Genomic DNA, 72,089 nt, shown 5'->3' on the forward strand with positions numbered 1-72,089 from the left:
CATACATTTGCATGGTACATACATATGACATGGTTACATATACCTGGTACATATATACTTATAATACTTATAATTTTGTATGTTCATGTACCCTATATGTATTTTATAGATAGAATATGAGTTGAGTAATTATTAATGATTAATTATACATATTATATACATGTAGATTTGTATGCTGAGTATTTCTTATGCTATTAAAGAAGTATGATTAAAATGTGTTGTCATTTACAACCACAGCTGTCATGTGTCATGAATAGCCTGTCAAAAATTTAAATATTTATTTTCTCATTATACCTTTCCCCCTTTCAGTGATGAAGATGTTTATAGATGCATTGTACAGATATGGAACCTCTTGTCTTCACACAGAACCATAAACTTACCTGTGAGAATGCCTTTTCTCTTGTGACAGTGACAGCAATTGTGCCACTGTTCTGTATTTGAATCCTCATCTTTTTGTGGAAAAGACAATGTTAATATGATGAGTTTCTTTGTGAGCACCAAGGTACTTTGGATATCCTTCTTTGTTTATAGTAGCCCAAATGTGAGGATTACCCATATTACAGAAGCCTTTTCACTGCTAGCTATTACGATAGAGTTGAGTATAGATTCCTGCAAAAGAGTAACTCAAACTTGAAGCGAAATTCATATTAAAGTAGATCAGTAGTTGAACGGCTGAGTGAGGGTGAAAAACTTGGACTGCCTTTTTCTGAATAGTTGCTCTTTTTTTTCTTTTATCGCTTGCAGGAAAATTATATGTTCTTTTCAGTAAATAATAGGGTGCCATTAGCTCCTAAATATGCCTCTCTTTTTTACTGGAGTGTAATTAAACAACATTTTATCAGAGGAGTGCTCATAGCCAAGATGTACTCTGGGGCCTTTCCATAATTTATTTTCTCTTTTTCTTTTTTATTTAAATGCTGCTCTGCCACTGAACTCTGCCTGGCAGGCGTGTCTCTGGTATGGGTAGGACAGCTTTCTATTTATTATTAGTATTATTGTTATAGCTCTTTGGGCACAAAATGATGATTCTGTGGGAAAAAAAGAGGCCAAAAAGCAAACTCATTGGTCATTATCACTCAGGATGTGTGAAACAAGTGTTCTTTTGTATTGATTAAATTTTCAATTTTGTCTACCTGGGCACAAAGTAAATTAATTCCACAGAAGGACTATTGATTTGGCATACAGTTGGAAAGAACAAAAGTTAAAGGGTTTTTTTCTTTTTTTTTTTCTTTTTTGATTGTCTTTTTCTCCCTAAGTTTTCGTTTTGCAGTGCTACATAAGCTAAGCTATCTTGCTGAGAAAGAAGTTTCATCTTGGAAAATGTGTTTCTTTCACTGCATTTAAACCTACTGAGCTGGTATCTTAGGCAGTTAAATTTACAAAGGCTATTTGGGCACATTCAGTTAAATCCTGTTGGCTTGAGTAAAGGATCTGAGATAAAGTCTTTGGATCTCAAAATACAGGGCTTGTTGAGAGAACGCATGCTAACACTTTGTGATGGGTGATAATGGAGATGATATAGTAAGCCTGACACAAGCCTCATTGTATTTCTGTTTCTGAAAGAGGTTCTTTCTCCTCCAACTAAGTGTTATTAGCTGGAGCAAAAATCACCGCAGAACACATTAATAGCCTGGTGTTTTGGGGTTAGGAGGAGTTGGTCTGAACCTCTCTACAAAGGGTGGTGACTTATGTAATACTGGTGGTTTTTTCTACTGGTCTCTCTCTTTTTTTCATCTGTTGTAATCTCTTATGCATATAAGAATTGTGTCTATCAACTGCACTCAGGTATACCACCCCAGTAAATTACTTGCAAGTTATGGAGTTTGCTTAATTAAGCTATTGTAAAGATTTTAATGTCAGTCATTTTCTAATTTGAAGTTGCAGTTGTAAGCAAGTGATTTCAACAGCTATAAATATTCTTGCTCATGAGTGTATAAATATGCAAAACCCCAAGACAGTTGAAAAATACTTTCCAATTTAACATTTATTCAGTGTTTTGTTTTACAGAGAGTTGCAGAAAGTTTACTTGGCCAAGCTAGATTCCTAAAACATATCGTGTATTAAAAAACCTATGAGATTGATGTTCTTAAAATGCTTTGTTTGGGGGAAAAAATACCAGATCCAAATGAGCAATAAAATTGAGTTCACAGAAACACAGAATACCTTGGGTTGGAAGGCACCATCTAATCCAACACCCCCAATATGCTGAGCAAAAAGAAGTTGTCTTTCAAGTATCAGAGTTTTATTGATCTGTAAATATACAGACACACCTTTGGTTTTCTGCAAATACATCTTTTTTTTTTTTTTTCACTTGAAAATACGTTGGTGGCATTTGTCAATATGGAGAATTTATTTACTTTTCCCTGAATATGGGATATGCAGAAATTTTGATCACTTCCCTTTGGCTGTATGTAGGTTGGCAGAGCGCACTGGCAATACAGAACTGCTTGGGATAGAGTAAATATTGATCTCACATGAATCAGCATTTCTTTTACAGTTTTCTTATTCCTCTAAAAAATGAAATCAAGAGAGTAAATGTGAGAATTTGTTCGTGAGCTGTGAGAACAGGGACTGTGTGTTCAGATGCACCATAGACATTCCTGTTTAGGAGAACTTTGTAGGCTTGTTCTCACTTTGTCTCTTATCTCTGTCTTTTAGGGGATAATGTCCTCCAGTGCCTTTCCAGGCAAATTCCTTCCTTTAGAAATAAGACAGAGTCTGGAAAGTGAGAAGATGCTTAAACTCTGATGTATTTGTGAGAATATTTCACTATTCACCCCCAGATATTCTGGTTGTGACTGATACAACTCAGTACAGAGTTTCATCTGGTCTCACTGAGCTGTCTTCTTACTCCTGGAGCATTGATAGCAGCTGACAAACTGCACTGGGTTTTTAATCAGGGAACCTCTATTTTCTGGCATTTTAAGCAGCTGCAGAATCAAATAACAAAAAAGGGTTTTTTTAAATTCATTCTTTGAGTAATATTGGACCCAGTCATTAGCCAGAGTAAATAAGCAGAATTTCTTTGACTATTCCCAGAGGAGCTAGCAGTGAAGATGTTGCTCAGCAAGGCAATGCTTCAACTAGGGCCTGTGCAGAAACAAGGTGCTATGTTATTACCTGGATCCTGTGGGTTCTTCAGGGCATGATGGTAAAAAGTGTTGATTTCATATCAACTCTGTTTTAATAACATGTATTTCCAATTGTCTTGTATGTCTTAGGATCTTCTGGATCTTTTCTACTACTCGAAAATAATTTCAAGCTGTAATGTACTCCAAGAGGCATTTTTTCTTGCTTTGAGTCCTAAAATAGTTTGTTCCTTTATGTCTCCAAATGCTGGAAGAACTGGTAACATACTGTTCTTCTGCTGGCTATTTTCTATCTTAAACATTGCTAGTGTTAAGAAAAGTGTCTTAGGGTACAAAAGTCCTGAGACACTGGCAAACATCACATCAGTCCCAGCAGTGCTACAAAGCTGAAGTCATATGTGGCTCTAAGCCACCAGGGAGTTGATGTATTTGCATTGTTCCCCTTCCGTACTATAGATTCCTCAGAACTACACTGGGGTAGAAAAACAACCATAAAACTTTAAGTATAGGCACACTCTAATTTCCACAATATCCTCTCTAAAGCATTTGGTGAAGGACTGTGTCAAAGATACTTTTTTTCTGGAATACAGAGGTGGCCAGTGTATTTCATGGAAGTGATTTTCCAGGCTTTGCTTCTAATTGTCTCTTATTGTTATTCTTTAAAAGTCCTGAGACATGAGAGACTTTTAATACAACAGTACAGTTTTTTCCAGCTCACAGAAATAAAATGAAATGCATTATCTGTGCAATCTTCAGAAAATTATCCATTTTGCAAACAAAATTAACATGTAGACTGCCACAAGAACTTATTCATGTGTTAAATTGCTTTGTACAGATTTTATCTGACATAGCTTTAGATTGAAATCTGCAATTTCTCCTTTCCAGCAATTGGATTATTTAAAACCTCTTAAGTAGCACTGTGCTGGCATTAAATTACTGATGGCATCAAACAAAAAGATGATTTAAATTACATATTGTTAGTTCATATTCAAATTGCTTGGAATTCTGCCAGAAGTGGTAATAAGTTACTGACCCAGAGAAGGGAAGCTGGGTGTAAGGTCTTCTAGGACTATCCTGAACAGAGTCCTAGAGGACAGATGGTACTGTGGTCAGCACAAGTGTAATTTCCCTTTTGCATTTGGATTCACAGTTGGACTCAAAATACTTTGGATTCCTGAAGCATGCAATGAATACTAGTTGAAGCACTTAGAGAAGGGCCCCAGAGCACACCTTTCTGTTTCTAGCCTCTCAAGAAATTTTGTACCTTCTGCTTTTTCTACCTATTGGTGCTTTTTAAGCTTGCTTATTTTTTAACACTTTTGGAGAATATCCTCCTTTCTTTTATTATGTGTTTATTGATTGTCCCTTGCTTCCAAAAGATGGTCAGGGGAAGAACTTGAAGGTGCTAGCTGGATGTAAGGCTGCTGCTTTCTGGAAAGTGGAGTTGGATGCCTGATTGCCAATTAAGAACCAAGATGGGAAGGAAAGCTGTGAGTATTCACTCAAAGAAAAAATATTACTTGTGCCATTATTTATTCTACTTTTCTATGAAAATAAACAATGAGCATGAATTATTGAAGGTTTTTGATCTGCTAACTCTGAAATATTTTGAACCATACATTAGTATTTTGTCAATCCTTTTTCTTTTCTCTGCCTAAATTCATGGAATTGGTAACTGTTTCTGATAGAACACCTCTACTGAATAAAAGAAAAACTTACATTCAACCAATAATGCCTAATATTTTCTTTTTCTAGTTTCCAATGCTGCTTATGGCAGTGGGATGACCTGTAGGGATACTTTCCAAAAACCCATAATTCAGCTCTGAACTGATCCCCAGCATGAGATCTAGGTGACACTGACTTTTTCCCAGCTGATTTCTTCCTCATTATTGAATATGTGATCATAAAGCTAGTATGCTTCATTTCAGCATTTAATCTAGTCATTAAATGAATTGATATATTTCTGTATTTTGTATTTTTCAGAGAACTCTTCAGTAACCTTAAACCCTCTTAGCATACAAATCAAGTTGGCACATGTTTGCTTCAGCTTTGCCATGCTGACATTGGTGGGTTTGTTTTCCGTGTTTGGTTGGTTCATTGGTGGGTGCATGGGATTTTTTGGTGGTTTGTTGATTTTTTGTTTTGTTTTGTGGTTTGGTTGGTTGGTTGGTTTTGGGTGTTCTAGATTTTTGTTTGTTTGTTTGTTGGGGGGATGCAATTGACTTCCCTGGTCACTGATAAAGCAACAAGATTAATTGCACTGAGCAATCTGTCAATTTTCCAGTTTTAACAGGAAGCTAATATTTATAGAGGATGTTGGACTCTTACCATTTCCCCTTTTGCTGTACTGTCATAATAGATGGCTGTTTACTTTACTCACCCTTAAATCTGAAAGAAGACCTGCTATGTACTCCTGGGCTTTTTTACATGCATCTTGATTTTCTCATGTCTAATGAACAAGGACACTTGAAACATGCATTTTGTAGGAGTACCAGTGCTCTGATGTGTAGCCAGCATGTTGTTTCCTTGGTGCTGCACAATAAAAGCCTCAATCAATGAAATACTAGTTATAAGAACAAATTTTTAATACCATTTTGGGGTGGGGTGGGGTGGGGTGAGGGGAAAGTCAGTTTCTCAAGTCACTTTCTGTTTGTGCTGTGCACTCCTAATCATCTTATAAAAAGGCAGTTCTTCAACGATTGCTTCCAAAGTGCTGCATGTGCCAGCAGTGCACACCAGTGTTTGTCTGAATGGATTGTAGAGCAAGGGCACAAGTCTCCTTTTTTTGCACTGCTGTAAACTGAAATAGAGACCAATCCTTCTTTCACAAACCAGCTTAACCCCTTCTGAATAGTGGTGCAAAGGCTGTGGAATCTACCACTGTCAGACAGATGAGTAGCATTTATATCTGTTTCTAAATTTTCTCCAAATGTTTCTAAGGCTGTGAGATTTTTCTCACTCATATCACACCAAATACAACGTTTTCCCTTAGTAGCAGTAACCATCCATTCCTTACTCCCCTCTGTCACAGTTTAAGCGCAGCAAAGCACCATACAGCTGCTTGCTCACTTCCCCATCAGAGGGACCTGGGAAAGAATTGGAAGAGTAGAAGTAAGAAAAGAACTCATGGGTTGAGATAAAGACAGTTTAATAGAGAGAGCAAAAGCCATGCACAGAAGCAAAGCAAAACAATGAATTATTTCACTGCTTCCCATGGCAGGCAGGTGTTGAGCCATCTCTGGGAGAGCAGGGCCCCATCATGCATAACAGTGACTGGGGAAGACAAATGCCATTGCTCTGAATATCACCCTGTGCCTTGCTTTTCCCCAGCTTTATGTGCTGAGCATGATTAGATGTGGTTTGTAATACCCCTTTGGTCGGTTGCAGTCACTGGTCCCAGATTTGTCTCCTCTCAACTTTTTCTGCACCCCCATCTTCCTCACTGGCCAGGCAATTCTACAACCAGAAAAAGCCTTGTCTCTGTGTCAGCACTGCTCAGCAATAGCAAAAGTATCTCAGTGTTATTGACAGCATTTTCAGCACAAATACAAACCACAGCCTCATACTAGGCATGGTGCATAAAAATAATTCTATCCTTGCCAAAACCAGCACAACTTTTTATATCATTAGAAATCATTGTGTTGCATTTTGTTTGTCTTACTTTCACTGAAAAAGTTGGAAAGAGTACCAAAATTCTAAAATGTTACGAAAATAATCTATAAAATCTCTCCTTAAATACTATCTTTCTGTTATGTCAGGTTGTTATTCCATGAAATATTGGCTGGCTTAAAATAGGCTAATTTCTTGGGGGTTTTTAAAACCTTTCATCACTTTTTTGCTTACCATCCTTGTTGAAGGATTAGCAGTTAGCTAATTAGATGTCTTTTTAAAAATCATTCATTACTCAGTTGCTCTGAAATAGGTCTCAAGTTCCTGCTCTTGCTTTTTGATGTGTACCTGAAATAACACCATCACATTCTTAACTGAAATATGTGCTGATGTAATTGTTGATTATGACACCTGTGGACAAGTATTGGAGTTTTGGAAATAGAATTAATTTCCTCTGTTGGTCTTGTAATTGTCAGTATTTAAAGGTGCCCCCATGACTAGATTTGGGTATAGATCCATTGATACTGTGGCTGCAGTATGTGTGTATGTATATACAAAGTACCCTACAGCATAACCAATACCCAAAACTGTGATTTTGCATGGGTACAGAAAGGTCATCTGAGAGTACTTCACAGTAAAACCCTTTCACCTTGTTTTGTGGTAAGGAACATAACAGTAGTTGGCAAGCATCTCAGTTTTTTCATGACCTTTCTCTTGGGGATGGCAGAACTATCGGCATTACTTCTTCATGGTTGCTGTCATATTTCCAGTGTTTTCAGAAAATAGCAAGAGGTATGTATTAAAATGAGTTTGAATGGTATGCATAGCAAGCAGATTAAAGTCTTTCACTGTCTGGATGTAAGAACTCCCAATTATTTTTTTTTCATGTGGAAAACTTTCCAGCATAGTCTTCTGCTAATTGATTGCAGCTCCATCAAAAGAGTTTTAGTTATCAAAAGGTCTCTGTGAGAGGAAAACTGAAACTGCTGCCATGACTACATTTTTTTTTCGGACTTAGAAACCACAATGTCAAGACTGCATTAACAGAGAATAGTGGCAACAAAGAAAGTGTCAGCAACTAGAGCACTCTATAAAGTGCAAATCATCTGATTGCACAACTTGTCTTTGTAAATGATTAGAGAAGATATTTCCTTTGAAAGTTTATTCTGTTCATAATCTTGCAGAGCAAATAAGAATAGTACTGAGTTGCAGTACCAACAAGATAATCACAGTTCCCAGTGTTGCTGAAGACAAAAGCTGCCAGTGACAGGATGTGTATTTTTGTTGACCATGAAATAGCTGAGTGGAACAAAAAGCTCCTCTATGTTCTATCAATCATCTCAGATTATTTATATTCTGCTTCAATTCATGTGCTTTTTGAAATTTACAGAAGTTATAATTTGCATGTTTGTCTTCTTGCCACTGTAGTGACATACTGAAATTTTGATCTTAGGTATCTGACAGGAAGAAGGGGAATCTAGTAATTATAGCAAAGGCTCTGGAGGATTGAAATGCCTTTCTGTTCTCTTCTGACCAAAAAAATTTGTTTCTATAAATATATTAGTATGGACACTTTCAATTGAAAAAATTGGGACTGAAATTACAGAAAAAAACCCACTTAATGCAAGCAGCCATGGTCAATAGTTATAGAGGACAACAGAAGGTTATTTGCTAAATACTACGTGCAGCTTCTCTGCTCAGGCAAGAAAGCATAGCATCCAGCAGAATGAGAGCAATGTCCTTGTGTGCTTGTTTTGCTCCGCCCAGAGCAGCCCTAGGAAAAGTTAAATTCTCTTCATTTTTTAAAGCAGCATCAAGTGTAACCTGTCCCAGTGCCTAACATCTCTCTTTCCATGTCACAGAGGACAGCATGCACAGCTCTGCTGCTTCAGGCAGGTAAGGATTTCTGTGCTGTTGTGTTCCTCTGCCTGCAGTTCACTTTCATGAAGACCCAGTATGCTTTAAGGGTACAATGAGGCTGTACAGATAGCTATAAAGCATTTGAAATTCTTGCCTGAAAAAAATCTATTTAAACTGGAGCTGTTCAGAAAACATGGGCACGACAAATATATTTAAGTGGCTGGGATTTGCTAAGGTAGCGACAGATGGCTGCCAGACTGTGATCACAAGGCAAAATGGTGATCCTGAAAAAGAAAGGTTAGGCCTAGAACACTCCAGTGTATGTAAGTACCTAGCACATACATGAGATTGTCTGATAGTCATGTGTGCTAGAGACTAGTGTATAGTTTGTGCAATTTAACACTGCTTTCCATGAGTAAATTTCCTTCAAGTTTAAGGTTTCATACCTTGCAATTTCCTCTGTGTATAGTTTTCCAAGTACCTCTCTCTGCAACACAGCTTTGCGATGCCCAGAGGCTTTGCTGTGTGAAAAATAACTGTTCTCAAGATATCGTTCAACACAAACAGTGGTGATCTCTAAGGAGGTGTTCTGCTGACTTTTTTCAAAAACCAGACTGAGGGAGGATGGAGCAAAACAACGTTTCTGGTCCTGCATGTCTTCAGAGTCAATGGTTTGAGACACTGGTGTCATTCATATGCTTGGAGCAACAGATTTTATTTTGAATCTGGCCTGTCTGACATTCATTATGTCATGGGGACAATGAAATAAAATATGGATCTGAAACTTACGTATTAATTTTCTTCAGCTGGAACTGAAACTCCATTGTGATTTTTGAAATGTGCAAAAATCCAAACTCTAACAATGTTCACCACTGCTGAATCAGTCTTTGAACAAACACATGTAAGTTTTTCAAACATAACTCCTATTTTGCTACACTGAAATTTAAAATTTTCTTCAATGGGATATTTGCAACAGGTGCCATTTTTGTTTAACAACATCATCTATTTGTCTCAGAAACCCAGGATTTTTTTTGTTGTTCAGCAGTGGTGATACCTTTCTGTATCAAGGCATAAGGTACAAGTTGTTCTACTTTGTACCATTTATACTGACCTTCTGGTAGAATTTTGATGTTTTCAGGTAGTGAAGGCCATGATGGAGTATTTTTAGCACTTACTATTGTTCTCAAAACTTTCATGGTATTCTTTAATGCAAATATTTCTATAATACTGCTGTAAAGATATTCTGGGAAAAAATAAGCCTATATTTACTTTGTCTGTAAAGGTACATTTACACACTTCAGAGGAGGCAGTTAGATGTGCAGACTGACTTTTGGTTTGCTGCTGTAAATGCAGAACCAAGCATGTCTTGGTGCAAGCACTGTGGTTGAGAATATAATGCTGGGATTGAATCTGCTCTGGCTTTTATAGCTAGCTGGAAATTAATTGGATGTGTGTCAATCAAATTGACCTTTCTCTTTTTCCCCTGTTCTTGTAGAGTTCAGCTTGATGTAAAATATCAGAATTCTTTTAGTGCAGTATTTGTTCAAAGCTTTTGTGTAAAGCAGTCCTCCATAGGGATTCAGGAAACTTACACAGTTCCCAGTATCAACCTTTTTATCTCTTTGCATTAGAGGGTGAGAATAGAGCAAATCTACATAGAACAAATGAGAACACTTTGAATGTCTGTGACATGTTTAGTGTCTGAAAACTTCTCACACTTAATCTTCTGTAAAGTTAGGTCACTACTTTTAGGAGCTTTGAGTCACTTTTATTCCTTCTATCTTTTCCTTTACTGTGGATGATCTTTTGCTACAGTTAATTCCCTGAAAACCTTTAACAAAGAGCTGCCTAAGAAGCAGCTTTTCTCAATGATTTGTTTGCTCCTTTTCCTTTGTCTCATGAAGAAAATCAAATAAGACTTGAAAGTCAAACACAAGTTGGATGTTTGGGAATAAAATTCTTCTTTGGATTCTTTTTAAAGTCCAGATTAAATCCTGACTCCTTGTAAGTCAGGAGAACTTTACTGTTGACCTCACATTGATTTTCTAACAAAGTTCATGCAGCATATTGTGCAAAATATGGAGGTTAACTACAATGCTTCAGCCAAGACATTTGCTGATCTTGCTTTTTTCATTCAGTTTCAAAAGTCTGAAATACTTGATTTTAATTTTGTCTTGAGTGGATTAATCGTATTAAATTGATGCCATATATCAAATGACAAAAACTTTTTTCTATAGCCTGCATGAACTGATTTCCATGAATATCCACATAAGGTGAACTGTACACTTTATTAATTAAAAGCTTTAATGTCATTAGAGATTCCTGCACAAGCACTAGATACAGGAACTGTAATTTCAGTCTGTCTTTTAAAATAACCAATATTTGTTTTTAGTACTGAATGGGTTGGCAAGGAACAGAATTTAATCCAGAAAATCCTCTCTTGATATGCAAAATTCAGACTGGAATTCTAGTTATAACCTCTATAATTAAAATCTAACATCATTTTTGCTATATAGCACTGAAATTTAAGAATAAGAAGAGATGAAACAAGCTCAAAGGAAAATGTACTCAGAAGCTGACTGATTCCCCTAGTCTTTTGATTTCAGTTGCTTTGGTAGGTACTCAAATTAGTGACAAAGTCTATTTGAGAAATTACTTTTTCAAGAAAATATTACTTTAGTTATCTCTTCTCCAGATATGTTTGTATTCACCAGAGAAGTTACCAGGTTAATATGCGTTTTTCTAAATTATTTGTCCTATGCAGATGAGAAGATTATTTAGGTTTGTTTGTTTTAAATTTTCTCTACAAAATGCAGATTGAAAAAGCGAACTAAATTATTGAATCCATAAGCCATAAAGCTGGACTTTATAAGACTGTTAGCTGTACTGCACTATGTATAAATCAGAATATACGTGTTTTCTGTAAAAAACTTAATTTTCTTTGCACTCTTGAACAGCCACTTACTGAATCATGTCTGAAGACACTCCTTTGCTACCCTTTGTCTCTTTATACTCTTTAAAACAAAACAAACTTCAGTAGGAAAGGGGATGTTTATAGAAATTTTTTTGCGACAACTTTTATTTACATCTGCTTTGAAGTGCTTCAAAAAAATGCCTTCAGTTCAAATTTAACATCACCTTTTTCTATGCAAAGTTAAAAGTACAGTCCTTAAGAAAATGAGGAAAGAATCTACCAAAGATCTCTACCTCTCCTTCTTGGCACCCACTTGTTTTTGTTCTAACTCTTAAATAAATTTTCAGAGTAAGTTGTACAATAAACCCACATCTGCGGATTTTTACTGCTAACATTCCAATTTTTGCAGTTTTGGACAACTGAAAATGGGCAGCCCAAGGAGTAATTAACACTTGTGTAACATTTGAGACAATGTATCTCATATTACTTTTTAAATAATATGTCTCCACAAAACCCCACCCCATGTGCCTTGTGAGCTTCTTTGTGCTTGAGAGTATTCCTCGCTTGTAGAAACATTCACCAGTTTCTTTAGCTATTGTGAACTACCATGATTGTACTGATAAAAGGACACCTAATTGTCAGTTATTAGCATGTTCTCAATCTAATTCTGTCCATCTGAACAACCCCAACTCACTGGATCTTTCTCAGGGGTCATAGTTTCTACATTTTTATACTAATAGTTTCCTGGGGCTTTTTTAATTATGCAAATCCTACCAAATGGGGTCTTACCAGTGCAAAAAGACTGCTTCATATGCCATGTGTTTGACTCTGTTTACACCTCCCAGAATGTTTTTTGACATATACTCAGCTCTGGGGATTTTGTTCTGCTGTGTTGAACCTTTGGTTCATGTAATTACATAGCCATTTACGTGCTTCTATATTCAAATTTTTTGCATTCATCCTTTTGTATTATGTCATATTCTTGAAATCAGTTTCTTCCAGGTGATGAATATAATTTTGATTTTTAGTCAAGTGTAAACCAGAAATCAGGCTTTATGAGTGTCAGTGGAACTGCACTGGTCTGTAAAGGAGGAAAGGGTGAATGAGGGGAGGGATAAATGTACTTGTGATGTTCTGTTTTGCTAACATTTTCATGCTAAGATAATGTAAAGTAGTGCAAAAGAAATGCTGTTAGTGCATTTTTCTCTATCATTGAGTATGTGCTGATAATAGCAAATAATTTACATGTCAGTGTATGTACTGCTCTGAGTTAATTAGCACAAGATCATTGATGTGTTTTTCAGCGCATATCCATCATCCTTTATTTTCCGGCATACATGGCTGAGAACACTGTATACCTCACTTGAACTAATTTCTTATTTCTACTTTCACAGTGGAGAAGAGATTTATTCTGAGAAAAAAAATAATCTGTTGCTTTGGCTTTCTGTATTGGTTCTGTTAATAAATTTAATTTAAATATTGTTAAAGTGCAATAATAGAAAAAAATAGGTTAGGTGTTATTTGTATAGTCTAACCCTCTTTTCAGAGAGAGCAAACCCTAATGTAACCTCAGCTTATGCAAGGCCTGGTCCAGCTAAATATTGAAAATCTCCAGGAGTGGCCATGCCAGGGCAAAGGAAAACTTTTTCAATGCTTACCCATGACTTAAATACTGGAGACAGTATGTCAGGTTTGTTGCCCCAAGCTGTGTTAGTTAATTATTTTTACAAATTAAGCGGTGCGCTTCCACTTCCTAACTTCTATTAGTGACATGGAATGCCTTCAGTCTGAACAGGTATCCTAATGTCGTAAGCTTCCAGAAGAAATATTCCATTTCTTCTCTAATACTGTGTGGACAGAACACCTCTGCCTCCTCTTTTAGTACTTTTCTGTGGGTGGACAAAGAAGAGAACATTGAAATCAAGTAACAGTAGTGAGAAAATGTATCCAATCACTTTTTTAAATGGATCTAGGAGCCAGAATATCTGCAGTGGTGAGATTAAGAGGGTAGGAAATTCAAAACCATTTTCCTCTAAAGCCATCTGCCCATTTTCTCACAGTATTATATTGAGCACTGTGGGGCTGTAAATTGTCTTTATTCCTGAGTCAGCACCTGACTGAATTCTGTCACTAACTATATATTACAGTTACTTGTCTGTAAGTGTGGAAATTGCTGGGGGAGAAGACAGGATATTTTCTTTGAACTTTTACTCTTTGTCCATCTTTTAGGTGCTACTCATTCCTTTCATCATGGAAATATAATGTTCCATCTTGTTTTCAATTTTGTCTGCTTGTGCTCCTTCTTGCACTCCTTCTCCTGAGTCCCTCTGGCAAGACAGAGCAATTTCTGTCTTTGGCACCCCTGCCAGTGGTGTTTGCTCAGAAACAGAGAAACCACCCTGAGCTTTTCAGGCTCAGGTTTCACTGTTCCCTTCATTTGCCTATGTGTTCAGTAAGGCCTGACAAAGTAAGCATTTTTGTCAGGAATGAACACTCACAGCAGCTGTGGATTTGGTGCTGCTCACATGGGGCTAAGGCTGACCCTTCTTTGAACAGAGATAGAAACTCACAGCACTGCCAGTGGGCTCCAGGTTACCCTCTGCACGCTTCATCTGAGCAGGACACCAGATTATCTGGCTGTGGCAGAATGTTCTGCACGGCAGGCAGAGGGAAACCTGTGCAGTTAGGTGCCATGGGAGTTTGTTTTCAAAGCTGTGATAAGAGGACAATATTGTCAGAGAAACTAAAAGCCCAGGGACATACCCGAAACAGGTATCAGGCCAAGACATGATCTCCCAAGTTTTTGTTATCACTCCAATTATTGTACTGTGCTTCCTTTCATTCTCCAGCAGGATATGATTTCTTGCCAAAATAAAATGCAAACTTTTTCATGGAGTGAAAAGGAGAAAGCTAAGGCTGGGGAACATGTAAAGACATATACTTGCTACGGCTTCAACTTCTAGTTAAAACCCATAAATGCTTGTGTCTTGGCTTTTTCTTTCAACTCAATTAGAAAAATTATCTCAATAAAAAATTTTATTAGATTTTGATGAAGCAGTTCCCATTTTAAACACTGGAAGCACAGATGAACTTTTTACCCAGTGGTCCAAGCTAAAACTAAAAAGCAGGAATCCACAGTGTAAATCAGGCCAGAATTGCAATTTAATTCCCTCTGGCAATTCAGGCATGGGTTCGCCATATAAAGGGGTGCACCTGTGTTCCTTACAGATAGAAGTGATCAGGACAGAAACCTAATTTTGAATGCTGTCCCTAATCATTTTAGTGAATCAAATTGGTCAGTTTCCGTTTCTTGCTTTTTGTTCCACGGATTAGGTAAGTAGAAAGACAGAAGGAAGGACTAAGTAATTATGGTGTAATTTTCACTTCAACTATGTCAGCAAACCTGATGCTTGTGGGCAAATACCCGGGATGCTTATCAGCATGCTGTAAAAAAGTATGTATTTTGCTTGCATGCAAACTAAAGCCTCTTTGTTACTATTTTCCTTGTAAGTGGAGACCTCTCATGCTTCAAGGCATGTGGATTTTCAACATAGGAAATGTCTGCCCTCGGCCTATCTTTCTTCAGGGATGCTGTGTGCACCAGCATGAAGAGCTGAGCATGGCATTCTCTAAAAGGTGGACGAGTTATGGGTGCGAAAGACTTCCCTCTAGCGCTTTCTCTGGTGCTCCATGGCAAGTTTATTTTCAACAGGAGAGCCGTGAGGTCAAGTTGCCTGGCTCCTCTGAGTACTGTCTGTTGCCACATGCCTTTCAGAGCTCTTGCTCTGATCCTGCAAACGCTGTTTGTGTCTTCAGTGAGAGCAGGCTGCAGGTCTGATGCCCACAGTCAGAGAAAAGAGAGAACAATATGTATTCTAAATGATGTGAAAGAGAAATCCACATTGAAACTACTCATCAGTAGTGATTTGTGATCACAAAATGAAGAGGAATGGAGGGCAAGAAGGGTCATCTGCAGAAGGGGTCAAACCTGGAGGCATCCCTGGAGGCAGGGATGCCAGAAGCAGAGACTCCCTCCAACAGAGTGAGGTCTTCCTTGGTGATGAGATAAAAACCAGACCCACCATGGTCATGTAGCCACCCTGGAATGGGTTTGCTCAGATGCCACCTCTGGGCAGCAGAGCTGGGCTGGGTCGTGGACCCAAAACCAGGCTGAGGATTGGTGCTGGTCTAAGTGTATATGAAATATGGGATTGCAGTTGTATCTATTCAGACTCCTTGTAGAACAAGTTATAGTGGTAGGACACTGCCCAACGCATGGTTCACTGATTATAGTGTACTTAAACACACAATCTTTTGAATCAGTTCAAGGGCTGCAGTAAAAATTCACCCGAAGATGCAAGATGATTTGTGGGGATCCTCTGTTTCCCCTTTGAAGGTATGATTTTGTATTTTGTTTGGCACATATAGAGGCATTGGGGTGTCACGGCAGCTAGCCCTTCAAGTGCTTCTTCCCAGCACTTTGTAGCTGGCATCAGTCACTGTCATCTTCTGTGACGCAGCATGTGGTAACCAGAAAGGGTTGTGGAGGAGCAGAAGGAGCAAAGAGAAAATCACAAGAGCTGAGAAAAGTTGAAATCAGCTCTACCTGGGGACATTTTCCACATGCTGGTTGGTGGGCTGTTCTGTGGCCCCAGATCCCTGTTATTGTAGGGAAAGTGTGGAAGTATTCTCCCCAGTTTTTTCAATACCTGGAATTTTCTCTGCTGGTGCTGGATTTTGTGCACCCTGTCTATGGCAGCCTGAACTCTGATGAAAGTCCCCTTTGGCCTCCACGCATGCAGTTCAGATCCCTCTGTGTTGCTGGAGTAGTATGTGGATAGGGAAGAGATGCAAACAACTGAACAACAGCATCAAACGAGCACCTGGAACCACTAAATGAGATTGCCATTTGTAACAGAGATGGATCTGTTCCTATATGGTGATCTTGTGCCAAGTGATGATAACACATCAAAAGAGTCACCTTTTTTCAGGAATAAATTTAGTATCATGTACTTTAACTTGTGCTTGCAATATTCTGGTGTAGCTTTTCTTCAAGATTATAATAGCTAATGTTTTCAGAAAAACTGTATAAAAATCTTTCCACAGAAGCAAGATCATTTGCCTCCATTGCATTTCTATTATGAAATTAACAAGGACAGTCTTTTACCTTAGAAATTGTCAGAAGTATAAGATTTTACTTTTGCTATAGAAAGATGATGGAATATTAGAGGTAGCCACAGTATCATTCATAGAATTTATTAAAATGGTCTTTCCCCCGAAGGGTAGCTGAGCATAAAATGCTGAACAGTAAATGGTGAATTCCCCACTGCAGCAGAAAGCAAATCTATAAATAGAATGGCAGTGGAATAACCCTCTAGCTAGTGAACAAGAGAAAAAGAAAATCCCTCCTTCAACTTGCTTTGCATACTAATAAGGACAAAAAGTGAGGGAAGAAAGAAAGAAGCAAGGAAAAAAGGCTGTAGATGGCTCATTTACCAGACTACAGAGAAACCATGTGTGTGGTAGCTCATTTAGGTGCTTTTTTCCCAGGACTGAATAGAGAAATAATAGAATCAATTTTTAGAAGATTATTTATTTGTACTTCTCAGTGAAAAAGAGGATAACTTGTGGCATTTTCCTTCCAAGGTATGCCTTCTGTTGTGACTAATGCAAGAGGCCTGTGGGATATATAAAGCAGAAAAGGATTTGTGAAATAGGAGTTTCCTTATGAAAGAGGATAGTTGGTCTTTTGCAGTGAAACTGGATGCTTTCTGTCATTCCAGCATTGGTAGCTATGAAGAGCTCATTGTTCCTACGGTTTGTCATAGTGCAGTGAACCTTTGCCATCTTTTGTTCTCATTCTGTCCTCTGCCAATTATTTACCTTGTTGTCAAAGTGAAAATCTTTTAATTTGGTATCTATAATGAATTATATCATAGCTGCCAATACTTGCAAAGAATTGATGATAGTTAGATAGGAGCACTCATAGTGTAATTTATTATGTTGGTAGCTTGGGGTAAGGAGAGGGAATCAACATGCAAAAGCAGATGTACGATCTTCATTAAGTGCAGTTTTCCACACCTGTGCATCTGTCTAGCCACATGAAACACTTCTTGTGTTACCTGTTAGATGTTCTTGTGTGGGCAGCAAAATTCATCTCTGTATCTAGAAGTCAGCAGAAGTGAGGCAATAGTGTGTGAGTGTGAACGTGTGTGTGTGCACTTTCCAATCTGTACTCATAAACATGTCCAACATTACTCACAATGTTCTGTGATCAAACTCCTGCTTTTCAATTTTTAATATTTATTTTTATTGTTTAGGGGTTTTTATATTGTGGATCACATTCCTATTTCTGTTTGAATGCTTGGCTTATCTGCCTCCTGGTAAACTCTGGTAACTTAGATTACGTTGACCAGCATTCCTGATTTACAAACTGTGTACCCAAAACTTCATATGGCTTACAGCCTTAAAATAGTAACTAGATATCTGTTAAAGCAATGGGAAATTCCAGGAATATTAGGATGAGCGATGACAGTACCTACTCAAAAGTCCCACAGCTTCATGCTGAGTTGGTTTCAAGTGAGGCCTACAATTAAGTTTCAGGATATCTTTAATATATTGACTTTATAGGTTTGGGAACTTAGCTAAGAGTTGAGATCTATGCTCAGGAATTTGATATAATCCCAGAATTTTTATTAGGTTTGTTACCACTAAGATAGATAAAAAAATTGGAGAGGAAGACCCTGTACCCTGTACCCTGTAGTAGAGAGGGATGGATTTTAGCTCCTCGTTGCAGCCCTGTATGGGCTACTCACTTAAGTGATGAACTCGATGATCCTTGTCGGTCCCTTCCAACTCAGAATATTCCGTGCAATAAATAATTATACTGGGTTTGCATGGCCAAGCTTTGGTAGCGGGGTGGCTGCAGGGGTGGTTTATGTGAGAAGCTGCTAGAAGCTTCCACTATGCCCAGCAGAGCCCATCCTTGGCAGCTCCAAAGATGGATGTGCCACTGGTCAAGGCTGGGCCAATTAGAAATGGTAGTAAAGCCTCTGTCATAACATATTTAAGAAGAAAAGAGTAAGTTACTGTGCACTTGTAATTGCAGCCAGAGAAGAGCAGGGTGAGAACACGTGAGAGGAACAACTCTGCAGACACCAAGGTCAGTGGAGAAGGAGGGGCAGGAGGTGCTCCAGGCACCAGAGTTAAGATTCCCCTGCAGCCCATGGTGCAGTGAAGCAGCTGTGCCCCTGCAGCCCACAGAGATTCACAGGGATGCAGAGATCCACCCACAGCCCATGGAAAAGTCCCATGCTAGAGTAGGTGAATGCCTGAGAGGAGGCTGTGAACCTATGGCAGGCCCATGGAGAGAGGGCGCACACTAGAGCAGCCTGTCTTTGCACAGCTGCACTCCGTGGAAGAGTGACCCACACTGCAGCAGTTTGAGAAGGACTGTTGCCTGTGGGATGGACTCATGTTGGAGAAGTTCACAGAGAATTGTCTCCCCTGGGAGGGACCCCACATTGGAGCAGGGGAAGGACTCCTCTCCCTGAGCAGTGGGAGAAACAAAAGGTGATGAACTGACCATAATCCCCATTCCCTGTCTCCCTGTGCTGGTAGGGGACAAGGTAGAGCTGGGAAGGAGGCAAGGGTAAGGAGAAGGTGTTTTTGAGGGTCTTATTTTACTTCTCATTATCTTGCTCTTAATTTATTAGCGTGATGAATTCAGTGCGCATCTCTAAGTTGAGCCTGTTCTGCCCATGATGGTATTTGACGAGTGATCTCTCCTGGTCCTTATCTCAACCCCTGAACCCTTCGTTGTACTTTCACTCCTCTGTCCAGGTGCAGAGCGGAGTGGGGTTAGTGGCTTTGGTGTGTGCCTGGCATCTGGCCAGCATCAAGCCACAACAATAACATGTTGCAAAATAAGAGACTAAGTATGGGGACTAATAAAAATCTAAAAGTTTGGAGTACCCTGTGTTTTCCAGATACCTTGCTAGCTAATTTGAAAAAGACAGAAGTATTCAGAAAGAAGAACTGAATTTTAATACTTTAGCAGTTACTTATACTAAGCTCAAACTGGCTCTCAAATGATAAGGTATTCATATTTTTAGAGTTTCACATGCATGAGAATAACTAATAAGGACAAGCTACTTCATGTGCCTTTAGCATCTTAATATATATGAACAGAAAAGTCCTAGGAAATAGAGTTTTGCCTTACCAAAGATTCTTCCACAGCTTAGAACATAATAAAAATTAATATAAACTAAGCAATTTTGACACTTCAAAACAGGGACCTGCAGAGGACTACCCGTTAAGAAGCACCTGCAATATTAAAAAATGGTCTTTGGTCATTTAGAGACTGTATTATTTCCTTTGTGCTCCTGAAGATGCAGCACTGGTTTTTATTCATAGCTGAGATGCCTTCTGAGGGAGTCTTTACTCACTCACTGCACATTGCTGTGCTCAGCAAGCAGAGGTATCTGTCCCCAGTGCAGCTCTTCTTGTTGATATTCCCCCAGGTTTTGAATACAGTTCCAGTGTACACATTCAGCAGAACCTCTGGGCAAAATGTTTATTTGAAGTGGCTGTTTATACATGATCAAAATACTCTTTGTTTGTTAAATTTGAGTGAATTCTTACATTATAAATTATTTCATCATCAAAATTAAATAGTATTGTAGTGACAGAGTGCCACAACAGGGAGTTTGCTACTGGCTTAGTAAGTGAAAGTAATATTAAGTGCATTAACAAATAAAAGATGTATTAATTGGGCTTTCCCGGTATTTATGTACACCTTATTTGAAGGGCTGTCTCAAAATCAAGATAGCACTAATCTGCAGAATAGTGATGGTTTTGATTTTCAGACACCTACTCCTATCACTGCACACGTGCATGCACAAATCAACACTCATAAATAGGTGTTTCTGCCCTAAAAAGCAGACATGGCTGCAGATAGTTATAAAGTTTGCAAGTGGTCAGTCATGACTTTTCATTGATTTCAGTTGCCCACATTAAAAAATGCCCGAGTGAGAGCATGGTTTAGATCCATGTATTTTTCAGAAGTCTTTGAATGAATGAAATAGTTTTGTCTGATTATCTGTCTTTTGTTAAATTGTGGTTAACATCTTATTTTCAAGTCATATAGTAAGCCGCAATTTGATTACCCTGAGGTCCTAATAAACAGCTATCATTTATATAACAAGATTTATAAAATAAGGTTTGTGTTTGTAATGCCAGTTAGTCATAATATGGGACTTTCATTATTTTGCTATGTGAATTTCATTACTTTAATGTCCTGATAAATTTTTGTATACTGGTGATTTTACACTTTGCTGACTGAAGGTTAAGAGAAATATCAAATATAACCAAGGTTCATATTTTTCTATAGAAATGAATAGATTGCCTTCATTAGCAGGGAGAATAGCCAAGTCTGATAATGACTAGAATAGAAGGACAGTGTTGTTCTTCTTTACCATTATATACTATAACATATAAAGTAAATGCGTGCTGACTGCAAATTTCTCATCTAGATAGACATTACATTAACACATATTTTTAAATGAATGTTACAAAATCCAGTTTAGTATCCTGTTAGTTTGTTATCTTTGTCCTTAAGTTGTTTAAGAATGAAAGTTTTTACAAAGTCAAGTTCATAGCCACAGTAGCATTCCTCCAGTCTTTCCCAAACATTGACAGTGAACTACTTATCATTCTCTGCATACACATATGGAGTCTGTGTGGGAGCATAGTCTAAATAGAGAATGAAAAGAAAGTGAGCATAATGGAGAACTTGAAAGGCAGAAATAAGAAAATAGCTCAACTTTCTTTTTCTGTTCTTAGTTTTTTGTTTTAGTAATTGACATTTGCTTCCCTTTTCTTCTCACTCTGTGCTGAATACACAAGACCAGTGATACTTCTTGGGAAATGAAGAGAACATAACAATGGTTAAAGTATTATGTGGTAAGGTAAACTGATAATTTCTACAGAAAACTTCTAGTATGACTTTGAGATTTTCTTGGGCTTTTCCTCATCACTCTTCTTAAGATTTTTTTAAAACCTCAGCATGACTTCACTCTGCTTAGTGTTCACATCAGCAGAACACTTAACTGGTGTGTGTGTGTGTGTTTAGAGACTGACAGGAATAACATTGGAGATCTTGGTGTCAGAGTTGTTAAGTAACTGGAAACTTACAAATTTTTTTTATGATATGGTGAGTGACGAGGAAGAAAGGGAGTTTAAACTACTATTCTAGTTGATGTCCTGCTCTGAACTTGCAAGAATTTTTTATTCTTATAGCAGTCCCCAGCTATGCCCAGAAATAAGGTTTGCTGCACTGGCAGATAGAATTGAGGCCCACCACCCCGTTAAGGGTCGGAGCTGGTACTTGAAGTATCGTCTTGGGAGAAGGAAGAGAGAAGGTGCTAAGTTTTCATATTTCCCAATAATTTTAGAAAGGTTTAGTAATGTAGAACAAGAAAATAAGCTCCTCCAGTACTTGCCTGTCTGGTGTGTGGTTTTGGCCTGTTCCTCTCTGGGTAATACTTGGAAAGCAACAAAATAAGCATAAACTGTCTCTGAGGCAGAGCCCTGTGCTGATCTCTTTGCTCTCCACCAGATAGAAGAGACACAGGTGTCTGTGTTCCTTTTCACTAAAATACAAGGTCAAGATACAGAAAAATATATACATGGACAGTGTAGAAAAGAGTGTATATGAGAGATTTTGGGGTTATTGTCTCCAGAGGTGCCACCAAATTACAAGGCATTGTGCTGTCAGAAGACTAACTCATGTTTTGGTAAAGGAACCTTGGTTTTGGTTGATTTGTCAGCTAGGTGCCCTTCAGTTTTGAAGACAGCAGAGAAGACCTAGTCCTTCTCAGTCCTTGCACCCAAAGGACATCATAAAGAGGATGCTAACAGAGATTTTAGCTTAATCTGAGCAGTAGGAAGCAGTGCTTCTAAGCAATGATCCCTGAATTTTTTCCCAGTAATGACTGAGCCAGGGCAGAGCAGATAATGGGTGCGAAGTCCTGCACAGTCACAGTACAGTTAACTTTCTTCTACATATGCAACGGGGAGATGTTGCACCTGTGAGAAATGAGACAACTCTTAGTAAAAAAACTAAAATAATTTATTGAAAACAGAAAAATTGAAAAATTACAGAAATTAGAAAAATATAAAAATCTGGGATCCTATGGCTCGATAGATGGTATGCCCCAGGAGCGCAGGGATTTGAGATCTTCTGGCTGAGACAGCACTAGACCTCAGGTAGAGAAAAAGAAAGACTTGCAGTGCTGGGCTGGCTTTTGGCTGGTCCAAAAGTAAAAAATTACTAAAGGCTCCTTAAAAGGAGTAAGGCTTTTAATGCCCAGCACCGACATCTACCACAGCTAGCCCGCAGAGAGAGAGACACCGCCCCTCTGCCTCATTGTTTTATAGTGTCTTTGCTCCACTCCAGTCTGCCCACAGCCCACCCACAGCCTGCCCACAGCCCGCCCCTTGGGTTTAAAGTGATTGGTGCTTTCCCTTTGACAGATCATCTCCATCCACCAATGGCTCATTGTTGTCAGAGGGGTGGTATTAGTTGAGACAAGGGAGCTAAAATGCCTTCATTAAAATTCAGGTTGCCTTGGAGCTTGCCTGCATCGTTAACGGCTATGGGGCTAAAAATAGCTGCTGGCTGTTAGAACTGGGGTTTTTGGCCTTGGAACCAAAGTGCAAGTAAAAACACCTAAAAAAAAAGTATTAAAATACATCCAACACATCTTAAAACACTTGTAAAAGTATACAGTAAACACAGGAAAGATAACTCTTATGGTGTACAGGTGGTTTGAAGTTTGAAAAGGGAGCGTAAATTGGTGATTTGTAACTGGGGAATTTTTAACTGGGAAGGGTGCAACTCTCTTAATAAACTACTTTGAACAATTGAAAACACTGATAATGGAACTGGATTTTTGTACCTGGGCTGATGGATTAATTTTAAGATTCAATTTAAAAATATTTAACTCAAAATTAATTAATTAAAGCACTTAATATGCAAAGACCAAGCACAAATAGGGATTTCATGTATGACACACCCTTGAATATCGTTGAAGTTTTTTTCCATTTTGTGCACAACTGAATGCTATGTATTCATGTCCTAGGTCTGACTCTTAATCTCTATCCTAGAGAACAGAATATTCAGATGGATGAGGTGGTAAAAGGCATGCTGGCACTCACTGAAATGTGGCTTTCCAAGCCCTATGATACTCATTTGTTACTTCTATGAGCCTCATAAATCTGACGGAGAAGAAAAGCTCTTATCTTTTCCCCACCTTCAGTAGCGAGCCGTGTTTTGTGCCTTTTTTCCCAGGACAGGCAATGGAGAAAATTAACAGAGGAAGGTTTGAGATTTGAGCAGGAGCAGTCTGATCATCTCAAACTTGATTAACTGCTGAATTAATATGTCTTTGGGGCAATTCAGACATACAGATCCAATTATGAACTCATACATTTTCAGACTACATGGTTGAACCTGCTATAGACAAATACTTCTTTTAGTTTCTTCCTTTTCTTCTTCATATTGTTAATCCACAGTATATCTTCTTCACAAAACTATTTCCATTAGCAATCCTCTCAGAAGTTAGTACACATTTTCAAATACAGAATAAAAGGCAAGGAAAATATGAATGACACAAAGAGGGTGTACAGGTCATCTGTGGCCTTTGGTCAGAGATGTCTGCAGTCCAGACGGCCTGTGGAAGTCCCATAGATCCACTGCCATTATCTTTGTGAGTTGGTTGTTCTATCCTGGGGACACAAGACTTAAAAGGCACCAATTTAGCAAGGCAGGTCTTTTCAGGAATAGTGACAGGGGGTTTTTGCGTGGAGACCATAGCGCAAATCTGACCTTTAAAGTCAGCATCAATAACTCCTGAGTGCACTAAGATTCCTTGATGGGCAATGTCAGGTTTTCCCACCAGCATCGCACTGGATCCCTGGGCTAAGGGTCCATATGCGTCCAAGGGAACTTTATAAAATACTGCTAGAGTCTAAGACGACTGCGGCTGCGGTGCGGACATCAAACCCGTCTGATCCCTGGGTGCCGTCTGATCCCTGGGTGCTGTCTCTAGGGTGGCTGGGTGGGCCTGTGCCTGTACCTGTGCCACTCTCTGGGGGAGTGACTGCATCGGAGAGCAATTCCCCCTCCTTGCACCCCGGCAGAAGTTTCCCGGCAACAGCCGAGCATCAGCATGAGTAGTCTGACCAATGCCCTGGCCTGCCACACCTCTTGCACTGGGGGATCGGTGTGTTCTCTTTTTGGCTCGGCTTAGGCCGCTTCCGTTTTTTCGCCTGTTTTGGTTGCTTTGGTTCACGACCAGAAGATGCGTGAACAGGCTGCAGGAACGCAGCCAAAGCAGACCTTTTCTGGTTCCCAGATCCCACCTTAGCGCAGGCTTCGACCATGTCTGTTACCTCAGGATCCCCTGGTAAGGCATCTATGATTTTTCTGCACTCTTCATTTGCGTTATCTCTCACTAACTGCCTTAACAACATCTGTCTTAACCCGTCATCCTCAACCTGCTTCTCGAGAGAAGCAACAACTTCCTCTACAAAAGAGAGGAATGACTTTGATTTCCTTTGAACTATTTCAGTATATTGCTTTCAGGGCGCAGATATCTCTATGGTTTTCAACGGGGCAGCCGTGCCGACCTGTTGAGCTTGCTGCAGGACACTAGAGGACAAGGTACCCTGTAGGCTGGGATCAGAGACGGGACCAGTCCCCATCAAAGCATCCACTCCTGCTGTCTGTCTAGGATTGGCAGCAGGGAGCTGCAAAACTGTAAATTGTACAGGTTGAAATAGAATTTGACCTAAGCGTCTGATATCAAATGGAGCTACCAAATTTGTATTTATCACCCTTATTATCTGCATAACCTCAGCAGAACCTAGCCCATATTGTGCCACCTTGGATTGCAGGTCCTGGGCAACTTTCCAAGCAATCACCTCATGCTTATCACGCTCGCCTGAATTTGGGAGAGCCTTATACACTGGGAAAGCTTGGATCTCCCCTTTTGGGGAGTCACTACCATTCTGAACTTCTGGCACAGTCAGTGGATGAAGTGTAACAGCTTCTTGATTAGCCCTAGAATCCTCAAATCTATTTGGCATTCCAAGTGTTTCCAATAACCTCCAGTCACCCTCCTCCAGTGCTCGCATTTTAACTGACTCTAAGAAGAGGCTGTAGTGGGTCGGACGCACTGTTACCGTGCAGTCCTGAAAGGTCCAGCGGCGAGACCAGTGCAGCCTTTTTCTTCGCCGCGCGGCTACAGCCGCCTGACGACCTGGGGCCAGAACCTCATCTGCCTCACTGCCTGACAATGAGTCATCAGGCAAAGGCAACTCTGAGGTGCTGGGAAAGAACAGAGATGGACAGAGAGGGGCACTTTGGTTAAGTTCGCTAGAGCCAGAACAGACAGCACAGACTACAGCTGGCTGCACTGCAGTTTGAACAGCAGCTTCTTTACGGGATGCCGTCTCGGCCAGTCCCGACTGAACTGGTACTGGAGCTGCTGCCACCATCTCTGGGGCTACAGCCGCGCCCGGCGCTGCGCTTGTCTCTTGCACCACGGCATCGTTCGGCGCCATCGCTGGCACTTGTGTTGCAGCCGCGCCCGGCGCCACGCTCATCACTTGCTCCGTGCCGGCGCTCGGCGCCGCTGCCGAAACCGCTGCTGTTTCTCGCTCCCCGGCCACGTTCAGTGCCGCTGCCCCTGGCCGCCGCTCCGCAGCCGCTTCTGGGTTTTCCCGTGGCAGCGCTACTTCCAGGTTTGCTGCTGGCCACGCCGCTTCCTGGTTTGGAGCCGTGGCTCCCGCAGGCGGCGCGGGCGGCGTGGGCCCGGCTCACCCTGCGCTGCAGGGTACCTCTGGCATCTGCAGCAGCTGCTCTAGCAAGCTGATCAGGTCTTCCAGCTTTCAGGATATGTTCGGTAACTCTGTCAGCAAAGGCAGATGCTCTATTAAAAGGTCGATGGCTCGGTTCTGCAGCAGTGCAGAACAGTCCAGCGCCAGGCAGGGCAGTGGACCACACCCAGGCAGTCTCGTAGCAGGCACTCCTGGCGCTACACCGGCTAAGAAGGGACATCCGGGCGATTTTGGCTCTGTTGGTGCATAGGCAACCGGGCTAGGAGCCGCTCTGGGGGTCCAAGTTGCTAAGCTGCTAATTTGCGGCCCTGGATAAACTGTGGCCGCCACCGAGCTGAGCGGTAAGGCAGGCTGTACGCCCTCCCGCTGCCCTGACACCCCCGCCTCTGCTGGCGCGGGGTCCCTGGGGGCTGAGGAGTCCTGCGACTGTGCAGGGTGAGGTGGCGCAGGCTCTGCCTGTGGAGCCGGGGGGGTTTTTCCGAATCCACCATTGTTTGCCCCGGAAGCCCAGTCAGCAGGGTCCTCCTCGGACATTCCTCCGTCACTCATCACCGAAATAGGCGAGCCAGCTCTACTGCTACAGTCAAGGTCTGTCAGCAGAATAAATAATGAACCCCAGGTCTGGTATAATTCTGACACTGCTGGGTCCCCAGACGGGAACTTGTGTCAGACAGCACGGCCAAGTTCCTACCATAAGGCAAAGTCCAGGGCAGTATCTCTGTCCATGGAAATCCCTTTTAAGGTAGCCCAATCTAATAATTCCCAAACTGAGTTCTCAGGAATGGAGGTGTGCAATGTGCTAAACACACCTTTCCAGACCATTACGACAGCGTTGGTTTGTGAGCCGCTGTTCGCCATTTCTCAGTCCTGTCGGACCTCCCGGTCTCGGGGGGGAAGGGGAACAGCGTACCTCTAGAGAAATTCGGCTTGGCTCATAGCAGTAGGACACGCCAGAGAGTGCAGATCACGTCGGGCAGCACCAAAATATTACCGCAGGCCTAGGCCCTAGGGTATATCACCGTGTCCTACAGCCATAGGGAGGAGGAGGAGGAGAGAAAATCCAACAGGCAGGAATTGTGCAGCAAGATTGATTTATTTAATTATTTTACAAACTCTTTTATAGACTTTTTTCTTCATAGTCTAATTGGACAAAGGATCGGCCACCCCTTGGGGTGATTGGCTAAAATCCTAAAACATCCATTATCAAAATATTTTTCTGCTATACCATAAACAAGGCTTTTCAATGTTGCAGGTGGCTTGGTTGTTTACATACTCTGCTACCTCTTCTGTGAGAGAGAAAAGTCTCTCACGGACTTAGAAAATAGCAAGAAAATCCTTGCTAGCAGCATTTTTGTATCTTCAATTTTTGGGAAAAAAACTCATGAGGATTTGTTTGCTGTAAAATTTCAAGACTTGAAAAGGAGCTTCTAATCAATACATAAATTTTGTGTGACCATGTGTTTGGGCTTTGAATGAGTAAGAAAATGCATTTTTGCTTAGACATAGTCTCATGTTAAAGGGAAGACTTGGGGAAGGGAAGAGTGATCGTCCTTGTTTGGAGGTATTTTGCTTTAGGTTAGTTACACTGTGCCAAACATACAGAGTACAGGGAGGATCTTGACTATTGTTCTGAGCCTCCTATAGGCGATGCTGGAAACTACCAGATTTTCAGAGGTGTTTTTCAGCAGCAGCGATACTCATGTAACTTCTTCAGTGCCAAAACTGGTGTGAACTGGCATTAGGAGCCCTGTCCAGAAGGAAGGGACAAGAAAAATCCGTACAACAAAATTTCCCTAACAGTTAGAAATGAGAAGATCATTCTGCTTTGTTTTTCAATCTACACAGAAAATGTAAAGGAGAACAAGGAAAGCCCAAATATTATGGTGCCTATGAAGGCTAATAGATACAGCCTTGCCATTCAATGAGAACTTAAATTGCCTGGGAAAGAATGACTTTCAAAACCAGTGTTATCCCAAAATAGGTCAGTGTAGTGATACTTTGATATATTTTGAAATCTCATTACATTTCATTGAAAGCTCATTTTTTATCATAGTAAATGAGGTTGAAGTTTCACATTGATAAATAGGCTCCTTCCATTTGGAAGAAACAGAAATATTAATTTAAGAGCAGAGGTAACTTGCACAGTGTCCTATGTTTTATTTTTAGGGTTTTTTTTTGCTGATCTAATATAATTAATCAAGCCATCTTATGACTTATAGTCAGACCTACAACAACTTGGGATGCTATAATTTCTTTCTCCTTTACCATCCTTATCAATGAAGTCCTATTCAGTTACGTAGCAGCCACAAGTCTAATACCAGCAAAGACAGGAGACAAATAACGTCTCATTTATTTCTCTGTTATGTATGGAACAGCACCTTTTGCTCTGTATGAGGGAAGCCACCAATATGGCCCAGCTGAGATCAGAGGCGATCACCTCCTACCATAAGCTGTACTTTGGCATCCCCTGTGAATAATCCTGTCCTGCTCAGAGGAAAAGACTGTATTTAACCTTTTGTTTGCTGTGGAAGATGACTTCAGAAAGCATAAGAAAGTAAGGTTTAAAAGTTATATTGCACATTAACCTTTCTTTCTCATTAATTGCCAAAGTGTTTTTTCATTTAAAATTAAATTGAAGCATGGCTTTTTTAAAAATTCTGATGAGCTTTGTGTATAATTTCTGTGGATATATTTCAGGTTTCCCTGATTCAGGGTGAAAGTTTGCAGTCCACTTCCATCCTGTATATTGATGTATGTACCAGATGCAGGGAGATGATACATATGTGGAAAACCTTCATGCTTTCTGCTGTATTTCCCCCCTTCTAGTCTGGATTTTCTGAGTTAATTCCATTGTCAACATCTTTAAAGTTTTTGCTATTTTGGCAAAAATCCATCTGTCCTAGAAATATTTCTTTTTATTCCCTTGTGTCCCTCAGAGTGGATTTTCAAAATCACCTGGGATGGGCGGGAGACAAGAAATGGCAAAAGATGTTAGATTTTCCAGGTCACTTTCTTGCACTAAAAAAGTGTAACTTTAATTGCTGTTTTTAGAAGCTGTCAGCTAAAAGTAATGTAAAATTTGTCAATTATTTCAGTTGATCTTTGCCTTGTAGAAAGGAAAGTTAAAATTTTAAAATGTTATTTTTTCATTTAAGATGTCCTTTGATTTTACTAGAAATAAACCTAAACAAAATAATTAATTGGAAGAAAAGATGGTTTTAAAAATTATTAAAAATATTCTTTTTTTTTTCTTCTTGAAATAGATTTAAAACATTTAAAAAACATTTTAAAAAATGCTTTTAAAAACATTGGTACTTAATTTGAATATAATACTAATTATTTATACAGCTTAGGTCTTAAACCAGCATCGCTTTTCTATACTTCAAACTAATTTCTTACAGAGAATCTCATGTTGCTAGTCACTCTTCTCAGGTCAGTTGATGATGTTATTAAAAAAAAAGAAAAAAATTTCTTTAAAAATGATAAAAAATCTGCTTTTGGGCACTTTCTCAAAAATGAGAGCCTTAATCAAAAAAAAGTAGTTTAACTTCCAGTTCCCAGTTAGGGCTCTTATTTCTTTATTTTTAGTGAAGCTGGGCTTTAAGCCATGATGTAACTTAGGATTCTTTCACAAAGCTGGGGAGGAAGAGAAAGTGGTGCCAGCATCATTATATGCTGACAACTAGGACATTTGCCTGAATAATGGAATTTTGAAGAATATGACTTAGAACAAAACAGAGGTGAGACTTGGTCTCAGACTTTCTGTAAGCTGGGGATGTGATCCATGTACTGGAATAGAAGGATAGCAATTGTTTCTTGTCTTCCTCTTCCTTTAAATTAATGGTGTCTAAATTTCTTCCAAATTTTGAATGAAGGAATTTACATTTTAAAAAGCTAAATCGTGGTGGCTTATATATTTTTATTTTCCTTTTCATATCTCTTCTAATTCATGTTCTGATTTTGACTTAAAGTCAAAACAAAAAATTCCAAACATTTTCCTTCAAGTAAAGGTGGCTTTGTGTGTTCTGAGAACACTTTTTAACAACAATATTACAAAAATATTTCATAATTCCCCTTTTTGATATGTATCCCATGCAGTGGATCTGAGACTAGGGGACCAACCCCCATACTGTACTACTTACCTATGAAAGGATGTGGCTGAGGAAACAATTCATGGGTAGACAAAAAACAGACTACAATGACCTGAAGAAGTTGTCTTGCTCGAGGTCCTTCAGCAAGAAGCCTGTGGTCAGAACTGAAGCTTGTTCACCATTGTCTTGGCTCATCACAATGCCTTTAGTCAATAAAGTAATAAAAACTAATTGTCTATTTGCACGATTTCCTACAATACCTTCTGAAGGTTTCTTCATTTCTTTACTCCCATCTTCTTCATTCAAATCTCTTTGCTTGTGCTTTTTCTTATCAAGACATTGGGAGATTTTATGTGATCCTTTGTCAAGCCTTTTAATAATGGCATATAATTGTTAACAGATGAACTTGAGATTGACAGCAGCAGCTGTGGAGCAGTGTTGCCCCTTAGAAGCATTAGCTCCCTGATATTGGGACAGGCAATTCTTCAGCTGTTTCACAAAACACATGTGCCTATGGATTACAGAATCCTTGAAGCAAGCAGGACTAGACAAATTAACGAAATCACATATGAAGCAAAGAAACTAACTTCGAATGCCTTCCTGTGGTAGAGAAAATTGAAATACTTGCGCATGTTAAAAATTCTTTATATTGCTTTTTCAGCACTCAGATAACAATTTAGTTCATTTTAATGAGATTGACACTTTAAATGTAACAGGTGAGAAGTAATTTCAATAACAGTCTGTTGCCAGTGGGATGTTATATTCTAAAATGACATGATAATAGAATACAGTTACTTTAAGTAACTTTAGATTAAGAAACAGATTTATGTGTTTCTTTACTGGTTATAATAATAATTGTCCTAAATTACATTCTTTGTCATGTATATGGGTTGCTGGATGGTCCTCTTTCATAAAGGCTCTTTCACATTTAGTCACCTTTAAAACAACAAAGTGCTGGAAAAACCCCCTATTTTCACAAGACTGGTGTTCAGTGTTGTGTTAAGGTTTCACTTATCTGGCTATGATGAGAAAGATGGTGTCTCCTTTAACACTCAGCTGGTGAAATAGGAAAGGATTCTGCATCACATTAAAAAGTCCCGTCAGAATTTTTGAAGGCTGAGATTAGAAGTAGTTACGTTTTCTGTCCTGCTGCTCTCCTGGGAAAGCTGGTACAGCATCCCCACACCTTGCCATGAGAGTTCTGGCAGCCCCATTCTGCTGAGCTATGAAGTGGTTCGGCAGTGAGTTTCCTTTGCTGTTGTATCTTAATTTTTAGAGGTTTACATCATGAAAGACATTCAATAGGGATGTAGGCCAGCACTCAAACAATATGTTCTGTTATTTCTTCCCCACCAGGTTAAAAATAAAATGTCCATAGTTTTACACAAAGTTCTTCCCTTAAAAAGGAAGTTCGATTTGATCATGGGTAATTGGTGGTGATCTTATATAATGAAGTGATTTCGTAAAAACCCTCATATATTTTTATTATCTTTAGACAGCTTTAACAATTCTTGTTTTTTAAGAAGGCTTTAGTTCCACATTAGGAAGTAATTTTTGATGTCTCACTTGCTGGGAGTTATTTTGACATAGTTGACATAGTCGTGTCAAGTATGTAGATGCTGATGACCTCTTTTCTGATAATCTGATTTTTTGAGGAATCTGTAACTTGGTGACTGTAATTTTGAGTATCATCATATTAAGTACTACAGAAAAAAACAGCAACAAATATGTAAACTCATTTGTTTTAATATATTTTTTATCTCTGCAATGACTTGTGGCAGCGAGTTCCAAACATTAATTATGTGCCATATACAGAAAAAGACAGCTCCAGTATTTCACCATACAGTTTTGATCTCATAACTCACATCTATTCATATTTTTGTAAGAAAAGCAGGTGTTCTGTAGCTGCCTATGGCAAAGAAAAATGAAAATATGACTCGACCTTTTTCTAGTAAAAAAATAATGCCACTTTGTTACAGTGGGAATACTGCAACACGTGTATCACACAATGAGGCCCATGGAAAAGAATTATATGGACGGATTCTTGGTACATATTTTCAGAGAGATGTTTATTTCCCCAGCCACATGGCCGGGCTCTGCCGAGGAACTGCGGCAATCCCGGGACCTGAGGGTCCTTGCCTGCGCAGGGGAACACAAACCAACCAATGGGGAACGAGGCTGACCAGGGACCAGGGAAACCCCGTGCCTCCCCTGAGGGCCCCTCTCCCAGGACCACATGGCAGGGGGAGGGCCCCAACAGCACTTAGTGTTTATGTGACTCTGTGCTTAAAACCTTTTAAAGGCCTTAAGGAATTAATCCTCGTAACAGTACTCTGCTGGGTTCAGCCTAAAATTAGAGATTGTACTGAAAACTGCCTACTGTCCTCAATAATTACTTTGAAAGAGGATCTATCAACCATCATGTCTGTGCTTGATCATTTTCAGCAAAACACTTCAGCATTCTTCAGTCCCCAGTCCTCTCCTAGGAATTTTTCAGAAATGCTGCTGCTGCATGACCTGATAATTAGAATCATTTCATCTTCCCACTCACTTCGACATGTGAGAGATCCCTAAGCAAATTAATAAGTCATTCTGGTATTCTGTGCTGTTCTTGTGCTCCCTAAGCTGGTTAAAGGCATTTGTCATAAGGTCATAAGCAGATTGAAGGCAAGTTTTTGATTGAACATGTAATTTCTGATTAAGTGATCATAAAGTCTTTAGATTACCTAAAGTTCTGAAATTGTAAATTATTTTTGAAAACAAGAAGTTCAGTAATTAAGCGAATCTTCATTAAATATGTGAACAATATTACTGGCTAAACTGAGACATGAAAATTAGATAGTCACAAAACAAAATAGTGACGAAAATTATTTATAATTTGGAGCTCTTGGTTCTGTGCTTTTACCTTGCTCCTATTTGACATTCTGCTCTTAAGCCTTCCTAAACTTCCTCTCATGTCAAACGGCCAGAACAGCCATAACACGACGTCTTTAGAATTATAAATATCCCAGCCTTGAACTGTGAGCTTCTAGAAAGCGATTCCAATTACTTTGGCTTCTGCATAATTTATTTCAGTTCACATCTCTGTAGTTGGAAAAAGTCACCTGAAACTCACACATTACCCTTTTGGGATTCATTTCAGTATTCATTAGAATGTGAATAATATCAAGGCTGAAATGAAGCCTGCAGTAAACAGTGTGAAAATGTTTTTTATTGTTTTGAGGGGTTTATTTATGTATCTTAAGTGACAGCTTTCAAAATAGGTGAAGGTTTTCGAAGTTACGAAGCATCATGCTTAATGATAAGCGTTCTTGATTTGAAAATAACAACATTGATATAACTTTACTTATCTTAAGTAAGTGTACAAGCCAGGAATCAGGTTTGGGTTAAGTTCTACCTGTTGGAGGGTGCTTTGAGGTTTATCACACATCAAGAACTTTTTCAAACCCAAAGTTGAAACTTCATCATGCTAAAGAAACAGTTAATTTAATTTAGTGTAAAAATCTATCATGGTGACATACCATGAGCTACTCTTATACTGGTTGCTGGAAATTGTTGGAATTACTTTATGTAAAATTAACTTATAATCACCTGCACTTTGTTCTGTTACAAAAGTCAGACCTGCAGACTACTCCAAATGTCTTATACTTTCAAATAGGACAGTCTGCTTTTAATTTTCTGCACTGATTTGGCACTACAAGAACAGGAAGCATGATCATATAGAAAACAGAATGTAGAAACTGTATTTTGAGCAATAAATCTGTTAGTTTACGTATTTGCAGAGAGCTTAATGAGAGGGAGCACAGAATCACCGTTGTAGCAGATTGGGCAGGAGATTTCACAGAATCACAGAATAAAATATGTTGGAAAAGTTCTCTAAAATAATTGAGTCTAACCTTTGACCCAACATCACCCTGTCAGCTGGATCATGGCACTGAGTGAATAATATCAAGGCTGAAATGAAGCCTGCAATAAACAGTGTGAAAATGTTTTTTGTTGTTTTGAGGGGTTTATTTATGTATCTCCACACCCAGTCTTATCTTAAACACCTCCAGGGGTGGTGACTCCACCACGTCCCTGGGCAGCCCATTCCAATGTTTAATCAGCATTTCTTTGAATAAATTCCTCCTAGTGTTCAACATTCTGTGGCACAGTTTGAGACTGTGTTCCCTCTCTTCTCATCAGTTGCCTGGGAGAAGAGACCGACCCCCACCTGGCTACAACCTCCATTCAGGCAGAGAATGATAAGATGTTGGAGGTGTTTTATGGAGCATGGTCTGCCCTGGGCATCCTGCACAACCATTGACACCAGTAATATTTTTTTCTCAGTCGTTGTGGTGAATAGAAATGCTTTTCCTCTTGTACTTGCTGTAGGATATTCTACCAGAAATTCTGCTGGTATTTTAGCCTTGTGCAATCTTGGATATAACAGAGCAGCTGCAAACCTAGTGTTTTGAAGGGTGAACAGAATTAATGAAAATCCCCTATTGTATTTCTGTATATTTTCTGAATAATTTTCATTCTGAGTATGTTTTGAATAAGTGGATATCTCCAGTACACTTTATGGAGCAGTAAATTCAGCCAGTTTATAAGAGGGCAATGCCTTTTGAGAGATAGGTTTGAGGAAAATAACTTTAAATGAAGCAACAATCTAGATAATTCTAGTTTTCTGCTTGAGTGGAAGAAGTATTGTGTCTTTGAATGAAGGGTTGTTAGATAAAGCAAATCAAGACATCAATATGAGAGGTATCTTACACCATGAGAGCAGATCTTTTTAAAAAGCAGGGCATGGTTGCTACTACCAAAGAGTAGAAAAAATTTGTCTCTACACATGTGGTAACAAAATGATAGAATGCTCAGGTAAATAGGGGCATAAAGTGAAGAGTGTGTAAAGGTAGCCAGTGTCCTTTCTTTCAGATGCATTTGGCACTGTATACCATGAGCTTCTCTGGCAGGATGTTGGTCTCTCTACAGCACACATAATGTGTCCTTCTTGGTATTGAACTCTCAGAAGGAATCATGAAAATTGCTGTTGCATCAATTGGCTACTTGAACTGATTATATAAATATTCTCAAAGTTTATGTCAGGGCTGGTGCAGTCCTCAGAATCTCCTGCACTTCAGAATTTATTAATTTTTTATTCTGCTTTATAATCAGATAGAGTAAATAAAAATAATAATTGACTGCAAAATCAAGTCTATCACTTTAAGGTTCCCATTCCAGGAAAATTTATCTAATGCAGTTGCAAAACCCAACAATAAATTTCCCATGTGTACTGCAGTTCCTTATTTATGGGCCTGGGATATTCTATTTGCATATTCTATTCTGTGATATTGTATTTGCATTCCAGGTTCACATTCTGAGGAAAGGTCTAGAAAAGAACAATTCTGAAGCAGATTCTTACTTTTCACATGAGAATGCAAAATTTAAATCAATTTAGGACTCAGTGCAACTGTCTTTTATAAAGAACATGTGTGAAAGAATGCTAGAGATGAAAGCCGTTTCTCAATGATGCAGAAACAAGCTACTGGTAAGATTTTAAGGCATCTTGCAAATCATCTTATGGAAATCTAAGCAGTTTAATGAAGTTCTACTCACTTTGTGATACTGACCCTTTTAATCCAAGGTCTTACCTGATTACCCTTCTATGGCATAAAGGTTTAGTGTTGAGATAGGTTTTCCTCCAATAAGAAGAGGTTTAGCCCATTGGTCCTCTAAGATGACAACAGAATCACAGAATCACAGAATTTTTAGGGTGGGAAGGAACCTCTGGAGGTCATCCTGTCCAATACCTTCCCAAGGCAGGGTCACCTGGAGCAGGTGACACAGGAATGCATCCAAGTGGGTTTTAAATACCTCCAGACAGGGAGACTCCATGAACTCTGGACAGCCTGTTCCAGTGCTTAGCCACCCTCAATGTAAAGAAGCTCTTCCTCATGTTGAGGTGGAACTTCTTGTGTTTTATTTTGTGGCTTTTGCTCCTCATACTATCGCTGGGCACCACTGAAGAGAGTCTGGCACCATCCTCTTGGCACCCGCCTTTGAGATATTTGTATGTGTTGATGAGATCTTCTCTCAGTCTTCTCTTTTCTAGACTAAAAATGCTAAGCTCCCACAGTTTATCCTCACAAGAGATGTCCCAGACCCCAAATTATCTTTGTGGCCGCTACTGGAGCCTCTCCAGTAGCAGATTGTCTTGAACTGTGGAGACCAGAACTGAATTTCCATGATACAGTAAGGTAACCACAGCTGAGGTTCAGTGGCTTGAATCAGCACCAGGCTAAAAACAATGGCAGGAACAAGCACAGAGAGTGCAGAAAACAAAATATAAGAGATATTTTCAATAGTTGCTTGAACTATTACCAGGAAACCAGGGGATTGTGGAGGAAAGGTATCGTATTGACTTTCGATCCACATAACCGTGTAGAGATTCAAGGTTACGGGGAGCCTTTGCTGAAGATTAGTTGTGTTGTAGGACAGAAAAAGACTCTGGTTAAACTGTTAGAAGATGTAATTGGTTCATCTCCCTGTACCCTTTTCTTGGTTCTTTTTAACTAAAATATTTTTCAATACAGATACTTTTTCAAGTACAGTGGGATGTGGTCCTGTCAAGCCATAATCCAAGCAGAAGGGCATTGGATATAGACAGGACCAGCTAGTATGGCCATGTCTGGGAGGGAGTAGGAAGACCTCAGACCACTTGAAGACCTGAAATCTTGTGTGGAATGATATTTCAGAAACAAGTAATGAACTATATTTGTAAATGGAAAATTGTAGGAGCCTAACTGAGCAGTGGCAAATATATGGTGACATTTAAAAGAATGTGCAGTGAATTCTGGGATCTGACACTTTTAGTTTTATCTGCTGACTGAGGGAAAATTATAAAAACATACAAGAGGTGCCAGGAATTTAATTACAGAGGCCTGCCAGCTGCCTCTCTGCTCGAGATCAACACTTTCTGTTGCCGCTTTTAAATTTCTGTATATGCTACTCCAGTAAACCAGCTCTTGGGACTGGAGATGTTTTGGCCCTGACAGATATACAAGGGCTCCAGTAAAGCAGAAAAATAAGTATCATTTGGCTAGCTGACTGACCCAGAAAAAAGAAGTTTGTTCTGTAGCAGAATACAAAGAGTATTTTCTGCCTCACATGGAATTTATACCAGCAAAGCAAAGCAAAGAAGAAACTCTAGTTCAAATACCTCCACTGGACATGGGAAGAAGACTAGGTTGTTCTTTAAATGCAATAATGCTAGCTTAAAAGCCCCAGAGTAAATAAGAAGCAAATTCTACTCTTGAGTATCTTGGTATTATTTGGGAAACCTGCAATAGTATCCTGGCTTTAATTGCAGTCACGGCTTGCTCATGCCTGGTGTAAACTTGAGCAGCTGAACTATATAAGCAAATTCTTGTTCTGCACACAAAAAATGTATGTACGATATGTAATATATCTTAAGAATCATTCTGAGAGTTTTTTAAGGGCAATGTAAACACAGATATTTTGGATTTACTTCTCTCATCACTGCCACGGAGTGGCAGCATGAACACATCTGTGTAGTGAAATAATTCCTGAGAAAGGAAGCTCTTAAAAAAATCTGATGAATGTAGTAATCTATATTAGAATAAATAAATCCTCTCAGTTTCTGTGCTCAGACCCTAAAAGAAACAAAGTCAACAGCATTAAGAATGAATGAGGAATTAGCTATTATTTTCAGAAAAAGAAAGGAAGCATTCAACAGTAAAGACAAAATTACTCCTTAATTGTATAGCACAGACAAACATGCAGAGGAAAAATTAATGCTCTCAAGATAATGCCTGGGTATTGCTAAAATGAGTAAGATAAAACTTTCATATATTGAAGTAAACACTGTGGATGCAAAGGTGGGACATCTGGAAGAACAGTATATGATCTTTTAACCAGTCAATTGATCTACTCAGTTCTTTAAAATAACACTCTCCTTTGCCTGCCCCCTCATCACCTTCCAAAACTAGTGTTTTATATTTGTTACATTCATGTATTTAGGAGAAGTGATTTTGTCTCAGTTTTCTTTGAATGAGGAATGGGGAAATCTGTGAAGACACTTTTTGCACACATTCCACATCTCCTTCTGATCCAAGACACTTGCACAACAACAAAGGGCAAGGTGAAAAAAAATTGCTGTTTTACCAGTCTGGCTCAAGACATGTAGGCTAAACCTGGCCTCAAGAGAATAAGCAGAATTGTATTTTTTGTTTTAAAGACCACTGAATAACATAGAAAGTATATCTACATGTTTTCCTGCTCCACAGCCAAATTAAACCCAGGAACCATGTAGTAATTTTGGAGATATTAGAAAAACAATATTAATTGGAAAAGCCATGGAGAAATTGCAGATAGGACCGGATTGTAGGAGGGGTGGGGAACAGCTCCTACTGAGTTCTGAAAAATACAGAGGGTTCTTCATGCCCCAAAAGGAAATATGACCTTGGGAATATTCTCTCTGGACCTTTTCTGTGACTGAAGAATGTGCAGGAGAGTAGCTGGCATGACCTAAATTCATGTGACCCTTTGGGGATTGTTTTGGCATCATGACTAGGAAATCATCCCACACACTCTGAGAACTTCTTGAGAACATTGTTCTTCTGCTGATACCTTGAGTTGTATATACTGCATTTCTTTGTGGTAGGTTGAAACACTTTGTAACTATGGTAGCACTGATACCTTCTGAAGGAGCACTAAAAACATGGCATCCTGGGATCCAGTGATTTATTACTTCTATACTGCATCCTAAATTTAGGACATGGGGGGGGGGGGTTTATGCCTTAATGTCTGGCTTCTCAACTGCAGCTTGAACACTGAGGTCCTGCTGGGATCCATCTGCTTTCTGAATCTTTATCACCAGTGTGGGTATTGCATGGGATAATGCTGCTCATCCCTGGGTCTGAGCAGCCTTATATATGAATACACAGGACAGAAAAGGAAGGATGAAGTTCACTTGCCTCAAGCTGTAGTAGTGGTGTGGGAATATGCAAGGTAGAATGCAGCAGCACCACTGTGAACAATCCTGCTTGTATGTGTGTTCCTTCCCTGCAAATAAATGCAAGATAATTTGAAATATTTTGTCTGCATTTAAAAGGACATGAAACAAGACAGGAATAAATCAGAAAAGGTATATGATGTGAATGCAGGGCATTGACTCAGCAGATCAGGTGGTCTCTCTTAGAACTATGTTCAAGTCAAACCTTTTAAAATGTTCTAAATGTAAACATCATTGTAGAAAGATGGTGGTCTGTTGTCCTACAAGAAACACATGAATACACATACTGAAAAGCTCGTGCGTAATATTAAGTGGTATAATGACTCTCTTCTGTATTACCTTAAAGATGTGCCATTATATATCCTACTGAATAACTTGGTAAAAATCTCTGCAGATGTCACATTTCTTTTTTAATGACATGTAATTTTAAGTATTTTTCTATGAATCATTTTTTCAGCTCAAGCCTGTCAGAAGAACTATGATTTAGTATTCTCATTTTCTGTATTGTATAAACCCTCAAAGGGAATTCCTTTCTGAGTAAGACAGTAATTTCTGTAATCTCAATGTTTTACTGCATAATAAATATGATCAGGATGAGTGTTATCTGATCCACTCAGAGCAATGCATATACATCCATGAACAGATATCTAAATAATATAGTGGTCATTTCCAACTTAAGTTATTCAGTCTGAATTGCAACAACACAAGCTGGATGATTTCAAAGAAACTTTTCAAGCAACTGAAGATGTCTATTGGTGTCTATTTAGCATTCTTCTGTATGCCAAGAAATAGTGAGTTGAAGTAATAGCAGCTGAATTATTCACCACCTAATCTGAGAGGAAGGCTTCACTGGAGCCTTCTTTATTCTGATTCCCCCTGCTGTGGCTGCTCACATGGAGAGAATCCTGGCTGCCAAAAACCAGTCAGAGCCCTTCTGCTGGCATAAACAGGAAAGGTGGTCTGACATTTCCTGGAAGTTCCCTTCATGAATAACTGTGGTAGTAGGAGTTTGTTGTTCAGCCAGTTTCAGTTGTGCAGTGCTGATGGTATTATTATGACAGTTAAAACTGATGGTTTTAAGCTAAATATGTATTCTTATAACATTATCTGTGTGTGTGAGGAGATGATATACAGGTTAGTGAAAGGGATAGAATAGAATTTGAACTAGAGTCAGATCAGTCCAATTTACTTATTACTTGTTATATCATCCTGTAGAAGGTGGATATTTGTTCTCAGAACTGCTATTTGCTGATGACAGCTAGAAGACCTGCTAACACTTAGGCCTCAAACCAAGCATCTTCCTACAAGAACAGCTTCCTAACCTGGCGGCTATTGCCATTAAAGCATCATATGTTATCTGAAATAAGCATGAAAGACACCCTGAAATCCTCGTGTCACTTGAAAGTTAAGCAAGAGAACACCTTCAGAATGTATATTCCAGCAGTTAGTTTACAGATTCACAGCTGAGTAGAAATTTATTTTTTCAAAATTTGAGCAGAATGACTTCTTATGGGACAGGAATATAAGAGGATTTTTTAATTGTTCTTGCCAAGTATCATATCATGTTATCAAGTGCAGCACTTCACCTACTCCTTTTAAAAGTGGCTTACTTTAAAAGACCGAATGCAGGATTCTGTCTGGTTTCAAGTTTGGTCCTGTGAGGGTTAGGGGTTGAACACACAGTTGAGAGCATTTAGTGTTTAACTAACATCACTGAATGTTTTTACCAAAACCTGCTAATTTCTACTGAGTCCCGTTGAAGCAGCCAAGATCAGCCACTCAGGGGCTGAAAAGGGCAGACATGTGCAGCATCTGATCTTCAGAAACTAGGAGAATTATAATTACAGTGGGAAGTAAGGATGCTAGAGGTGTCACATTCAGAAATGTCTGTGCCAATCCAACCATGATCAGCATCTAGACTAGTCTCTACTACTTAAGTATATCACATCTAGGTATTGTAAATCTAAACAGCGTTAAAACAGTTTTAACACTTGAATTTCTACTAACAAAGCATTACAACACAAAATATGTATGCAGCTATAAAGAGCTGGGCAACACTTTCCTATGGTGGAACCCATGATAATAGATGTTGCAATAAACCATTAAGTTTCCTGTAAAAATAATTTTGAATAATTCCAGAAGGTGGTAGGCTTGACAGCTGTAAAGCAGCAAAGTTAATGTGAGAGCTCGCATGGAAGAGAAAATCAGCTACACAGAGTGACAACTTGTTCTTCAGGGACTGCAGCTTCTGCATTTTGTTGTGTCCCTTTCTCACAGATTTGAGGCACTTAATTCTTGGTAGAAAACACACTGTGTGGGTCCAAATTCTTCTCCAGGTCTTCTTGTCCATCTTTATATCAAAAATATAAGAATTTTACTCCTGTAGCTTTTGTTCTTTCTCACCATTATCTTTTTCCACAGTTAGGTGCTCTATTAGTGCTCATTTGTCAGACTAACAAGGTACTGCTTAATAGCAGCAGCATTATTTCTTTTCAGAAACTAAACTGTTATCTTCTGAATCAGACTCTAATGCTAGGCAGCTAAGATATCCTTCGTTATCCTAGGAAGCACCAGATTCCCTCTTCCAGCCTCTATCTCATGACTGCAAACTTGAGAGATTCACATCATATCTCCTTTTTTTCTCAAAAGGAATTTTGCCTCGTCTCCAGATAACTAACTGAGTGTAACCATGTTAAATGTGGGAACTGTCCCAGCAGAAACTTATAGAAACCTTCCGAACCTCAGTGAAATAAAACAGAGTTTTAAAATATTCACACATTCTCCCTTCACAGCAAATTGTGTGATGAATATAACCTCCATTCTCTGTTTATACATTGTCAATTCAGCTTACTTTGACTTCAAGGGTATTCACCCCTTGAAATGTTACGATGAAAACGCCTTTCTACTCCTGGGATGGTTTTGCTCTTTGCTGTTTGAGGCTTTCTCCTTTACAAAGTGCCATGATAAAGTCTAAGTGATGCTTAACTCACTCTGGCAATGGCAATAATATGTTTATTTATTTATGTTCATATATCATCAAAAACGTCTACGCTGAGTACTTTAGACCCACAAAAAATTATTTCCCAGGCTGATGCTGCTCATGTAAAGAATTGATGTAAAGAATTGTAAACAATTTTTTGTACTTTTGCCACTAGGACAGTGTCGCAGTGACCACTGCTGTCCACCACCCAAGCTAGCTCCAGCGGTGTGTGGCAGGAGTGGGGAGCAGCTGGAGGCACGGAGCTTTAAAGCTGCTCCTCTGAAGCCTCTGCTCTACGCAGGGGAGCACAGGCTCCAGGCACTGTGGCGGTCAGCAGCCCTCGAGGAAGGGAAAATTAAAAAGTAGCGGGGAGGCTTGCCACGGGAGGTAATCCAAGTTTATTGAAGGGTATTCACGGAGGACAAGCAACAGTTCCAGAGCGACCATGCCTTATAAAGGGGGGTTGAACAAGGGGAGTAACCTAACTAGGGACCAATAAGCGGATTAGGAGGGAGGGACGCTGGAGGGATGGACTCACATCTGGTCCAATAGTCTTAGGGGGTGGAGGGAGAGGGGTCACATGCCCCAATGGGGTGTTGAGGTTTAGGGGTGTTCTGGTTTGGCCAAATTTAGAAATATATCCTCTGAGAGAAGGCAGGTCACCGCCCCTCTCCCACCAGGTTCGGGAAAAATAAATCTTCCTCAAAGGAAAGTGAAGCAGATAAAAACTATTTATTTAACAAACACATGGGAAAAGGAAAATAATGCTAAATAATAAAATCTTTCGCTGTGGAGGAAAAACCTGGGAAAGTGTTAGAGTCCTCCCTTTGGTCTCCTCAGAGCTGGGGCTTGGCCCAGGGCCAGGCCCTCTGTGCCTGGTGGAAAGTCCTCCTGATATGCTCTGATGTTGAAGCAGTCCACTAGAAAAGGGAGAAAATCCGAAATTCCAGGGAAGGAAAACCAAAGTTCAACTCTCAGTCTCTCTCCGGAGAAAAAGAAACTGAACAACTGGCCAAAAGCTGACTGGAAAGCAGCAAGCCGGGTGCTTCCTCGCTTCCTTGCCGCAGCTGAAAAAAAAGTCGCTATCTCTATATGACCTTGAACAAGCTGCAAACTGCTTTGAAAAAGTTTTGCTCAGTTTTTCCTTTCCCCTCTCAGGCATAGAGGCATAGAAAGGCACAAGAATTAATTTCTGGGCATAGGGCAGCGATATGGGATACACATCATAAAGTCACCCCAAGACATTCCACCCCTTATTCCATATTGTTGGCTCAATGCCCAAACTAATACATTCTAATTCTACACACACACATTAATACATATATATATATATATATATATACACATAGCTATGTACAAACAGTGACAGTGACACTCAGCAAGCCGTGGTATACAGGCATTTCACACTACAACAATCAGATCTCCCTGCGGTACACAACGTGTTGTTCCATCTTGCTGCATTACCCACCATGTGCAACCAGGTCCCTGAGCAAAGACAACCCCACAGATGAGTTTGTCTGTACTTGAGGCAGAATTTATCCACACAGTCTTTCCTAACAGACCTCTGACATGCACTACTGGGATCTTATCTCCATCTACTGTATGCAGGGATTCAGACTGGGCTGGACTAGCTCTATTGGTGGAACCTCGGGTGTTAACTAACCAGGTGGCCTTTGCTAGATGCTGTTCCCAATTTTTGAAAGTTTCCCCCCCTAGTGCCTTCAGGATAGTTTGCAACAATCCATTGCACCATTCCACCTTGCCTGCAGCTGGTGCATGGTAAGGGATGTGGTACACCCACTCAATGCCATGTTCTCTAGCCCAGGTGTTTATAAGGCTATTTTTAAAATGAGTCCCGTTGTCAAATTCAATTCTCTCAGGGGTACCATGCCTCCAAAGGACTTGCTTTTCAAGGCCCAGGATGGTGTTCCGGGCAGTAGCGTGAGGCACAGGGTAGGTCTTCAACTATCCTGTGGTGGCTTCTACCATTGTGAGCACATAGCGCTTGCCTTGGCGTGTTTGAGGCAGTGTGATGTAATCAATCTGCCAGGCCTCCCCATATTTGTATTTGGACCATCACCCACCATACCACAGGGGCTTCACCTGCTTGGCCTGCTTGATCACAGCGCATGTCTCACAATCATGGATCACCTGGGAGATACTGTCCATGGTTAAATCCACGCCTCGATCTCATGCCCACCTATAGGTGGCATCTCTGCCTTGATGGCCTGAGGCATTACAGGCCCATCAAGCTAGGAACAACTCTCCCTTGTGTTTCCAGTCCAAGTCTGCCTGTGACACTTCTATCTTTGCAGCCTGATCTACCTGCTTGTTGTTTTGGTGTTCTTCATTAGCCCTACTCTTGGGGACATGGGCATCTACGTGGCGGACTTTCACAACTGGCTTTCTTACTCGGGCAGCGATGTCTTTCCACTCTTCAACAGCCCAGACTGGTTTTCCCCTATGCTGCCAATTAGCTTTTTCCCACTTTTCCAGCCATCCCCATAGAGCATTGGCTACCATCCATGAATCAGTGTAGAGGTAGAGCTTTGGCCACTTCTCTCTTTCAGCAATGTCCAGGGCTAGTTGAACAGCTTTGAGTTCAGCGAGTGGGCTTGATCCACCTTCTCTTTCAGTAGCTTCTGCAACTCGTCGTGTGGGACTCCATACGGCTGCTTTCCACTTTCGTTTCATCCCTACGATGTGACAAGAACCGTCGATGAAAAGAGCATAGCGTGTGTCTCCCGATGGCAGTTGGTTGTATGGTGGAGCTCCTTCAGCACGTCACTTGTTCTTGTTCCTCTTCATCAGTGACACCAAAGTTTTCACCTTCAGGCCAATTTGTGATTATTCCCAACATCCCAGGGCGATTCAGTTTCCCGATACGGGCGCGCTGTGTGATGAGAGCAATCCATTTGCTCCATGTGGCATTGGTGGCGTGATAGGTGGAGGGAACCTTTGCTCCCAGAGAAGGAGGAAGGCCTCTGTTCTTAGAGATGAAATGCTCCCAGAGATGGATGAAGAGAACTTTTATTTCTGAACAGCTCAACCTTAGAATTGTACCCCAGTAATTCAAGATTGGACCCTCGAAAGCAGTTGTGGGAAAAGCTGCAAGTCGGGGGGGGGGGGGAGAAGGGACTCACATGCGAGCAGAGAACCAACCCGGGCGGCTGGCTCGTTGTGATAATGTTTTCATAGCATGGGCAAGAGAGACTCCTCTTCCTAAATGGACTGAACAAGGTTATTATGGAAGTGGTAAACAGACTGAATATCTCAAGGGTTGTCTTTTTACATTGTCAGTGGGAGAAGGGAGAAAGGTGGGGGGGAGGAGAAGTGTTCTGAAGGTGTGGTATGATTTTTTTTTTCTTCTTTTAGCTCTGTTAATAAATTTCTTTATATTCTTTTAAGTTTGGTGCCTGCTTTGCATTTCTCCTAATTCTTATCTCACAGAAGATAAATAGTAGTGAGTATTTTAGACCAAACCACTATACTAAATTGGTGTTTCTGCCCGGTTACAAACCGAACCCGCTACAAGGGGATTTCCAAGAGGGGAGGCATCTGAGGGGGCAGGGTCTCAGGGGATTGACAGGGACCATATAAGGGTAATTGGGGAGGGCTTGAGTGACAGACACTGAACAATCCAGAACTCCAGGAGGGGTTTGGGTGATTGATAGGGAAGGAGCCAGAACAAGGGGAGGGGATAACCATATTGGGAGCACCGGGGGAGTGGCTTGGGTCTGGGGCAAACCAACTGGGAGTAGAAGTGGGGAGGGTAGGGACGAACCATTAGGGTACAAAGAACATACAAAAATACAATAAAAACATCACATCACCACATCTCTCCGTTTTTTGTTTTAAAAATTTTAAAATTGTTTTCTTGTTCGCACAACCAGTCTGGTGGAGCTGCTGCTGCTTCTTCTGTTACTTCTGTATAATTGACTTGAGGGAGTGCAGTGGCGGTAACAGAAACGCAAAATTTCTTTAATAAACTGAATAGAAACAAAACTAATAGAGTAAACAAGATCAAAAATCACTGGTGAGAAAATCAAGACCCAAACATGAAAACTCAGGGACAAACAGGGATGTGGGGAAATCTTGGGGTTGGTGACGCCACTTCCTCCTCCCGGTGCACACATCCACCTGGGGGTCTGAGGGTCTCACCTGATGTTTTGGGGTATACGGTTTCACCCACTTTTGTGGGATCCACCTCACTCCTAGGGGTGTGGATATGCAAGCGTACCCACAACCCCAAGTGACCAGCTTGTACGGCCCCACAACCTTACCGCTTTCTGGATCTCTTATAAGGACTGGCGGATGCTCACTTAGAGGGTATCTGCTGTATGGACAGAAGTGTCTTGCCACTGGCAGGTTCATGTTGTTAAATGAGCAGTTCAAAAAATTGATCACAAAGAGAGCTTTGCTTAGCCGATCCTGTGGGGAAAGCTCTCTACTGCTTGCCCATTGGTGCTTCAGGGTGGTTTTGAGCGTTTGGTGGGCCCGCTCAATCACCACTTGGCCAGTCAGGGAGTAAGGGATGCCCTTTTTATGTCTTACTCCCCACTCGTCCAGGAACTCCTTGAAAGCCTCTGATCTATATGCAGGGCCACTGTCTGTTTTGACTTCCTTGGGGACCCCCAAGACTGCAAACGCCTGCAGAGGGTGTTTCCTGGCATGTTCAACCTTTTCTCCTGCGTGGGCAGAGGCGTAGACTGCTCCGGAAAAAGTATCTATATTCACATGGACATACTTTAGTCGGCCAAATTCGGGAAAGTGCGTGACATCTGTGTGCCACACTTCACAGCTAGCCAACCCTCTGGGGTTCACCCCAGTGCCTAATGAGGGGAGGGCTGACCGCTGACAATGTGGGCACAATACCCACGATGGCCTTCGCCTGACTCCGCGTCAGGTGGAGCTGACGGACCAATCTGGGTCCGTTCTGGTGGAACATTTGATGGCTCAGTTTCGCTTGCTCGAAAACTTTTGACGTCCTGGCCATCTCTGCAGGGGCGGCAAGGGCATCCGCTCTCTCATTGCCCTTGGCTATCGGGCCTGGCAGGTCCGTGTGCAGCCTCACATGCATCACAAAGAATGGGTGCTCTCGGTGGGAGACAAGATACACTAACTTTGAGAGCAACTGGAAGAGATGTTCGTTTGAAACCTCTTTCAGAATAGCATTTTCTGCTCTCGCTACCACTCCTATGACATAGGCCGAATCTGTGACCAGACTGCATGGCTCAGGGAACCTCTCAAAGGCTCTGACGACAGCGGCCAACTCAGCAATTTGAGGGGAACCCTCTGCGTACTCAACGTCTGCCTCCCACTGCTGAGTTTGATGATCCTTCCAGATCATCACGGCTCTACGGGATGCTCCGGACACATTGTAAAAATTGTCACAGCTTCTAGAGGTTGCCTGCTTCTAATCTTTTGGGAAAAGAACAAAATGTTCCTGGAATAATTTGTGAGCAGGAGCGTGGACAGAAATCTGTCCTGTGTAGGTATCTAAAGCTATCTGAAGAGTTCCGTTCTCAGCCAGTAGTTGCTCGAACATCTCTTTGGTCAGTTTGGTGGAGGACAATTTGTCCTGCTCCAAACGGACCAGCAAGTGAATGCATGAAAAGTCACACCCAGCCAATTCCCAAAGCCTCGCCCGAGCTTTCTGAATTAACTGGGCCATCAGTTCCTTGGCCTTAGTGATGGTTTTGGACGTTGTGTTGCTCAGAAACACCCACTCGATGATTCAGAGAGGGTCTTTCTGGCTCCGGTCCCACTGGAATATGAGCCCGTTGAGGTGGGGCAACTCTCCCATTACAATGAATTTGAAGGGCAGTTCCAATTTGCAACTATGCGCCTGCCTCTCACGGATCTTAACCTCTACCTTTTCCAAGGCAGGCCTTGTCTCTGGGGTCAAGGTCCTAGGAGAACTCAGCTCCTCCTTCCCTTTCAACAAATTGAGAAGGGGGGCTAGGTCTTTGGCGGTAATCCCCAGCCAGGGCCTGATCCATCCTAAAGTGCCACACAGTGAGTGGAGGTCCGCCAATGTTTGGGGATCACTTTTAATGGCCAATTTTTGAGGAACAATGGTCCTCTAAGTGATCTCCAACCTCAAATATTTCCAAGGGGGCATCTTTTGGACTTTGTCTTCCTGGAGAGTGAATCCAGCAGATGTCAAAACATTGATGACTTGGTCAAGGGTGTCTTGAAGTATCTGGTCATCGGGCGCGTACACTAGCACATCATCTATATAGTGCAGGATGATGGCTTCCCTCACAGTGGCACAAACTGGGGACAGCAATGAGGTGATGTACCACTGGCAGATGGTAGGGGAGTTCTTCATACCTTGGGGAAGAACTCGCCAGTGGTATCGCTTCATTGGGGCTCCTCGGTTGGTGGTGGGAACCGACAAGGCAAACCGTGGAGCATCGGCGGGATCGAGGGGAATTTTAAAGAAACAATCTTTGATGCCTATAATTGCCAAATTCCAATTCTGGGGGAGCATTGCTGGGGAAGGCATCCCTGGTTGAATGGACCCCATGTCTACAATGACCTTGTTGATTTCCCCAAGGTCGTGGAGTAGTCGCCACTTGTCCTTCCCCGGCTTCTTGATGACAAAAACCGGAGAATTCCAAGGGCTGAAAGTTGGCGCGATGTTTCCTAGAGCCAACTGCTCCTCAATGAGTTCAGTGAGTGCCTTCAATTTCTTTCCTTCTAGTGGCCACTGATCCACCCAAATGGGAGAATCAGTTGTCCAATTTAACTTTTGAGTGGGGCACTCCACAGTGGCCGCAATTAAAAATCCTGAGGGGTTTTCAGGATCTCTAATCTCATCCCCCATTGTGACATGGCGTCCCGTCCCCACAGGGGTGCCTGATAATCCATCACGAATGGGCGTAAAGTAGCCAATTTCCCATCTGGTCCCTCAATTTGTACAATGCTCTTGGATATTTTTGCCGATTTTGTCCCTCCAATTCCCTGGATACGTCCTGCCATGGGTTGCAATTCCCAATGTGACGGCCACTGCCCCCAGGGAATGATCATGACATCTGCCCCCGTGTCCAGCAGGCCTTCCAAACAGATTGTGTCATTGCCTTGCTGGACATTACAATATATAATTGGTTTATTTTCCCCCACCACTTCTGCCCAGTAGACATCTGGGGACTTGCTGTCTACTGGGATTCCTGATGGTATGGAGATAGCCTGGCCAAGGACTTGCCCCTTGGCCAGATAGAAGGGTGGGTTGATACACCGTGCCACCAGCAGACGTTGTGCCGGGTCATTCGTGAAAATGGCCGGGCATGCTTCTAGCTCTTGAGGTGCGTGCTTTGTGTCTCCAACGGCCAGGCACTTACAGCTTCCCCCTGAAGGCACCAATCCTCCTTCCAGTGGTTCCACTGCAACTACTGTCCACTGATCCGATCTCAACAAGTGGTCCGTTGCCGTCCTCAGAGACAGTGGTGGTTGAGGGCGCCAGGTTTTGCCAGGATCCCTTGCTGTGGACGGAAAACCTGCACAAGAGTCACATCCGATTTTAATGTCACATCCGGTGAGTGGTGTTGTTCTTGATTCCCCCCCACTCCCCACAGGTCCTGCCTCATTTTTGTCCCCATGCGAGGCAGGACCGTGCTGTGCACCTAGTTTTTTTTTCGGCGCAGCACCAGGCGCCGATGGTGTTGGCGCTCTTCCCCGCCTTTCCCTTGCTGCATCTGCCGCCCTTTTGGGGCAGAACTTGGTGAAGTGTCCCACCTCCTGACAGTAAAAACATATAATTTCCCCCCTTAATCTTTGTGGTGTTTGCGATTGTGCTGGAGTTTGTGGGTGGACTGCCATGGCCGTTGTTGGAATGGGCCGTCGAGGTGGTTGTCTGGCATCCATTGTGGAAGCCGTCTTTATGCAGGCCTTCACGAGTGCAGGGAGCGTTGGCTCGGGGTATACTGGCAGACCCGGCGATCACCTTCTTGCATGCTTCGTTGGCATTCTCTTTGGCCACTTTGAGGATGATCGTTGGGTGCATGGCCTGATTCTCTACTTGCCGCTCTACCTGTGCCCTTATCTGGTCCGCAAACTCAATAAAGGATTGATTAGGGGCTTGTCTTATATTTAAATAACTTTTGGTGACTTCTGGGGTAGGTGCGGGAAAGGAAAGGAAGGCCTTCTCCACTGCCGCCATTATTTTTTCTACGGTGGCCTTGGGTAAAACTCGGGCCTGTTCCCTAGGCTCTTTGTAGGCCTCTTCGCCGCACAGGTGGTCTAATGAAAGAGCCAATTCATCAGTGTCAACAGCCGTGTTTTGGTCTCTCCATAGGTGCAGAATGAGTGCCTGCAAGGACCGCTTCCATGCCTGCTCCCATAGCATGTACTCAGTGGGGGCGAGCAGGCATGCAAACAGCTCCTTGATGTCCTGTTGGGGTTTTAGTTTAGTCTGTTTTTTTCTCTGTTAAAGGAATTTTCTCCCATATGCATGTTGCTAGGGGACAAATAGCTGTACTTAAGAAAGACAAAAGGGGAGTGGGGCGGACCTGGCTACTCCTTTGTCTACACCTGGGTGTGGGGTCAGTTCGCTCTGAGCGTCCGGAGAGAGAAGCTGCAGAGAAAGGAGCTGCTGCTTCTTTCTTTTTGGCCGTTCTTTCTTCCTGCTGGAAACAACGCCGGGACCCCAAAAGCCGCTTTCCCTGCCCTGCTGGAGACCGAGCTGTGGCTGCCCTGCTCCGCTGCTGCTTCGAGCTTTCGCTACGCTGTAGCCCTGCTCGCCCTGCCTGCCTGGGCCTCCGTGGGTTTTTCCCATCTGGATACATCTCGTCTGCCACCCGGGATTTGCGTTCGTCCCTGCCGTTCCAGCCTGCTGTTCCTGAGAGCCCGGGATCAACTGCCCAGCGGTTTGTGAAGCCTTTGTTCCATCCCTTCCCGGGATCCCGGGGCACCGGTGCCGCGTGTGTCCCGAGCTCGCTCCGGAGCGCCCCCTGCAGCCGCGGGGGAACCATCGCACCTGCCCTGCTCACCGGGAGCCGCCAGCGCCCCTGCCGGCTGCGAGCGGAACTGCACCCGAGGGGAAATAGCCTGACAGCCGAGAAGGCTGGCACTGGGTTTGTGATTGCTGTTACTGCCATAGTTGTTGTTGTTTTGTTTGACTGGTTATATACATATATATATATAGTAAAGAACTGTTATTCCTATTTCCCACATCTTCGCCTAAAGGCTCTTGATTTCAAAATATAATAACTTGGAGGGAAAAGGGGTTATATCTGCCACTTCAAGGGGGGCCTCTGCCTTCCTTAGCAGACACCTGTCTTTCAAAACCGAGACAGATCTTGGCGCCCAACGTGGGGCCTAAGGGCATTAAGAGATAGAGGTGAAAAAGGAATAACAGTTCCTGGATAACTTTATTTTGTGTGCTGGATATTGGAACCTTGTTAGGCAGCACTATGTGGTCTAGTTTACCCTGGTTCGGGTGGCATGTAGCCGTGGCTATATTCTTCCCCTTTGCAGCTCCTTACTTGAATATGGGTCCTCTGACTAAGGCTACCATTGCTGTTATCCAGCTTGCGTTATGGGTCGAGAAGGTGAGGAATTCATGGGTTTTTAACTTCCTCCGGAATGCGGGCACATGGATAAACAGCTATCACACACTGAGCACATGTTTTTGGGGTTATGTTAACAATGGTACCTTCTGTGAGGAAATGACACCAGGGGAAGTTTTCTCCCAACCCCTCAACCAGTTCTTTGGGCCCACCCCATCAATTTTCGAAGGGTTTAAATTCCCTCTGAATACTAACCATCTGCTGCTGATAGGCCTACTCTATTTAGCATTCAAGGATAAGTTGAGATTGGCTTGGATATCTACCCGGACACCAGCCCCAGAGACTAGAGATCCTACCCCAGAGCCTGATCCTGCCCCAGAACCTGACATGGCCCCAGAGAGTAGAGTTCCTACCCCAGAGCCTGATCCTGCCCCAGAGCCTGACACGGCCCCAGACACTAGAGATCCTACCCCAGAGCCAGAGCCTGCCACAGCCCCAGACACTAGAGATCCCGCCCCACAGACTGATACTGCCCAACAGTCCACCTCAGAAATGGACTACCCAAACTGGGTGGGGGTACTGGCAAAAGGGATGCAGGAGATGTGCCAGGAGATGGGTCAGGTGCGCCAGGAGATATGCCAGGAGATGGGCCAGGTGCGCAAGGAGATGTGCCAGGAGATGGGCCAGGTGCGCCAGGAGATATGCCAATTGCTAAGGGAATACACCTCCTCAGCTAGTGAAAAACCCTCTCCCTGCCCCAAAGAGGGTGAGTCCGATGGTGCAGCAGTGGAACCCACGGATGTTACAACCATCCAGGCTTCAGCTGAACCACAAGGACAACCACAGCCAGCAGCAGTCGCCCCTGTGCAAAGGAGGAAGTATAAGACCAAATCAGTACGACCAGTTAATGATGATGGGCAACCAGGGCCCTCACAACCAGCAGGAGAGCCAGAGCCAGAAGTCATCACTGAGTCCCTGTCGCACGACAGTCTCCGTGCTATGCGAAACGACATTGTGCGAAGGGGGCGTGAGCCTTATACCACCTGGCTGCTTCGGGTTTGGGACCTTATGGGCACAAGTGTGCAACTGGATAGTGGTGAGGCAAGGTATCTGGGATCGTTGACCCAGGACCCGGGTGTGGACCAGATATTTGTGAGGGAGCCAGGGCCTCTCTCTCTTTGGGAGCGGCTCTTAATGAGCGTGAGAGAAAGGTTCATTCACAAAGAAAGAATGCAGGAGTATCATCATAGAATGCAGTGGAAGACACTCAAGCAAGGGATCCAACAGCTAAGAGAGGTGGCAATATTAGAGGTACTCTTTGGGAAGGATGGACAGCATGATAATGACCCCGATAAGATCAGGTGCACAGGACAGATGATGTGGAACCTGGCAAGGCTAGGGCCATCACAATACACCACCTTCATTGCAACGATTGATGCTGACAATACCCGAGAAACAGTGGGCTCTGTTGCCAACAGGCTCAGGCATTATGACAGCATGATCAATGGCCCGCTAAAAGCTCATGTCTCTGCTGTGGTCCAGGACCTCAAAGAGGAGATGAAGGAGATGAGGGAGGAGATGAGGGAGGAGATGAGGGAGGAGATGAGGAGGGTCAGCGTGGCACCAGTGCGAGTCACAGGCCCCCAAGTCAGAGCCCGTCGTCCCCCTGCGAGAGAGAGAGGGTACACCCCACGAGCTGAGCTGTGGTTTTTCCTGTGTGAGCATGGGGAAGACATGAGAAGGTGGGATGGGAAACCCACCTCTGCCCTGGCAGCGCGGGTGCGTGAACTCAAGGAGGGAGGCACTAACCGAGGGGGTTCCGCTAAGGTGAAGGTAGCCTCAGCCTCCCGTGACCGAGCTGCCAGGCACTATAGAAGGGAGGATGATATGTCGGATCCCCTTGAAGGTACCTCGAGCATGTACGCCCAGGGAAAGAATGATAACCAGGGCTAGAGGGGCCCTGCCTCTAGCCAGGAAGAGGCACGGGAGAACCGAGTTTTCTGGACGGTGTGGATCCGATGGCCTGGCACATCAGAGCCACAAAAATATGATGCATTGGTTGATACTGGAGCACAGTGTACTTTAATGCCATCGGGACATGTGGGGGCAGAACCTGTATCCATTGCTGGGGTGACCGGGGGATCACAGCAGTTGACCCTTTTGGAAGCTGAGGTGAGCCTGACTGGGAAGGAGTGGCAAAAGCATCCGATTGTGACCGGCCCAGAGGCCCCGTGTATTCTGGGCATAGACTTCCTCCGGAATGGCTACTACAAAGACCCAAAAGGACTCAGGTGGGCATTTGGGATTGCTGCTGTGGAGGCAGAGGGCATTAGGCAATTGAACACCCTGCCTGGACTATCTGAGAATCCTTCTGCAGTTGGGCTCCTGAAAGTGGAAGAGCAACGAGTGCCAATTGCCACCTCGACAGTGCACCGCCGGCAGTATCGGACAAATCGAGATGCTGTGATCCCCATCCACAAGATGATCCGCGAGCTGGAGAGTCAAGGGGTGGTCAGCAAGACCCACTCACCCTTCAACAGCCCCATCTGGCCTGTGCGCAAGTCTGACGGGGAATGGAGATTGACTGTGGACTATCGTGCCCTGAATGAAGTGACTCCACCGTTGAGCGCTGCCGTGCCAGACATGTTGGAGCTCCAGTACGAGCTGGAGTCCAAAGCAGCAAAGTGGTACGCCACTATTGACATTGCCAATGCATTTTTCTCCATTCCTCTGGCAGCAGAGCGCAGGCCTCAGTTTGCCTTCACCCGGAGGGGCGTGCAGTACACCTGGAACCGACTGCCCCAGGGGTGGAAGCACAGTCCCACCATCTGTCATGGACTGATCCAGACTGCACTAGAAAAGGGTGAGGCTCCAGAACATCTGCAGTACATTGATGACATCATTGTGTGGGGGAACACCGCAACCGAAGTGTTTGAGAAAGGAGAGAGAATAATTCAAATTCTCCTGCAAGCTGGTTTTGCCATCAAGAAGAGCAAGGTCAAGGGACCTGCCCGAGAGATCCAGTTCCTGGGAGTAAAGTGGCAAGATGGACGACGTCAGATTCCCATTGAGGTCATCAATAAGATCACAGCAATGTCTCCGCCGACCAACAAGAAGGAAACACAAGCTTTCCTAGGTGCTATAGGTTTCTGGAGGATGCACATTCCCGAGTACAGCCAGATCGTGAGTCCTCTCTACCTGGTTACCCGCAAGAAGAATGATTTCCACTGGGGCCCTGAACAGCAGCAGGCCTTCGCCCAGATCAAACAGGAAATTGCTCACGCCGTAGCCCTTGGCCCAGTCAGGACAGGACCAGAGGTGAAGAACGTGCTCTACTCTGCAGCCGGGAACAAGGGTCTGTCCTGGAGCCTCTGGCAGAAGGTGCCTGGTGAGACTCGGGGCCGACCACTGGGATTCTGGAGCCGAAGCTACAGAGGATCTGAAGCCAACTACACTCCCACAGAGAAGGAAATCCTGGCAGCTTATGAAGGAGTCCAGGCTGCCTCAGAAGTAATCGGCACAGAGGCACAACTCCTCCTGGCACCCCGACTACCGGTGCTGGGGTGGATGTTCAAAGGAAAGATTCCCTCCACGCATCACGCCACCGACGCTACTTGGAGCAAATGGATTGCCCTCATCACGCAGCGCGCCCGAATTGGAAACCCAAGTCGCCCTGGGATCTTGGAAATAATTACGAACTGGCCGGAAGGTGAGACTTTTGGGTTATCTTCTGAAGAAGAAGAGGAGCAGGTGACACGTGCCGAAGAAGCCCCACCATATAACGAGCTACCAGAGAGTGAAAGACAATACGCCCTCTTCACTGATGGTTCCTGCCGAATTGTAGGCGCTAGCCGGAAATGGAAAGCCGCTGTATGGAGCCCCACACGACAAGTTGCACAGGCTACTGAAGGAGAAGGTGGATCGAGCCAATTTGCTGAGCTCAAAGCTGTCCAATTAGCTCTGGACATAGCTGAAAGAGAGAAGTGGCCAAAGCTCTACCTCTACACTGATTCATGGATGGTAGCCAATGCTCTGTGGGGTTGGCTGGAAAGGTGGAATAAGGCAAACTGGCAGCACAGAGGAAAACCAATCTGGGCTGCTGAAGAGTGGAAAGACATTGCCACTCGGGTAGAGAAGCTATCCGTGAAGGTCCGTCATGTAGATGCTCACATCCCCAAGAGCCGGGCTAATGAAGAACATCGTAACAACAAACAGGTAGATCAGGCTGCGAAAATAGAGGTGTCCCAGATAGACTTGGATTGGCAACATAAAGGAGAACTGTTCCTAGCTCGATGGGCCCATGATGCCTCAGGTCATCAGGGCAGAGATGCCACCTATAAGTGGGCACAAGACCGAGGGGTGGATCTAACCATGGACAGTATCTCCCAGGTGATCCATGATTGTGAGACATGCGCTGCGATCAAGCAGGCCAAGCGGGTGAAGCCCCTGTGGTACGGTGGGCGATGGTCCAAATACAGGTATGGGGAGGCCTGGCAGATTGATTACATCACACTGCCTCAAACCCGCCAAGGCAAGCGCTATGTGCTCACAATGATAGAAGCCACCACTGGGTGGCTGGAGACCTACCCTGTGCCTCATGCTACTGCCCGGAACACCATCCTGGGCCTGGAAAAGCAAGTCCTTTGGAGGCATGGCACCCCTGAGAGAATCGAGTCTGACAATGGGACTCATTTCAAGAACAACCTTATAAACACCTGGGCTAGAGAACATGGCATAGAGTGGGTGTACCACATCCCTTACCATGCACCAGCAGCTGGGAAGGTTGAGCGGTGTAACGGACTGCTTAAAACCACCTTGAAGGCACTGGGTGGGGGGACTTTCAAAAACTGGGAGATGCATTTAGCAAGAGCCACCTGGTTAGTTAACACCCGAGGCTCCACCAGCCGAGCAGGCCCTGCCCAATCTGAACCCCTACAAACAACAGACGGGGATAAGGTTCCAGTGGTGCACATGAGAGGTATGCTTGGAAAAACTGTTTGGGTAAAGTCTGCCTTGAGCAAAGACAAACCCATCCGTGGGGTTGTTTTTGCTCAGGGACCAGGTTGCACCTGGTGGGTGATGCAAAAGGATGGAGAGACCCGATGCTTACCTCAAGGGGACCTTGTTTTAGGGTGAACTACCCATGGCTCTGTACTTGTATCAGTATCAGCATGTATATTTGTATATAATTTGGGTAATGCATAGATTTATATGGTTAAAAAAGTTAAGTTTCATGTAACATGTTAGTATGGGAAAAAATTCGGGGTGGATAATGTTGGGGTTTTAGTTTAGTCTGTTTTTTTCTCTGTTAAAGGAATTTTCTCCCATATGCATGTTGCTAGGGGACAAATAGCTGTACTTAAGAAAGACAAAAGGGGAGTGGGGCGGACCTGGCTACTCCTTTGTCTACACCTGGGTGTGGGGTCAGTTCGCTCTGAGCGTCCGGAGAGAGAAGCTGCAGAGAAAGGAGCTGCTGCTTCTTTCTTTTTGGCCGTTCTTTCTTCCTGCTGGAAACAACGCCGGGACCCCAAAAGCCGCTTTCCCTGCCCTGCTGGAGACCGAGCTGTGGCTGCCCTGCTCCGCTGCTGCTTCGAGCTTTCGCTACGCTGTAGCCCTGCTCGCCCTGCCTGCCTGGGCCTCCGTGGGTTTTTCCCATCTGGATACATCTCGTCTGCCACCTGGGATTTGCGTTCGTCCCTGCCGTTCCAGCCTGCTGTTCCTGAGAGCCCGGGATCAACTGCCCAGCGGTTTGTGAAGCCTTTGTTCCATCCCTTCCCGGGATCCCGGGGCACCGGTGCCACGTGTGTCCCGAGCTCGCTCCGGAGCGCCCCCTGCAGCCGCGGGGGAACCATCGCACCTGCCCTGCTCACCGGGAGCCGCCAGCGCCCCTGCCGGCTGCGAGCGGAACTGCACCCGAGGGGAAATAGCCTGACAACCGAGAAGGCTGGCACTGGGTTTGTGATTGCTGTTACTGCCATAGTTGTTGTTGTTTTGTTTGACTGGTTATATACATATATATATATAATAGTAAAGAACTGTTATTCCTATTTCCCACATCTTCGCCTAAAGGCTCTTGATTTCAAAATATAATAACTTGGAGGGAAAAGGGGTTATATCTGCCACTTCAAGGGGGGCCTCTGCCTTCCTTAGCAGACACCTGTCTTTCAAAACCGAGACATGTCCCAAGGAACTAGGTCATTGGAGGAAAAGGTGGCTTTCAAGAGGCCTTTAAAGTATTCACTTTTCCTCCCAAACTCTTTTTGGGCCTTGCAGAGCTCTTTTTTGTTTTGGTAGGAGAAAGGCCTCCATTCCCAAAGGCCTCCCCCTACCCCACCAAAAGAAACTGGGGAGGCGTGGTAGACTACCCCCGGTTCCGGGTTCCGGGCCCCAGGCCTACCTCATCCGGTCCCAGTAGCGTGGGGACCGAATGTCGGGGTGTGGGAACAGGAAGTTGGAAGCAGGGAGGCAGAGTCAGCGGAGAAGGGGAAGGGAACAGGGGCAGGGCCCGCTTCCGCCCCGGAAAAGGTGGACCAATCCTGAAGCACCTCCCATGAGGAGGGAGGGGCTCAGGGTCCTGGGAAAAGGGGTGTGGTGAAGGGCAGGGAGGGAGTTTCGGGGAGGTGGAGGTAGGGGAGGAGTCGGGATGAAGGGAATTGCGGGAAAAAGAAGCACAAGGTGGGGGGCCGACCCTGCGGTCCCCTCCATCTTGTGTCCTTCGGGGGCCATTTTGTGGATCGGGGAGGGAGCGGATCGAAGGGCTAGGAGATGGATAGGGAGACGGGAACGGGGTCTGGGAGCACCGGGATGGGTGAGGGGAAGGATAGGGAGACAACCAAGTGGACTGGGGATATTGGGAGGGACACGGGGATGGGTAAGGGGAATAACTGGAATCGGGGGTAGAGGGATCCGAACTGGGGATATTGAACCTTACAACTTTGGGGGACGGAACTGGGGTAGAGGGCTTAAGGATAGAAGCCTTGGCTGGTGGGCCCTGCTGACCAAGACTAGGAGGCTGGGGGGTCCGCGAGGAGCCAGGAAGACTACCATCTTGGCTACCCTCCGCTTCGCGGGTTGCTCCCCCAGGACCACCCAGAGAGGGACGAGAGGAAGGGATAGAAGGGTTAGGGAGAACTGGGGACAAACCAGATGGCTCTCTTTCCACTACAAAACTCTCTTTAATTGCACTCCAAATTAAAATATAAAGTGGGATAAATTTGGGCGCCTGGGTGTCTCCTTCATTGGTTTTTTGTGTGAGCGTCACCCCTACTGCATTCCAAAAAGGGAACGAGGTCACGTCCTCTGGGGACACCCTAAGGTAATGGAAGAAGAACCACCTCACAAACAATTTTAACGTTCCCTTCTTAAACCTTTTCCCCCCCTCCCTCAAGGAGACCCACAACTTGGTGATAAAATCCCCACTGCTGTGCTGACAACCGTGCGCCCATCTCACAAAAATCCCAACAACACAAAGCTGGTAAAAACTGGGGGCCTAACACTCTCAAAAACAAAACTGTCAGCACAGCACACTGTACCCCTACCCGCAGCAAAACGACAAAAAAAAAGGAACAGAAAAAAGAAGGGTCTGGGACCTCTTGGGAGTACACACTCGCAATTCCCCCACCACACAATAAGCACACTGAGGCCCCACCTTTGTCCCCTGGCCAACAGGGACAATCACTCACCGAACTCCACGGACGGGGTGCTGCAGGTCGGGTTCTTTCCCAGGGAAGCAATCCCTCCGGCGCTGAGGGGTTGTCGCTTCCTGCCCCGGGAGCACCATCCGGCAAAATCAGCTCCCACCGGGGCTGCTGACGCACCAATGGATTTTTGCAGTACAATCCTAGGCATGGGGTCTCTTACCCTCAGGGAGGCTTCACATTGGGCGCCAGCTGTCGCAGTGACCACTGCTGTCCATTGCCCAAGCTAGCTCCAGTGGTGAGCAGCAGGAGTGGGGAGCAGCTGGAGGCACGGAGCTTTAAAGCTGCTCCTCTGAAGCCTCTGCTCTACGCAGGGGAGCACAGGCTCCAGGCACTGTGGCGGTCAGCAGCCCTCGAGGAAGGGAAAAATAAAAAGTAGCGGGGAGGCTTGCCACGGGAGGTAATCCAAGTTTATTGAAGGGTATTCACGGAGGACAAGCAACAGTTCCAGAGCGACCATGCCTTATAAAGGGGGGTTGAACAAGGAGAGTAACCTAACTAGGGACGAATAAGCAGATTAGGAGGGAGGGACGCTGGAGGGATGGACTCACATCTGGTCCAATAGTCTTAGGGGGTTGAGGGAGAGGGGTCACATGCCCCAATGGGGTGTCGAGGTTTAGTGGATTTCCGAGAGGGGAGGTATCCGAGGGGGCAGGGTCTCGGGGGATTGACAGGGACCATATAAGGGAAATTAGGGAGGGCTTGAGTGACAGACACCGAACAATCCAGAACTCCAGGAGGGGTTTGGGTGATTGATAGGGAAAGTGCCAGAACAAGGGGAGGGAATAACCATATTGGGAGCACCGGGGGAGCGGCTTGGATCTGGGGCAAACCAACTGGGAGTAGAAGTGGGGAGGGTAGGGATGAACCATTAGGGTACAAAGAACATACAAAAATACAATAAAAACATTGCATCACCACAGGACAGAAACAGGAAGAAGGAAAGGAGAATTGTAGAGGTAATGTCCTAAACAATTGGGTACCTAGACCTTGTAGTACCCTAAATTAGGATGAATATTGGCCATAAACTACTATATTTACTTTGTCCCCATCAGGAAACAGGCTCATCCATGTGAAATTTCAACGGGTATTTTAAAATCATTTCTCCTCAATAGATAATATTTTATTTTCCGGTAATTTGTTTAGGATATGTGTGGGTTATATTGAGAAGTTCTTAGGTGCTCTGCACGGAAGGTGTTTGGGTAAAATTATAAGATTCCGGCCCTTAGCAGAGAGGGTAGATAACAGTGTTCAAGTGGAGTGCAAATATATTCTGACACACACAACCCATGAGTATCTTCCACAGCAATTTTCCTACCTGCTGGCAGGCTTACCTTTTCTAAGTATTTTTTAGAGCATGGAGTAAAGAAATTGGGAAAGCTACAGATTTTCATTTTTGATATCAAAGCAGTGCAAATATCTTGGCTAATAAAGAGTTTACAATGCTACGCCTTGGCCACTCCACATTTATTTTAAATGCTAAGGTCACTTTTGCATAATTACTCAGGTATTTGGAAAGCTTCCTGATACTCTCATTTTCCCTGTCCTGTGCAAAGACATTGAGATGTCTGGCAGCATCTCTTTGCCATCTCTATGCTTTCTTCATCTGTCTTCTAAGGTTAAAAGGGCATTAGCTGAAAATCTCCTTCCTGTTTGCATTATTCAGTGATTTGAAAAAGAGGGAAGTAAATGCTAAAAGACTACGTCAGATCTTTTCAGCATCCTGTAACTTTTAAAAGTTACCTGTAAAGAACTCTTTTTTCTTAGAAACCTGAAAGCCAGTTATTTTCTGTGGATTTGGTACCAGACATTTGTTTAAACTCAGGCAGAGTTTGTCCTCTTTAGAAAAGAGCTAAAAATAATGACTGATGAGTAATAAGACGACCATAACCAGGCAGTTATTTCATGTGCACATAATTTTATTATGTCAAAACATTTTATTTATATGTTATCAAAATTAATTGTGACGTAACACCACTTGAAAAGTATAAATCAAAAGACAGATATTGTAATGTATATTTGTTAAGTTTTTCCCATCAAAGATACAAACATTTTTATTCATATGCAGACTTTATATTCAGATATCAGATTCATTACTTGGACATCACAATGAAACAAGCCCCTATACTGCAAGAATGTAAAATGCAAACAAGTACAATTCTGAAGGTCTGCATTCAAAACCTTTGAAGACTAGCACAAATGTCCTTCATAATTTTCACCATTTTTTCCTGTTTAACCCTCTTTTCACATACAATTTTACTTCATACGCTTTTGAAGACCTCATGTAACAGGTTACCAGATGCAATAGTCTTTCAAATTATTTTCAAAAGTAACCATTTATCTCACTGTTCAGTTAGATATCTGCATATAAGATATGCTTGAAAAATTATTCTTTAATTATTAGGATACAATGTGCCTGAGCAGCTGTTTTTTAAGCTCATTGACTCTTACTCCCTTTAATGGTAGGTTTCCTGTTCCTGCTGCCTTCCTGTATTTCTCATTGCACTCTTAAAAATTGCTTGGAAATGTCAGATCAAATTCTGGAAAGGGGAAAAAAAACGCCCAAACTATGGAAAAGTTGAGTTCAAACCAAAATAGACCATTGTGACACAGTAAGAGGAAATAGTCTGATCTTTTTTGGGTCATTGTTCCAGGAAAAGTAGCAACTATTTAATATCCTATCCATTAGGCTAAAATACCTAGAAGAATTCCTAAAAATAATATCTGGATAGATTTCTAAGATTGACAAAAGACTGAACACATAGAGTCCCTTAATTTTAATGATGGGAAAATAAGTTAGAAGAATACCACAGTGGAGTTTAAGAGTTACTTAAATTAGTAAGCTTTTATGAAGTTGTTAGTCAGAAGTAAAGCTAATGTCTTTCTGATTTTCACTACATTGAGTTTGCAAATGAATACAATCTTCTTTATACTGACATGTTTCCCCAGTATCTTAGCAATGTTTCCTGCCTAATATGGAACTTTAGACTCAGAGATGTAGGGAAGATAGCATGATTTTTCTTCTGGCAGTAATGTCAGAGCACCTGCACAGACATCTGAAAGGAAAGCCCATACTGCTCTGTAAGCAATGTAGTCTACATGACTCAGGCATTTGAATTTATCTGAGACCTCACTATGAAAATCTTCTCTAGTAGCTTCTGCTGTGAAGACCCTGATTTCTGGAAAGGCTCCCCTGTTTAAGAGAAACTCACATATTGCTCTCTTTGCAGAGGGTTTTATTTGCAAGGTGCTAGTTTTGACTCCAATTATAAATCTTCTTCACCAAATTTTAAATGCATAAGACTGACTCATTCCTGTTTTCTGCATAAATTAACCAAGAAAAAAATAACGTCCACTATAAACAGGTGTGTCACTTGACTGCAATGTTTGAAATACACCAAAGCATACAGGTAATAGAGCTCTATAAGCTGTGGTAGACAAAGACATTCTAAACAGGTGAATTTATTCAAGTGACAAGGTTGCACATTTAGCAGGCTTCAACTGTAGCACAAATGTAAATCTTCAGGTAATGAATAGAAGCCTGGATGGTGCAAGGAGGTGGTAAATTGTCACAGCAATTCATCGTGGGGTCTTTTTTATTATGTTACAAGAGTCTCAAGAATTTTTGAATTTCTATAGTAATAAATTAGCTTCTCCTAAACACTGTTTAAAGCACATATAACCTTTGCTCAAGAAGTGTAATGATTTTGCTAATCTCTACATGAGTTCTTTTTTCTTCAGCAAACATGTCCTAGGAAGACGGAAAAGGATCAGAAGTTGTCCTCTACCAGAAGGCAAATAGTTTCTGAAATTGTCCGTTTCTGCATGGTAAGTTATGCTCTTTTCTGATTCACAGACTGAGGCAGAACACAATTGAGGCAAAATTAGCACACTAGCTCCACAAAAGGCCTCAACATGTTTTGCAGTGTGCTGGATGAGCTTCTCCTTGAGGAGAGCATGCTCAAACAGCCCACTGCCTCAGTCTCTGCCTGCAGGTCCTGAGGATGTTCTGGGCTGAATACAGAGTCAGAATTCTCCCAAAACCCTTCTCCTGCAAAAAAGCAGCTCTGGGTAGTATAAGCGGAGTGTATCCTTCAAAATATGAGAGTGGCAATACCAACAATCTTCCCATTCCACCAGCCTGACATATGCCTTCTCTGAGAACTTGAAATGCTGAATGTCACTACAGAGTCAAATTGTATGCAATTTTTAATGATAAAATAATTTTAGAGAGTACTGGGAAAGATTCTGTTATTCATTGCAGGAATGTGCTTGTCTGGTTTCAGGCTGTAGGTGTCTCATCACTTTTGAGGGAGTGACTGCTTGCTGGTTTTAGGTTGTTGATAGTGTTTATTCAATCTGGTTGAATTTAATGCTGCAGCAGTTTATTAGCATCTGTTACATGTTATGTGAAGTTTAATTTATTGGAGTGATGTTTTAATAGTAGAGGGGAATGGTACTGGTACATATCTATGAATATTTTAACATTTCTGATGGTTATTTTATTTAATAACAGTCATCCTGATCCAGTTCTTTAAGAACAGCTCCTATTATTCTTGTAAAGTAACTACTCATGTAGACATTTTTTGTTTTGGAATGAAAGACCACTATATGAGCTGTTGTACAGGTATTCCTCTAGTAACAGAACTAATCTGTTTAAAAAATTCCAATACTGGTTTTTATAAAAATAACTTCTTGGCACTTCTGTCATAATTTACAGTGCCACTCTAAGTAAGAAAACAGGAACTACACAGAGCCATAAATTTACTAGAGATAGACAGAGATTATAACAGCAGAAAGTAAATCCACATTTATCAAGCCAAATATATTCTTTTGATGGTAACACAATGGTCCTAGAAATGGATGTCATGTGATTTTGGAAGAAAGAGTGGTATTCAAAGTAGTGAATGGAAGGCCACAAAGCTTTAATAAAAACTAACCACTTGAAAAAAATACTTCAGATAATTTTATAATGATTTTTATCGGTAGTCAAGGTAATAGTCAAAGTCAACTGAATTATGTTATAGAAATAAAATTAATACATTGGTGAGTATAAACCAGAGTATCAATTAGAACAGCCCAGAACCAGCAATATCTTTCAGTTGTTAGTGGAGAAAAGTCAGATCCTGAATCTTTGGCAACAGGACTTTGAAGAGCCCTCAGGAGCCTTTATTGTGCAACCCAGCACCACATGTGTGATTAAACCTTCCAAGTTAAGGTTTTCACTGATTTCTTGAGAAAATTTTTTATCATCATCCTGCAGAAAATTCCAGAGTTGCAATAATTTCCACTGCTTTTCAATTATTGATTAAAAAATACATAATTATTGATAAAAAAATACAAAAAACACCCCAAAAAAGCCAAAGTGAGGCATTGGTTAGAATCCCAGCAAAAAACCTGGAATTTTTTTTTTTGCCATAAAATAAAAAAGAACCAAAAAACAGAACAGTGATTTAAAAAAAAGGTGCATTTTCTATTTTATCTGTGCTATGAATTACGAATCAACAAAATTAACTTATTTTCCCCTACAAAGATGACCTCAGCAGGTAGTGCTTAATGCTTACAGAAAGCTTTTGTATTTTACATCCTGCCTGGCAATTGTTAGAAAAGATGTGGCATCCAGTTGCAGATCACACCTTATTTGGCACTTAACCTTGGGTTCTGTGCTTACTGAGCTGAACTTTGCTTGAAACTGAGTAGGGGAAACCTCCCCAGATGACAACCAGAGACCACCAGAGATCCCCAAAGAGGCCCATGAAGGCACAGTGCCAAGTATTTCATAAGGCTGCACAACTAAACCATTAGGCAATAGATTGTAACTATGTGCTAGATGGGTTAATGTAGATTTCAATACATAAATTCTCTTGCTTTAGTCCTTGGCATGCTCGATTTGTGGCAGAATAAACAGTGGCTCCTTTCTAAACCTGATGTTTTGTGTTTAGAGAGTTCGAAGAATTTGGCAATACCATCAACGTACCCTTTCCAAGGGATAAGTGTTGAGGTTGAATTTTTGCTGCAGGGCAACCTGGTACAAACTCTATGCTCGGTCAGTTTCCTGACAGCTTTCTATGTTACACTTGTATCATTTGTGTTTGTACCTTGAGTACTCTGTCCAGTGCTGGGACCCCAGTTTGGAAGGATGTTGAGATGCTGGAGTGTGTCCAGAGAAGGGCAGCAAGGCGGTTGAGGGGTCTGGAACACAAGTCCTATGAGGAGCAGCCCAGGGAGTTGAGGGTGTTGAGCCTGAAGAAAAGGAGGCTCAGGCCTCTCTTATCAGACCTTATCAGGGATAAGCTCTCAAGGGGGACCTTATCACTCTCTACAACTCCCTGAAATGAGGGTGCAGCCAGGTGGGGATCTGTCTCTTCTTCCAAGCAACCAGCGACAGGACAAGAGGACACAGTCTTAAGCTTCACCACAGGGGGTTTAAGTTGGACGTTGGGAAGAAGTTCTTCACAGAAAGGGTGATTGAGCATTGGAATGGGCTGCCCAGGGAAGTCACCATCCCCGAGTGTTTAAGAAAAGCCTGAATGTGGCACTCAGTGTATATTTGACAAAGTGGTGTTAGGTCATAGGCTGGGACTTGATGATTTTAAAGGTATTTTCCAAACCTAATTGATTCTGTGACTCTGTGAAATCAGATCAGGCAAGCCTTCCAAGTCAAAACTATGGCCAACTACCACAGCTGGAAGTAATCACAGAATCACAGGATCTTAGAATCATCCCTCATCTGGCTCCCTCAGCTGCTTCTCATAGGACTTGTGTTTCAGACCCTTTAACTGCCTTGCTGCCCTCCTCTGGACACACTCCAGCATCTCAACATCCTTCCAAACTGGGGGGCCCAGCACTGGACGCAGAACTCAAGGTGCAGCCTCACCAGTGCCAAGCACAGGGGAAGAAGGACTTCCCTGGTCCTGCTGGCCACGCTACTCCTGACACAGGCCAGGATGCCATTGGCCTTCACGGCCATGTGAGCACACTGCTGGCTCATGTTCAGCCTGCTGCCAGTCAGTGCCCACGGGTCCCCTTCTGCCTGGCCACTGTCCAGCCACTCTGTCCCCAGCCTGCAGGGCTGCAGGCGTTGTTGTGGCCAAAGTGCAAGACCCAGCACCTGGTCTTGTTCATCCTTATATCGTTGGATATGGCCCCTGTCTCCAGCCTGTCCAGGTCCCTCTGCAGAGCTCTCCTACCCTCCAGCAGACCAATGCTCCCACCCAGCTTGGTGTCATCTGCAAATTTGCTGATGGTGGACTCAATCCCCTCACCCAAATCATTGATAAAGATGTTAAACAGGGCTGGGCCCAGCACTGATCCCTGGGGAACACCGCTGGTGAGCAGCCACCACCTGGTGCAGCACCATTTGCCTCCACTCTCTGGGCCTGGCCCTCCAGCCAGTTCTTAACCCAGCAAAGATGCCCCTGTCCAAGCCATGGGCTGCCAGCTTTTCCAGGAGAATGCTGTGGGAGACAGTGTTGAAGGCTTTGCTGAAGCCCAGGCAGACACATCCACAGCCTTCCCTGCATCCACCAGGCAGGTCACCTGGTCATAAAAGGAGATCAGGTTGGTCAGGCAGGACTGCGCCTCCTAAATCCTTGCTGGCTGGGTCTGATCCCCCAGCTGTCCTGTAGGTGCTGTGTGATCACTCTCAAGATGATCTGCTCCATAACCCTGCCAGGCACTGGGGTCAGGCTTGACAGGCCTGTAGTTCCTTGGATCCTCCTTCTGGCCCTTCATATGTATGGGCATAACACTGGCCAGCTTCCAGTCATCTGAGACCTTCCCAGTCAGCCAGGAGTGGTGATAAATGATGGACAGTGTCTTGGTGAGCTCCTCCACCAGCTCCCTCATCACCCAAGAACAGAGTCCATCTGGTGCCATAGACTTTTGAGCATCTAAGGCTCAACAGGTCACTAACTGCTTCCTCCTGGATTGCAGGGGGGCCATTCTGCTCCCTGTCCCCATCTACTAACTCAGGAGGTCAGTTGTCCTGAGGACAACCTGTCTCATACTTGAAAACTGAGGCAAAGAAGGTGTTAAGTAACTCAGTCTTTTCCTCATCTTTTTCCCCCGCCCTGTCCAAAAAAGAATTGAGGTTTTCCTTGCCCCTCCTTTTGCTATTAATGTATTTATAAAATCATTTTTATAATCCTTTACAGAGGTGACCATATGAAGTTGTAATTGAGATTTAGCATCTCTAATTTTCTTTCTGCATGAAATTTCAAATGGCCTTTGATCAATGAATAGGCAACTTTTAAGAAAGTTATAGCCTCTCTAGCAAAAATTTGCAAATGCAAATATTTCTTTATGCTTAAATCATTCTATCATACGGAAACTATACAACTGTCTAATTGATATTGCCAGTTTCTCCCCTAAACATGTAAAAAAGATGTGTAGATGTGACATTTAGGGACAAAGTTTAGTGGTGGACTTGGTGGTACTAGGCTAGAAGTTGTATTTGTTGATATTAAAGGCCTTTTCCAACCTAAATTATTCTATGACTTTATGATTCCAAACATCTGAGCACATTTAAAATGCATGTTTTATTCTATCTTTCCTCATTATTCTTTTGTCTCTGTTAGTTTTTAGTAAGAGTCATTCACAAATAATGAGTCTGTATTGCCTCAAAGCAAACAGAAGACTTTAAATAAAGGAAGGCAAACAGGATGAAATGCTCAGTTCTGTGAATTGAAATTGCAGGAGGCTGTGAATCTATGTTCAAGTCATTAGAATAAAGAGTGAAACCTAATGGCAGCTTGTTTATATTCTGAGTAAGGATTAGGTATCTTGAGAATTCAGGATATGGCTTGAAAGGTTTGCAGAGCAATGCCATTATCCTTTTAAAACCATGAGAAAGAAAAATCAGTCAAATGATGGCTTTTTTTTCCTTAGAATGATTAGAAAAATGCATGGCACTCACCAAAGAGGTGTCAAAAGTTAACACCGAGCATATTTGATAAACATAGTATTACAAGATTATGCCTTTTGAAGTCTTGCATGAAAACAAGTCTTAATTCCCTTGGTTTTAAACAGTTTGAAGTGATTGTATCACATACCTTTCTCCATCTCACCATCCTCACAGAAATCTCATTAGCAAAACCAAGTAACTGGTGGAAGTCCTGATCTTGAATTGTTGTAAAGCTTAGAAATTCACAGGTTAAACTTTATTTCATGGACAAAGCAAGTACAATATCTCTTCTTAAGCACAATATCTCTTTTCAAGTACTCACAAGAACCAGAAGTCTGAAAATTTCTCTGGTTGAATTAAGATCCTGTACCTACCACAAGTCAAAGTAGAGACTTTGCTGAGGCAAAGTTTGCTGACATCTTCCACCCTCTCCAACATTTGCAAGTCTGCTCCAGCTTGTGAGAGTTTGTATTAATTACATATAAGCTAATGATGATGTGAGAACCGCAGGTAGCTCCTGAACACAACTGAAGATCATCCTGAGAAAAATGTTTTGGTGGTCCCATATGTGTTGTGTATGCTAGGTCAATAAATTCAGATACTTCTTTTGTATGTAAGCAACTAGAATTAGTAATGCCAAGATGTTCTCCATTATAATGTCACTGGCAATATGTGGCACTTTGGATTTATGTTAATAATGATGAAAAACAGTCAGCTCAATTCGTTTAGTCAAAGTAAGATTCCAAAACTTCAGGTCCTGGCTTATGCTTTCTCGATCCTGAGGGGATAATTTCTCACAGTATGTGTGTTCAGTGTCTTACAGTGGTCTTATAAACATGCACATAAAAAGTATGCACAAGAACAAAAAGCATTGCCCTAAATAAATGCATATTTAATAAATCACTCACAGTACTATTGGACCTCCTAGGACTTGGGAGACAGTGGCAAAAATAAAATTACTCACTGGTTTTGTTTCCTATCTGATTCACAGTAAACAAATTAATTTCAGTATGTTTAAACAGCGTTTAGAACTTAGACGAGAGAACCTGTTCAAATGCTGCTCATTACAAATCTTGAAATTGTACCTAGCTTTTAAATGTTGCAAAGTATATTGCTGAAATTGTTCTCAGCCTTCTCATTGTCTTTTTCTTGACACCTTCGCTAAATAGTGTCCATCTTTTCACAACTGGAAATGAAGCAGCTCCCATTCTTCTTGTCTTCCCCACAAGTGGCCAGGTGCTCATTTGGTGCCTTCAGAAACCCATTTCAGATGGTCTTCTGCGTGGTTCTACATTTGACACAAATTGTACAGGGGCACAGTACAGTGTCAGACTTTTCAGCTCCAAAAGTATTTTATGAGTTGTTCCACAGGTGCATAGGAAGTGACATTGGTTATTCATAGTAGATAATACAAAACCCTGAAAATCTGGAGCGTATGGAGCCTCGAGAAAGATGTAGCAGAGGTGTGAGTTATGCTTTTCGTGGGGAAGCTGGAGGTTTGTTAGCAGTGTGTGGACCTTGGACCCAGCTTTTTCTTCTTTCTGATGACATTCGAGGCATGTCTCTGCTGGCAGGCCCGCTGGCATGAAATGTGCTGCAGTGGCAACATGAGTGGGTTTGGTTGGGTAGCTGAGTGGGCATGCATGCAGGTCCTTTCTGTCACTGCTCTCCTCGAAGGGTTGCTCCACAATAAGCAGGGCTGATTCTACTGACTCATGGGGACATTCCTCCCAAAAGGTGTCCTTGTCCTTCTTCTGTCATTTGTCAAGCTTTGTTTCACTGGTCTTCTTTTTGTTTCATGACCCCTCAGGTATAAAAAGTCACTTTTGTCCACAGCACTGCAGCTGCTTGTGGAAGTAGCTTGACTTATGTAGATTCAGTGCTCATTATAAAAACTTAAATCAAACAATAAAGAGAATCTGATAATTATTATGCCCATTAAAAACAGAATTGCATTTAATAGAAGGAAAAAATAACCCTAAATATGTATATGTCTCTGTATAAAGCATTCTAAATCAAAGTAGGAAGATTAAATAAGTTTTCTCATATAACATCCCTAATGCATTATAATTATAGCATTAGAAATGAAAGACATTTCAAACTTATCTTCTATTCACAATCAGAAAGGAACAAGAAAGAAGGTGGCCTGTGCATGCTGTGTGTTTATTGCTCTGTTTATTGCTCAAGTTCCTCTTACTTACGAACATTCTACCCTGTAGAAATTATCTTGTTGGCCACAGACTTCTAAGTCTCAGGCAAAATGTTCATGAGATAGTATATCAGAGGTAAACATTTGTATCTCATCTGGTTAGAAATGCAGTTATGTGATACCATGAAAAATACTTGGTAGCCAAAATTAAAGTGATCTAATGCTCTATTCATCCATATGCCTTGCTAGTAAATCTCTTTATAAATGAATTTCCTTTGTTGGAGTTTTCGATTGATCTAAAGGAAACTTTGAAGCAGTGTTTTAAAGGAGTGAAAAGTTTCCACGCCTCTTTTCTTCAGACTAGGCAGCTTTGTTTTCTTCTGGGTAATACAGCTGGAACCAGGGATTTATTTGATTAAGACTCTTGTTCCTTATATTAGCTTTAGGTGAATAAGAATATAAGGTAGTTGCAATGCAAAATTGCTATACTAACAAATTTACACAGTATTGTTCATTAAAGATAGAATTTCATAAGAGATATTTTCTAATTATAGTAGAACAATGTGAACAGTAAATATATATTTAGAGACTTGTCATTCTTTGTTTACGGGATTAACTTCTTAAAATATAAATTCCCCCTCTTTTGTTCATCCTTTCCCCTGCTGTATTTCCTACATTCTTCATAAATTAATCTCTTCCCTTATCTTCTAAATTTTCAAAGCGACCACCTGTCTCTGGACTGCCTGCCAATCACTTTTTCAGAACTAGTGGTTTTGGTTTACTTGGCAGGAAAGTAAATATGAAAGAGTGTCAGGTGTTCCTGGAGATAAGGTTATCAGATATAAAATGTCCAAGACTGACAAAAATAATTATAGTTCTAAAAGGAAGTTTAGAACTGATTTTAGTGTATCTTAATTTAGTTGCTTTCCAAGGTGTACTTACTTTCTCTCTTCTAAATTATTTTGTGAGTGATGCAGAGATTTTAATCACAGAGGTGAGGGCTAGAGCAGTAATCCCAAAAACTGTCCTTCTGCTGAATTCCTCAGAAATGTCTTGAATACTGAAAATATTGAATTTTGTTGATGAGAATACAAGCCCTACATTGCAATTTCTTGACTTTCTAGAATTATGTTAGTGAAACTTTCTGAGTAGATTTGCTGTCCCTGAGGAGTCCTACCACCAGCTACCACTGTCTTTGAAGAGACAATAGGAGAAACTTCAAGATAATTGAAAAAAAAAAGAAATTATCAACATAAAAAAGAGATGAATAAACAATAACCTAAACCACTTATTTTCTGTGGTGACTCTTTAGTGCTTACGTAAGTGAACAATTTCACTGGAAAGGGATAAGATCAGTCTTTGT

At 42.3% G+C, this 72,089-nt stretch overlaps 1 protein-coding gene across 1 annotated transcript; it reads right to left on the reverse strand.

Annotated features, from left to right (window-relative positions):
• Positions 1-47,362: 47,362 nt before the first annotated feature.
• On the reverse strand, positions 47,363-60,247 carry LOC116438560. The gene is made up of 2 exons (XM_032097531.1): positions 59,658-60,247; positions 47,363-49,965 (listed from the first exon to the last, which is right to left on the reverse strand). Exons 1-2 carry the CDS (start codon positions 59,821-59,823, stop codon positions 49,250-49,252), a joined length of 882 nt encoding a protein of 293 aa, XP_031953422.1. The 5' UTR covers positions 59,824-60,247; the 3' UTR covers positions 47,363-49,249.
• Positions 60,248-72,089: the final 11,842 nt, after the last annotated feature.

This window comes from Corvus moneduloides, chromosome Z, assembly GCF_009650955.1.
Source record: "Corvus moneduloides isolate bCorMon1 chromosome Z, bCorMon1.pri, whole genome shotgun sequence".
Classification (NCBI taxonomy): Eukaryota; Metazoa; Chordata; class Aves; order Passeriformes; family Corvidae; genus Corvus; species Corvus moneduloides.

Coding starts and splice junctions, on each gene's coding strand:
- LOC116438560 (XM_032097531.1), bottom strand. CDS start 59,823: ATGCCTAGGATTGTACTGCAAAAATCCATTGGTGCGTCAGCAGCCCCG. Junction 49,966..59,657: donor CACCCCGTCCGTGGAGTTCG/GTGAGTGATTGT, acceptor ACTCTTGTGCAG/GTTTTCCGTCCACAGCAAGG.